The sequence below is a fragment of the Cygnus atratus genome, chromosome 3 (assembly GCF_013377495.2).
Source record: "Cygnus atratus isolate AKBS03 ecotype Queensland, Australia chromosome 3, CAtr_DNAZoo_HiC_assembly, whole genome shotgun sequence".
Classification (NCBI taxonomy): Eukaryota; Metazoa; Chordata; class Aves; order Anseriformes; family Anatidae; genus Cygnus; species Cygnus atratus.
This window is the reverse complement of record NC_066364.1, coordinates 11,809,667-11,880,066: the sequence shown is the minus strand read 5'-3', so window position 1 is coordinate 11,880,066 and position 70,400 is coordinate 11,809,667. Positions and strand designations below refer to the sequence as shown.

The following is a 70,400-nucleotide window of genomic DNA, read 5'->3' as shown; positions in this document are numbered from 1 at the left end:
CCAATGATGAATGATTTTTATTTAGGACCATGAAAGATATGGAGATGGTCACTTGGTATATCCCCATTTTGTGTGATGAATTGTGTGAAGAAATACCAATCAGTCTCTCGTAGATTAGGACTGTCTACTTCAAAGTTTCCAAATGTTTTTTGGAAGTCTCATAAAACATCTGCATCTGTGTCTTCCATTCATAAAACAGGGTTAATAATGCTTCATAGAAGTGTTAGGCAAGATACAAAAAAGTTTGTAAATTGCTCGTACACTACAGAATATGTGCACAAGAAAGACAATATACACATGGAAGACCACTTGTGCTTTACTGTAGCTGCATTATTTTAAATATAATCAGTCTGTATTTATATAGCCTTTGGTAACTGTAGGGAAAATTGGCCTTAGATTAAGTATTTTACAAAGAAGACAAACTTGTGGCATAAGGAGATACTGCTAACATCTTTTTGGTGTTTCCTATAGTCCTGTTGATTCAACAATAAATTACATTGAACATTCATCAATACCAGTCAAAAACAAAAAATATTTCCTGGCAATAAGTAGAGATAAAGAGTAGAAGTAAGAAATAATGAAATAGCTAGCAGAAGAGAAAGTTCCTCAGAAATTCACTCTGGAAATATCTGGGGGCTTTGCTTCAGCTTGCTGGGCTGAAACCTCTTGAGATTCTGTGGTACCATCAGAAGATTATAGACTGAATATCTCATGTCACTGCTCTCCACTGAAAGCCAAATTTCCCTGCCAGACTTCCCTGTCCGGAACACACTCTGGTATCTCAGTGGGTAACAGCCTACCCCCCATCCTGGAAGATATTGCATGGCAAGAGGCTTCAGGCCATGGAGAAGAACAGGAGATATTTAACAACTGAACCCTGGCTGCCACAAGGTACCACAGCAGCTGACAGAATGCCAATGCTTCCAGCATTTCAAAGTTATATGGACGTTCAGTAGATTGGCAGTTAGTTGTGGCAAGTTGCAATATTGATATTGCTGTCATCTTGCTGAGAGGATTTAATCTACGGTAATTGGCAATTAGAGTTGAAAGAGTCAGAGTGATTCTGCAAACCAGGATGGATTAGGGGTGTGGAAGTCACCTGTACCTGACACTAAGCAGGACAGCTATGAGCCACTCAGGCATAACAACAAATCCTCTCTGAAGCCCGTTTTGATTTGACCTGTTCAACTTGATGTATATGATAAGTTTTGCTTCTTAATTTCACTTTGCTGACAGAAAAGACTTATTTGATAACATTTCATTGAGTCTAATAAAAATTCAGAAATTGATCGCTACTGGTTTCTTATGAAAGCTCAGTATTTTGTATTGAAAATTGTATTGAAAATGCTAAGTTCTTTTTGCCTCTATTTCAAAATGAGCAATTAAAACTCATTCTTTTTTGAAGAAACAACAACCTATATAATAACAATTTAAATAACAATTAGATTATGAGCTTACTCTCATCATAGAAAATTAGGAATAGGTCTTTTGAAACTAGTAAAGACCAACTAGGACAAGATTAGTATCACATGTCCAATTATCTTTCTCTGTACATGTTCTAGCTGTAATTTCATTCATTAGATTGTAGAATGTATGCAAAATTAGAGGTTCTTGTGGAGTTCAGGAGTCCTTTTAGTGTAGCTTAGTTAGAAAACTTGTTTAACAGCTTTCAGATTAGGCTATGGTTTGACTATTCATTGACCACTGTGGCAGCATTGCCTTAATGTCTTCCCCGCTTGGCTCCCATGCTCTGGTCAAACCTTTATTTCCACATGCTACAAGGTGCTGTCTCCATAGAAGCATCATTTCAACTATTTATGGGACAATGTCAGGGAATGATTTGGCCAACTGCACCACCATTAGAAAGAAACACATATTTTTGCAGTGCTTAATTAGTGCTGGCACAACCAGACACAAGGAGAGGAGGTGGGCTGTTTTGACATGGGAGAGAGATCATGTATGGAGATGGCATATTGCTGCTTTCAACAGATCATCAGACAATGCATTTTCAGCACAATAGGTATTTGGACCACTTCTGCCAGTTACTGCAGAGAGGCAGGATCTGGCAACCTGAAGAATAGAGAGAGTGGTTTACACCTTTCTCAAGCTTAGACAACATGGGTGCAGTCAGAACGCCAAAGTGAGGTACTTGTGATTTGAGCATGGCATGCAACTGTGAGAGAGGCCTGAAAATTATGGTTTAGATTTTTCATATCCTTGCCCGTTCATAAAATAGCTGTGTTACTGTGCTGAAATTGCTGGTCCATTTGCAAACCTAACTTTCTGATATTACCCAGCACAAGCAAGACTATCAAGAGAGTTCTGACTCTAACAGCAGATGAAAAGCAAGTGGAAAAGTTGTCAAGTAGTGGCTTGACTCATTTTTTTAATGTACAATTTTTAATGTACAATTGCCATACCATAAGCAACATATGCTAATCCAGAATTTAGACATATTATAGACAGGACTCCTATGGCTTAAGAATAAAATTATGTTAAGCTTAGCGATAAGATTTTATTTTACATAAGTTAAAAGGAATGTTATTTTTATGTTCCAATGTTATTTTTAAATTAAAGAGCAGCACTCTAACATAGAAGCACTGTGTAGAAGTACAGATGAAGCTCTTAAAACTATTTGTCAGCCTGATAATGCTACAGCTTAGTCCACTGGATGTCCCAGGACTGCTTTTAGAGCTCCTCCAAGTAGCGAGTGAATCCTGTAAAGCAGTTTGCTTTAAAGTCCTTTGCAGTCTCTTTAGAGCACAGGACTGGAAATCAACAGTGATGTTAAGCTGATTTTCTTTTGAGAAAGCACTATGAGCTTTGAATGTCTTCAGCTCTGTAAGGCAATGAGTGTTGTTTTTTCCTCTTCCAAGGCAAAGAGCAGTGGCTGGTGTTCAAGAAAGTATTAATAAAATAACAGATTCTGCTGCAACTACTTTAACTCACATATCTGGAAAAATCTGAGTGTTATAAGGATCGTCCAGCAAATATTCATATACCTTTAGGGGTCAAAGATATCAGGTTTTGGTACTGTATTAGAAACTTCATAATTCATGCAGATATGTATTTTACCAGGTCCTGTACATTTATTTCATTTGTACAAGGAGGTGCTACAGTGCCATTAAACCTAAACTTGCTGTGGATTTCATATATCTTTCCATTAAGCAATCAGGTTGCTCCACAGCTGATTTATAATTGGCCCATCTGTTTTTACTTTGGTAATCCCAGCTTCATCAGATGCACTCCTTGCATCTGTGTTCATCTAGTATTTCTATATTCAAACTGGACATATAAATATATGTTTGTTTCTAAAGGAAGCAGTTCTTAAAGCATCAGATTCTAATCACTGTCAGAAAATAGAGACAGTATTAAAAGGGGTTTTGATCAGGATAACTATTCACAGCTTCCTTTATGCAGACGTTAAATGCTGCTATTTTGATTTAGTTGATTTCCACATTTACTTGCAGTAGTGTCCTGAAAATCTCAGGTCTGGGAAGAAGTTTATGAGTCCATAAATCCATGTACTTTCTCTTCCCCTATTACAGGCAATCCTCTATACAATCATTTTCATGAAGTGATTAAAACCCACTCCAAAACAATCCTATTTTTGCCTGTCAGACTCCCCAGTGAGAGAATGTTCCAGATCTTTATTTCTTATATGTTTGGGGATGTTCTAATTTTTATCCAGATTGTGTTCTTGAGCAGTTTATATTGATTTGTTCTTGTACCAGTACGGCTCTTGAACCTAAATTACTCTTATTTGTTGATTTTATTTCTCATTTTTAAGGAGAGAAAGCATTCTCACTGTTACTCTTCATTTTATAGAGTGAAACATCTGAGTATTTGTCATGCCATCTATTAGGCTTGACTTTCCACTCCTGTGAACATTCAAGGAGCATCTATTCCAGTTTGACGTATTTTTCTGTAATATGGGTAATCAGAACTGAATACAGATGAGGTTTCACTGGAATATATATGGTGCAAGTGCTTCTCTATTTCTACTGAAAATATTGTGGTTATTTTTTTATGACCATGTTCTGCTGATGGCTCATCATTATGCTGTGACCAATTATTATGATGATCTTTCTCTATTCTTACTACTGATTACTATGAGCAGACGGATTCAGCATATCTCCTTGGTGCATCTGAACTGTTGGATGTGAAATGGCTCCCAACTTTAAGCAGCATAAAACTTTATCACTTTATGCCCTGTTAATACAACTATATGAAATAGAGTTTGCTTGCATCCAAAGAATTTCAAGAAAGGGCAGAAAACTCCACAAAAAGGTACACGCAGTATGAAAAGTAAGCCGGTTACATACTTTTAACAACCACCACAGCCTATGTCCTACTTAATAATTTTTCTTGGTCATTGGACCTGAGATTAGTTCTAAGATGGGTTTTCAAAGATGTTAATGTTTTGGACTCAGACAGATTTTTGGGTAGAGCTTCCCAAGTATAATGCAACAGAGCATATTGCTCTTTGACAAATAAAATAAAATTACAGAACAAACAAAAAAGTCTACGGCAAAACCGTGCTTTACATTTGACAGCAAAACAGGGTAAAATATTCTATTTCATCCACTCTCTTAATTCAAGGTCTACATTTTTATTTAGTTTATAGATGTATTAATGAGGATGGTTATAAATTCTTTCAAAAGCACAACAAACATCCTTTTCCAACATCGATGTTTCTTCTTGGTTGCATCACTGAGAATGGGTTAGTGTCTCACCTTCAATGGACTGTGCAATTATTTTAGTGGTGTTGTCATTTTGGTCAGTACTTCCTCAATAACTGTTAAATCATAACAAACAAAAAAAATCATGTAAATATCCTGTCTTAACCAGAAAGAGATTTTCTTATACTTTCATAACACAGGATGAGATTCACTTTAGATAACTTTTAGTCCTTTGTTTTTAGGTTTTTAGCCTGCTAGGCTGAAGCTTTTCCTGTAGTCAATCAGATGAGACAAGCTTCCCTAAAAGCAATTCCTCTAATACATGGAATAAATCACTGACAAGAAAAGGTCCTAACTCATTAACTTGGACTGAAGACCTAAACTTTAGGGGCATAAACATGGATAAGCTTCATAACATTTTACTAAAATGCAGTATCTCCAGTGTTGAAAGACTTCTGTATCGAACTTATTTGGAATTTATACAATAATTGTGTCAATAGTCTGCATCTATAAATCCTTTAGGTTAGAAACTTTCCAAATGGAGACAAAATTCTGAGCTTTTAGTGCTCTATTTTTTCCCAAACACATTAAGTAAACACAGGATAGTAATGAAGAAGTAGTAGTTGTTTCATACACTCCAAAGATTTTATTTGGCTAACCCAGACCCACAATAATTATACATCTGCTTTCATTATTCATTAGAAGAACATGGTGGAATGCTTTCAGATGTAAATACCCTTACATCTCAATAATCTGAGCTATATGCCTATATAGCAGTATTGATTCCTGGCCTGTTTTTCTTTTAAGTATTGAAGAAAATCTTTGCAATTCTATCTTTCACCCACACAGCTGGTGACTGATGGCCAGACAGAGAAATGGACATGTCAAGGACTTCAGAAGCAATCAGAAGTGCAAAATAAGGACAAATCCCCAAAAGGTAAGAAAAGAAGTTTGAAGCAGAAGAGAAAAAGTATTATAGATTTGAAAAGAAATAGAAGAAAATGTTTAAAATATCAGATAAGGAAACTGAAACACTGATATAACTTTCTTATTGTTCCATTCATTTTAGTATTACCTCACCTTCCAAACCCTGATTTTCAGTTTCTTCTCTCTATAGACCTGTCTGTATTATCCAATCTTAAGGATTTTTTTCATTTGTACTTGATTGTATCACATCTACCAAAATGAAGTTATGTGCCTGGACTGAGACTCCTAAGGGACTGCCTTAGTAACACTGAATAACAATACAGTTGAAAACCAAGAAGACAGCAAAGAAGAAATAAAGAAACAAAGAGAAAAGAAAGAATATTGAAGAGAAAAGGCCCCAATGTTCTTTTACTTCATATAGAATCACAGAATCATTAAGGATGGAAAAGACCTCCAAGACCATCTGGTCCAACCATCACCCTACCACCAATGTCACCCACTAAACCATGTCCCTAAGCACCATGTCTGACTGTTCCTTAAACATCCCTGGAGACGATAACTTCATCACCTCCCTGGAAAAGCTGGTCCATTTCATCTTCCTAAGGAAAAAAAAAACACCAAAAAACAACAACAACAACAATAAAACCCCAACACCAACACCAAAAACAGCAACAAAAACAAACAGAAAATACCACCACCACTGCCCAAATAAAACAACAATAACAACCCCCAAACCCTCTATAACTCTGTAGGAGAAATGAAAGATTTCATATGGTCCTTCTTCGCCATTCTTAACGCACGTTTCTCTCACTGGTACATCCTATCTTCTTTTATCTTTATTGCTATTCTTTCACACTATTCCTTTAAAAAAAGGAATAACATTGTAAAGCCCAGTGAACTTCTTATTAAGCAAAAAATCAGTTATGACAGGCAAGCCAGATTATATATCCAGTGTGTAATTTCAGTATTAGTAGTCTGTGTAATGATAGCTGCTGCATTCAACGTTTCCCCGTGAGTCGTCATTTATATATTGTGCTTCCATGGCCCTACTTTTGACCTATTCTACTGGATGTCACATTGTAATTTCAGGTTAGTTTGAGCTAGGAACAGTACCAGGAACTTCCTATCTATCTCAGTGAATTCAGTAACTTGCAGTTCATCACCTTTTATTAAACAAGCTTCTGCATTAATATGTTTTCAGAATAAATGGAAGACATACCTTCCGCAAATGCAAGATGCTCCACGCACACACAGCTTTGACATGTCTACCTAAGGAATCACAGTAACCAGTGAATAACTTGCATGGATAAATTTCTGCTTGACTGAAGGTCTGGGATTCTTCACATATTCCTAGAAACAATTACAGATGCTTTTAAATTCAAATACTAGCAGTGTTCTCCTCTGACTTTACTAGCAAAATCAGCACTAAAAAACAAACAAACACCCCCCCCCAAAAAAAAAAAAGTAAAAACTCTTGAGCTCTAAGTTCTGCTTCTGCAGCAGATATAACTTTTCATCCAGTCACAGTCTAACAAACCCTTTAAAATATCTTTTCGGAAATACTTCCTCATCTTGGAAATATGCAATTTAGTGGTTTGAAGGTGCTGTGTTGTACTATATGAAGATACTTTCTCAAGCTATATAAGGAGGAACTCCACACATTTATGAAGAAAGTTCGTCTGCCTGAACTCAATAGCAAACGTAATAAATACACACCAATTTACTTAATTCAAAGGATCATAGTCCTGAGACTGAAGCCACAAACACAAGTATAGAAATGCTTTTTTTCTAATCTACCTCTCACTTGTGACAATGTAAAAACATGATCTTATAGCAGTAGGTCCTCTGATTTTTGTGGGTGGGAGGACAAAAACTCTGTGGAGTAGTGCAAACCACATGCAAAACTCAACTGAAGGAAACAATTTGCATCCAGCCAGAAACCTGAAATCCTGCACTCAAAAACATGTAAGTCAATGGGAAAGTGCAAAGTTGTGATTCATAGGGGTTCTTCTGCAGCAAGTGACAATTCCCTGTGCTGACTGGTGTGGTGGCTGAGGCTGTGCATCAGCAAGTGCTGCAGGGAGTGGAAGAAACATCACAGTCCCTGTCCCACATGTCCCCTGGCAGGCTGGAGCAGAGTGGGTGGGATTGTAGTGAGCAAGGCAGAGCAGATTCGGCTCTTGCTGACAGAGGAATTGCCATTGTAGTTTTTTTTTTTTCCTTTTTTTTTTTTTTTCTCCCCAAGAAAGTACCTAAGGCAGAGTGACTCTTACTTTGTCCCACAGCTGTGCAGTTTAAATTATGAGCATTTGTGAAGGAAGAACATCGAGTCCGTTTGCCTTTAATAGGGCTCCACTGGTGTAAGTGTTGACAGAATTTGGTTGAATGAAGGCAGTTCAGGGAAGAAAACAAATAGGAAAAAAAATGGCCAGCCCCTAGGGATGGCGGAATTACATAAACACCACAAACCCCTGCACAACAGTGCTCAGGGCATTGCTGTTTCCAGTTCAGATTAGCCAGTGGCAGCCTGACTTTGAACGGGACCACTGCATGCTTTAGAGAGCCATAAAAAGGATGTATGCCATTTTAGAGGGGTCACAATTGCTTCCAATGTGCAGCCATATGTTCACTAGTGCAAACTTTTCACTCCATTCCCTCCACTGGTGAAAGTCTTCTCATCTTAAGAGGGATTTAAAACAACAGTTTTGTCTTGAGTTAACTTATTACCAGTAGCTTTGAAGGAGTTAATATTTGTAAAAACTTGCCTGGGCACTTTATAATGATTTGTTTCAGAATACAAATCTTTCTGGTTGACCTTTGGCTAAATTACAAGATAATGTGGGCCAGCTTTATATATGCCACTTATCCTAGCAGTCTTCATCTCACAATCCTTTTAAGCCAGAAAGCAACAGTTAACACCATTTTACCAATATTATAAACCTCTGCAGAGCAACAGCGATGACAGTGTTAACAGCCTAGATTTCCCTCCATCTCTTTTTCCCATTGCTAGCAGCTGAGTTCATGCCCACCACCACCATCAGCTGCCAATAAATTTCCCTGCATCAGGAAACTAGAAATGACCTCTCTCCTTTTCCAGATGAGCAAGACAAGCAAATTCCAGGGCATGTTTTCAAATAAAGATGCAGAAACCTGCCAAAAACCTCAAGTCAGCCCTCTATGTAACAGCATGATCACAGCTCAAGGGAGTTGCCGAGGTTTAGTGGGAGCACACAAAAAACTGCTTTGTAAGGGAAGATGTTCCTTCAGACAGCTCAGTGCTTAAGCACTGTTTATGTGGAAATAAGCCATGATGCATCAAATACAAAAGTAAATGTGATTGCTTAGTCTTGTGATGTTTCTTGATGCGGATGAAGAAGAGAAGACGTCTGGATCTGTAGAACACTGGGAGGAGAGAATTGACATTGCTAGATGTGCTGCCCCTAGGGGCTGGGCCTGTCATCCAGAAAGGAGCAGTGCAAGATCATGCTGATGTAAGGAGCCGCAAGTTATGGCAATGCAGGCTGAGGCTTGGCAGGCTGGGTGAGATGCTGAGGCAGCACATTACTGCCCTCTGTGGTGGGCAGACCAAAACCATGAGATGTATCCAGTGGCCACAATGGTGGCTAAGAGATCACCAGGATTGTAGACCTAAACAATGAGCCCACCACATCCCCCTTTACTATCACAGATCTCAGCAGGTGTTAGAGAAACGTCCATGCCCCTGCTGCCCGGAGAGTGGCTGCTACCCTTCCTTGGCAGTTTCCAGCATCTTGCCTGTGATGACTCAGGTTGTGCACCCATCTGATGGGCTGCTGTGCTGCAGCATCATTTCCAAAGTCAGTGACAGTATTTCTGCAGGATCTTTCAAATTTTATGCTGAGATCTCTAAATGGCCCACTGAGACGACCTCATTTGTCTTTGAGAAGAATTCCGTTTGCATTCTTGTATTTGGATAGTTCTGAGAAAGTCACTCTGCACTCAGCCCCTTAATTTCTTGCAAACTTTCCGTAACTAAATGGCATTCTGTGCAGGTCATTGCTTTTGATCTTAATATACTGCTGGTGAATTAGGCTTTTCAAAAAGAAAAAAAAAAACCACCATATAGCAGAAATGCAGATTGCTGTGCATAGCACTGACGGGTTCATATAATTTCTGGGCAAGCCATATTCTGCGGTGATTAAAGCTTCTCTGATTAATGGAACAGGAATATGATAAGCAAGATTTTATTAATGCAAATATATACCATGACATGGAAGAAAAAGAACCCTTTCTGCACAGCAATAGCAACTTAAGAGAACACCAGAAAACACTACCAGAGAGAAATACACTGTCTTAGGATCCCCACTCTCCTCAGTCTTCACAGCCGAGGGCACTTGTACAACTTCAAAATTATCATCAGGAACACAATAACATGGTGAGTATTTATGTTCACTTGACAAGAAGAGGTTATTCTTGAACAACCTTGTTAAATTGAATTCGTTAGCTTAAAACTCGTAATGAATTCTACAAAAAAAAAAAAAGGGGGGGGGAGAAGAATTTCTGGCATAATCACATTATTTTGTGATTTATTTATTTATTTTTTTAATTTTAAAGAAAGATTAATTAGGAAAAAAAAACTGGGGGGAATAGTTACCAAGTGGAGGTTTTTTTTTTTTTTTTTTTTTTTTTCCCAAATTCTGAAATTGGTTATGGTAATGTTGATGTCTTCAAGGTCCTTTTTAATGAAAAGTTTGGAAAAGTTTATGAAAAGTACAGAAAATTCTCATTATTTTTTTTTGCATTTAAATTAGTAGCAAAGGCACAAAACTTCTCAATCCAAGGAACAATGGTGGTGTTGCCCGAATATCCTGGTGTGTACGGTCCGAGCAGTCCTGACTTCTTGCTACCCTTTGGCCTTCACGAAGGCAGAAATGAGGCAGAACACAGACAATTTGGGGGCAGGCCACCAAGAGAAACCACTTCGCCCTACAGAACCTTGAGGCGAAGCCACCCATTCTCCCCTTGAGCACATCAGTGGCAGCAAATCGATAGCGGATCAATGCCATTTACGCTGTCGGGGTGCTATCAGCACCATCGGTGCCCAAAAGCAGGAAGTTGGGAGCCCCGCAGCCCAAACTGGAGGGACCCCAGGGGCAGCCTCAGCATCGCACCCCTTGCCCTGCCGGCTGCCCCTCTCCCTGCTCCTGGGCCGTGGGAGCGGGGGTCACTGCTCGGTAGGTGACACGGGCAGGTCTCCACGAGTGCCTCAGGGACGGGACCCCACGGGTGCGGTGCGGGACGGGACGCAGGGGGAAACAGTGGGAGCTCTCCGGGAGAGGAGCAGGACCCCCGTAGTGGAGAGGGGTTTTCCGGGAGCACTCATGAGGGACCCCTGGGTGCAAAGCAGGACCTCGCAGTCTCAGTGCGAGACCCCCGGCGCGCTGTGCCGGACACCCTGGTCTCAGTGCAGGACCCCCTGGTCTCAGTGTAGACCCCTCAGCCTCAGTGCGGGACCCCCCCGGGCTCAATTCGTGTCCCCCGCTCTCAGTGCTGCCCCCCCGGTACCCCCCTAGCCGGCAGCAGCGCCGCTGCAGCCGCCCCGCCGGGAAGGTGCCGGTCTCTCTGCGGCTCCGGGACGGGAACCGGGCTCCGGGGGGGCCCGGGGGGGTGCCTGGGGCCGGGGTGGGGACTCGCCTGATCCCGCCCGCTGCCGCCTCCCTTCCCCTCCCACCGCCCGCTGCGCGGAGCCCGGCAGAGCCCGGCGGGGCAGGCGGCGGAGCCGGGCAGCTCCAGGTAGGCAGCACGGCACGGCTCGGCACGGCACGGCATGGCATGGCACGGCAAGGCATGGCACAGCTCGGTGCCGGAGGTGCGATGGGTTCTCCTTGCGCTTTGCGGGGCAAACAGCCGGGGGAGGAGGAGGAGGACGGATGCTGCAGCTTGGTGCTGAGGATCCCCGGCTCCACCGAAGTCGCTCCCGGAGCAATCCGTCCCCCCAAAAAGAAACAGTCCCGGAGTTGGGGACCACTCTGGAGCCGCGGAGGGGACGAGGCGATGCCGGGGCGGCCGCGTGTTTCCTCGCCGACTTCTCCGCGGGTGCTTCCTAATGGCTTGCAAGGGAGCGGATCAATAGAGATGGCTCTGCGTCCCTTTCGCATTGCAGAGCTCTGCCTTGCCTTTTAAAAACACATTTAGATAAAAAAGTAAACTCGCTTGGAGGAGCCCTAAATCACTGCAGTAGTCACTGTGGGTACAGAAAGGCGAGAGAAGTGGCTTCTCACTGCGTGGCCGGTTTAAAGCAGACTCAGTAAGTTGGAGATAGTTTCCCTGGTTTTAGATCCAAGGGGATCTTTGAAGGGCCTTTCTCTTATAATAAAGACTTTTCTTACATGCTTCTGTAAGACAGTGAAAATCCTCACTGCTCATTTCTGGCTTTTCTTGGCAGTGCGTGCTAGACCTATACCAATACTATCTCTTTTTTTTTTTTGGCCTGATCCAGACCACAGCTGCTGGTTTTTCTGGGAGCTGGGCTCTGAGGCAGCACGTCTGATGGGGAAGGTAGACCTCAAGATCTGAGCAGCGGCAGAGTATTGATTCCATTAGCAGAATTTACAGATCTACTGTCAGATCCCTTTTAACACAGTCGCTTTCCCAGAATTAAAGTTCTCCTCGGAGCATCTGTCGCAGGTCTAGGCCAATAGATGGCATAAGTTATTCAGACTAACATCCTAAGAGGGTCGAGGAGGCAAGAGTACACTTTGTGCAGGAGCCAGGGTTTTCGGGGGGTGTATGCAAGTCAAATCCTGGGAGTCTTTGTGATATCTTGGGAAGGTCTCATTTTCAGAGGCATGTCCTGAGTCATGCTTTCTTACTTTCCTCAGTCAGTATTTTCCAAAATCTTTCTTTGCTCAGAGAAGTTAGGGTTAAATCAACCCCAGTTTTGGCAGGACTTGATTAGTGTTGATGTCCTAGATTTAAAGGGTAGCAGAGGTGGGCTATATACTGTGGGCTATATTTGTTATTCGCTACTGGATTTGCTACTGCCCATTGCAGTGATGTTGAGATCAGTAATAATTTGTGATGAGAATGATTTTTGTTGTTGTTGTTTGTTTGTTTGTTTTCTTAAATAGAGAACTTCATCCCCTTCTTGTTGTCCTCTACTTTTCTAAATTTCACTCCTCATAAAAGTAGTACTAGGGCAATGGGAGACAATTGGCTACAATTGGCTAATGATGAAAAAACTTTGTGGATTCTGTATCCAAACTTCTGCTGAGACAGCACTGTAGTTAGGCAAAGGGGATTTTATGTTCTGAAATTGGGTAAATGATTTATATGTAGGTAGGTAGCTAAATGATGATAAAAAAAGCTTTAACTGAAAATATTCATACCTAGCTTTTGTGTGGTGCTTGTTATCTGTCAATTTCAAAACATTTCTTTTTTATAAAGAGACACTAACATTTTTTTCCTTTTTTTTTTTTTCAATTGCAGGAATTGGAAAAAAAAATCGGAAAGGTACAGAAATAATATCAAAATTTCCTGGTTCCTTACTTTGTCTGTTAGGCATTCTCTATACAGCCTGAAATGATTTGTTTAAATTGATCTTAAAATAAGCAAAATCTATATGTATTTATAGCAGAGGACATTAATGCTATTTTTGAAGAGACTTTTCTCCTTGAACACAATATCTAAAGATCTGTGTCTTACCAGGCTTAGCACTAAGACAATGCACAAAAATGACAGGAGCCCTTCAGCTCCCCATTTGTAAAAACAAACGGCAAAGGAAAAGGCATGAGTAGAGGTTTTCAGTTGCACTGATGCAAACTCTGGTGTGATCCCTAGAGTTATTCCAGATACTGGTGGGGTTGGATGTTTCTTAAAACATCTTGTCCTTTGAACAAACAGAGAGGTTCTAAGTAAAATATTTCTTTGCTCATCCTCTCTAGGACTTAGCAAATTCCCCAGGGCAAGAAGAATATAAACACCTCAAACCTGAACAGATGATAAATCAGTATTAAGGCACTGTTATCACCTTAGCTGTGGAACTCCAGCTACAGGCAAAGTAAAACCAGCCATTAACTGTCAGCACCAGGACCACGGGGCAGGCTCAGCCTTAATGCAAAGTGAAGTTCAGCAGTGACTGAGCCGAGCTGCGGAGGCACCTTACACCTGTATGGGGAATGGAGGTGGCTGGGCTTTCTCAGTTCAGCCTTGATGCATGTGCCAGGGGTGAGCACTTTGTTCTGGCAGAGCCCCCAGCGAAGCTGATGTTGGACACGGTGCCTGCCTCTGTGCTGGGACAGCTACCAGACACCGCTGCCACCGCTCCTGGGCTGCGCTTGCGAGCGTCCCTCGTCTGTGCCAGTTGGGCATGCTGAGCCCCGCTTAGTCCCAGGTAAAATAAATGCCAGTTAGCCCGGAGTGCGTGTGAAAGACAGATGCTCTGGCATGAGTTAAGGTCGGAGTGAGCAGTGGAGTACAACCTGTTGTGCAACGTCTTTCCCAACAGCCTGTCTGTCCTCTTGGTTACTCGTAAACAGGTTGTGGCCAGGCTTGCTTATTGCCTTTTCTCCCGGAATCCCTCTCTTGCTGTGGCTAAGTCCATTTGTTTGCAGCGCGCCTCCTGTCAAAAGGCTCTTGATTTAAAGAACTTGTTTACTTGCTACTGGGGCATGTATATTAAAAAGACCTGCCCAAGGCTAATGACTAGAAACAAGGCTCAAGTCTCTAAACTCGCATCATTCTCTGCCTTGCAAATTTTCAGTTACGGGATGTCTGCCAAGGACACATAATAAAACAGTGCTCATGAATAAATGAAATGTATTCCACTAACCTGTGGATATTTGCTTCTTATCTTGCTTTTGCCCCATCTCTTTGTTCTTTCTTGTTCTCCTTCCATTCTTTTCTGTTTAGCTTCTTTCTCCTTGTGTAGACTTTGCTTTCTCCTTTGTCATTTGTGGGATCATCCTTATTCTCTTCCTGTGTTGCCTCTTTATTTCCTGAGGGGGGAACACACCCAGAAGGCCAGGCCTGTTTGATTGCCTCTGTCTGGTTCAATGCAGAGGGCCAAACCCTCAGCTGAGAGCAGCAGTCCTTGACCTGTTGCAGTCGATGGTTCTGCACCAGATGACGCCAGGTGTTCAGCTACTCCAAGGCATGACCCCAATTTGCTTCTCCATTCTCCACCATTTGTTCTTTACTATACATCATTTCCCTCTGGGCCCTTTTATTTTTTCCATATTTTAATAACACTTCTGCCCTTTATACTCTCTTTCCCATTTTATTTGAATCTGTTCTATTCTGTCTTGTCTTCCTGTCATTCATAGTATATCTAGAGTCCTAATAGTAGTGTGTTAAACTGCTGTCATCTCTTATTTGTGGATAACTTTTTTTTTCTTTTTTTTTTTTTTCCTTTAAAGGAAATTCTGTATTTGATGCTTGAATTTATTAGTATTATTTATTTTTATTTTTATTTTATTTATTATTCTGCTCTACAAGAGATGCCTTTAAAATATTTATCTTGCTTGGAAAGGAAGATGGTGTTGACTGTGTTGGTCCTTAGTTTCTGAGGGAGCTCGTTCCACACTCATCTTATTTTCAAAAGAGATTTGTCTTCTGAAAAGATGAGCTTTTTACTTTAAGTCAGAAGGTACCAGTGTAACCACTGTTCTTGTTCTGGAGCTTTCTTTACTCTAGATGGAATCAGGTCATTTTCAGTGTTACAGATAGAGCCTGAGACCTTGAACTTCATGCACTGCTCTGCAAGGAGCTAGGATAAGTTTGAAGCAAGCAGGATCATCTGTGTGGGTAAGTTCTTGGTAACGTTGGTATAGAGGACTCTGGAAGGCTTCACTCATTTTAATTCCTCTAAATTGTTTCCCTCATTGATATCTGTTCTACTACATACTCCTGATGCAGCAATGCAGCAGCAGCAAGAAATGAAAGGTTGTGCTGGCAAGGTGTGTGTGCTCTGAAGATGCATCTACTTTGCTGGAGCCACATGTGCTCTGAAGAAGGTTGTCTTGGGGTAAAGACTAATAAATGACCCTTTCTCCCCCCCCCCCTTTTTTTTTTTGGGGGGGGGGGGGACACACCAACTAAGGGCACATGGAGAAAACAAAGTGTGGCTGGTTTAAGGAGGACAGGGTACTTATCATCTGGGTTAGAAAGAATTTTGCTTCCCTGTTCTTTCCTCCACTTTTGCACGTTTTTGCCCTTTGTTCATCAGTGTGGACAAGCAATTTAGATGCCAGCTGATATCTTAAGAACTGGTTAATTCTTCAATGTGCTTATTCATTCCACTCCAGTGCTGTTCTCATGACAGGCTCAGGGCTCAACCTGTGCAGAGGTTTGCTGGTCCCTCTCCTCTTTCAGTTCCCACAAAAAGCAAAGCAAAGACAGAGACTTTATAGATTTGGGAATGTTGAAGTAGAACATGTTGGCCTGCTGTGTGATGTTGAACGGGTCACCCCTCAAGTCTCAGGTTCTGCTTCCAAAACACGGAGCTGAAGGCGTCTCCCTCACAGCAGTTTAAAGTTAATAAAATGATACAAGATTTATGGACAGAAAGTGTCTTGTATGTAACAGTGTTGTACAACTTTATATTAGAAATTTGCTGCCCCATATAGGGGGCATTTTATATTCCTCTGCATTTTATTTTTCTCTGAGCCTAACAAATTGATTGCTGATGTTGATGTAACTACAGGCAAGTTACCTGTGGGAGGCAGATAACCAACTCAGGAAAAATCTATGAACAGTTTTGATTTGCATGGAGGAGTTAAGACACAGCCTGGGTAGTTTGCCAAAAATTGGAGGTGCTTCTGCTAGCTTCATACTGCTCCTTGCTTCTCTTCTACCTCCTCCCCTTGAGCTGACAAGAGCTGAGGCTGTTTCCAGTGGTGTTAACTGCCATGCAGACTTCTGCACAGACACCTCCCTGATACAGGGGGAAAAAGTGCTGCAGAGGGCAAGAGGATTCTCACTTCATACTTTAGTGGGAGAAGAATCAACCTCGTAGTTTGTGAGATGATAAATGTACAATATAAATTTAGTGTATGATTGCTGTCAATCAGTATATCAGTATGTTTAAAGGCTAGTGGTGGGGAGGATGTCCCAAAGAAGACTTTTATTGCCGTAGTTTTCTTTTTTTATTATTTTATTTTTTTTTAATTAAAATTCTTCACTTATCTGAATCCCTGTAAGTGCTGATTTAACTGGATTACAATTCCAAAGCTGCTTTGTAATTTTATGAACTCGGCTTATTGCCAATTGAAAGAAGAACAAATAGAGCCATAAGTTAGATTTTGATTTTGAAAATAACCAACTCATTACTGCAGCCCAAATTTAAGTTAGTCCTTGGTGTTTTAGTCCTAGCTTGTGACAAGCATTGAATGATGGTTTCAGCATGACATTTTAGTGACACCTTTTCCCTGAATAAGCTGCAGAAAAGGATGCTGCCTTGTATATTCTTCTTAAGCTAAGAAACTCTGTGTGCTTGCCTGTCCAGTGCAATGTTTGCACTGTAAAGGACAGCCAGTGTGGATCAATACTGCTCTTTTAATTCATCCGTGAAACCGGTAAAAGCTTGTGCTGAGGAAAAGGGTAGCAAGGGTCCTCGCTGATATTTTAGCTCAGTGCCTTTGGTCTGGAAACCGTAATGGTGTTTATGGTCTTGTTTTTTGTAAGTTGTTCTTCTCACGGACTTGTGCTTTTCGTCTTACAGTTTTCTGTCTGTTACACCAGGCAAAGAACAGTTTTTCCCCTTTGATTAATTTGTTAGGATGACAAAAAGGTGCAAAACTAAAGACAGTTCAGTTCTTTGGGTCTCAACAGTATATCTGATGCTCACAAGAAGTTTGTGGGTACATGGAAAACTGTGAAGCTCATAAATGAGAAGAGCCTAATGTACAAGCACATGAGTCTCTGTTGGCTTCTCCAGCAGTTGCTGGCCCTAGACCTGTGACTTAGATCTCAGAGACATTCAGACATTTTTCTCTCAGTGATAAATCCTAGTGATTACAGCTGGTAGCAAGTGTTTTTGCATTCACATGCAAAGTCTGAATGTTAAAGGGCTTCCCAGAGGCCTCTGGGGAACTGCTTGTCCTGATTTCAGCTGAGATAGAGTTAATTTTCTTCATAGTGTCTGCTGTGGTGCTATGTTTTGGATTTAGGAGAAAATTAATGTTGATAACATGCCAATGTTTTGGTTGCGGCAGGGCAGTGCTCACATTAAGTCAAGGACTTTTCAGCTTCTCATACCACCCTGCGAGCAAATAGCCTGTGGGTGCACAAGAAGCTGGGAGGGGACACAACTAGGCCAAAGGGATATTTCATGCCATAGAACATCATGATGAAAAATAAAGCAGGGAGCTGGCTTGGGGGCTGCTGCTGTTCGGGGTCTGGCTGGGCATTGGTCGTTGAGTGTTGAGCAGTTGCATTGTGCATCACTTTTTTTTTTTTTTGTATATACTTCTGTCATTATCATTATTATTATTTTCATTTCCTTCCTTTTCTGTCCTATTAAACTGTCTTTACTTCAACCCTTGCGTTTTACCTTTTTTTTGTGATTCTCTCTCCCATCCCACTGTGGGGAAGTGAGTGAGCAGCTGTGTGGTGCTGAGCTGCCTGCCAGGTTACACTGCAACACTGCTGCACAAATGAAGCAAGAGGCAGGAGTCTTTGCACCTCTTCTTTCCCTGCAGAATGAGTTGTCCTTTGGCATCCTGCTGTGGTGCACTGTTGAATGTTGGCTGTGTTCTTTGAAACTTGTAGCCTTGCCCTCCTCATATCATCATTCTGTTTCTCTCCAAGGTTTTATTGAGCACATACTGAAGTACTTCATTTAAATGTAGACCAGAGGAAAGGAATGTAATTTCAGGTGTCTTCTTCTTTATCCCAGTGAATTGTAGATTAGCTCTGCTGCTAAGGTCAAATGGGTTTTTGCTTAAAGTGGTGCTTACTGATACTTTTCTTTAAGCAGCAGCTTATAAAGGGAAACTACCAACTGACAACGAATATGTACTGTTCTTAAATTAGTTTCTTCTGATGCACTGAACATGCTTAATTAAATCTAATTCCTGCTCTGAAGTTATTCCCTACTTCAAGGCTAAGGAAAGTCTCTGAAACATAACTTCTCTCATCTCAGAATGAGGCTTGGAAAGTGCTTAGCCCATGAAGTCTTGTGTCCACAGGTACTCATGAGTTTGGGTAGTGAAGTGGAAACATAACAGTGCTCAATTTAACACCTAAAATTGCAGTAAGGAAAACACTGACAGATTTATCTCCTTTTTGGTGGATAAGTAGTTTGGTTCTCAGATGTCTCTCTGGACCCGTTGGTAGCAGATTGCCTCCTCACTGTTTTTCTTTTGAAATCCTTGGGGCTCTTTGTGGGAGTTCTGAATCTGTCTAGCTGAAGCGTACCCCAGGCAAAAACCTAGGAAATCCATTCCCCTGTCAAAATATTCAGCAAAACCTTTGCTTTCCCTTTATGGGATTAAAATTTTACCTAGCCACCTGTCCTCATTTTTCTTCTCTGGACGTTCATATGGGTCATCTTAGACATTAGAAGGCCATGTTTGTAGAGGCAGGGTGAGAGAAGTATGGAGGGGAAGGGTTGTTCCTTCTGAAATTCCTTCTGAAATTCCTTCTAATTTGGTTTGTTTTGATACTCCGTAACCAAACTTTCTGTCATTGAAAGGCAATGGTAAAAAATTACCCCTGAGTAACTTTAAAGGGCTTGACTTTGAGTCCTGGGTTGAGTAAATGGTTATATTGTTATGGATTGTGCAACACATTTGTTAGTTTTGCCAGAATACGGTCCACTCAAGTAACACCTCAGGCACCTCACAAGTTATGCCAATGTGAGGTATTATTTTGCATGTGTAAATCCGGGTGTTAGCAGCTACTCAACACTTCCTGAAAAATGGGATGGTTAATAATACTGAAAGGTGCTGAGATGAATTGCACTCACAGGCTAATGCTTATTCAATGAAAATCTTATTTGCTGGCTGTTCCTTTTTACATAGAAGGACAATGCCTCAGCTATTTCTATGAATATTCAATTGAACACTTGTGCAGTGATGCAATTTTATATCTTAGCCTGTCATATACCTGCTTCACACCTTTTCTGGCAAATGTCCTTTCTTGCTAAATGCTTTGTGAGAACAGCCAAGTTGAAGTAATCGGGGAGGTTAGTGAGGCTGAGATGGCTAATACTACATCGGTATGCTGAAGGGATGCTGCTAAAGGGGATTTCAATGTCCTGGCAAAATTCCACCCAGGCTGCAACAATCCCATCCAACAGTACAGGCTAGGGGACTGACTGAATGGAAAGCAGCTCTGAAGAGAAGAACATGGGTGTCTTCGTAGATAACATACTGAACACGAGTCAGCAGCGTGCTCTTGCAGTGAAAGGCTAGGCTTTAAGAGCAAGGCTGTAGCCAGCAGATCCACAGAAGCAGTTATTTCTATCTGACAGTATCTGGACAATGTCCAGATTTGGGCTCCCCACTACAAGAAGGACATTGACATACTGGAGTGAGTCCCATAGAGGGCCATCAAAATGGTCAGGGGATGGAGCACACAGCATACAGGGGAAGACTGACAGAGATGTGCTTATTCAACCTGGAGAAGAGAAGGCTTGGGGAAACTTTGCTGTGTTCAATATTTAGCTGATGGGTGGGTACATAGGAGACAAAGCTAAACTTTTCTCGGAGGTGTGCAGCAATGAGATGTGAGCCAGTGTACTCAAGTTGGAATGTAAGAGCTTCTGGTTAGACATTAGGAAAATATTTTCATTATAAGAGGGGCCATACACTGGCCAGTTGCCCAGAGGGTTTAAGAATTCTCCATTTCTGCAGACCTTCAAAATTCAATTGGCCTTGTGCAGCCTGATGTAACTGGACCTTCTCTGATCATTGCATTGGACAAGATAGCCTCCAGAAGACCATTTCAAAACAGATTAGTTTGTGATGCTACCTGGAAAGTCAAAGAGAGGAGTGGAACAAAGTGATATCCAGTATTTGAGTGGTGGGCATGTGCCCAAAACACTGTGCACTGCAAGAAAATGAAGCCTAAGTATGGGTAAACTTTACAGACTGGCTCCGAAAGGTATGTCCCCAGAGCTCGGTCTTTACCTAATGCTTCTGTGACACCATGCTACCCTCCTTCTGCCACTCTGAGATGGCACCTGATGGTTACAGCTAGCTGGCTTGATCTGTAACTTGCTTCTCCCAGTGCTGGCCCAAATTCTTTGTTGCATCCAGAGGTTTCTATGCTCAAAAAAGTCTCTCTTGAAGATATTGTCTCTGGCTGCCTCAACATATCCTCCCTTAGCATGTGGCCTCATGTCATGCATACTCACACATTCACACATTGTAAAAGTTACTTGAATGATTTGAAAATGATTGTCAGATCCAAGCAGACTGCAGAACTTACATCAGTGAGATCTGGAGCTTTGCTTCAGAGTTGTCTTGGGTCAAGAGTTTATTTATTTATTTATTTATTTTTTTGAACAACACTGTGACTCCTTTAGTGAAATACTTCAAACACAAAGGTTTTTACAGTTTTTCAGCTGAAGGTTTCACCCAGAATTTCCACAATAACAATTGCTTGTGTTCCTGTTGCCTAAGAGACTCTGAAAATATGTTGGAGAATTTCCCCTGGGTAAAGAAAACCTTTCTTTATCACTGAGATTAATAGATTTTCCTCAAAACATATAAAAATATAGATATATTTAAAAACCCACGTCACTTTAGCTACTCAGACTGCCAAGTAAAATTAGATATGTAGCAAATGAATAAAATTAATCATTAAGAAGATTTTGGAGGTACCCTGTTTCTACTGTCTGTCCTCAGTGACTCCATCCCATTCCAAATCTACTCTGTTTATATATCCATGGGCTTGAACTGCAGCACAGGATGCTTAAGTAGAAGTTAGGAAAACAACTTTGAGGGGACAAGGGCATTCAAGCACTGGACTAGATCCCACAACCTCTCTGGGCAGTCTTTATCATGGGAGATTAAATAAACATCTGTCAAAATTTGTTTAGGAATAACTGATCCTGCCTTGAAGAAAGGGAGGGTTTGAATTAGATAACTCTTCAGGGTTCATTCCCAACTTAATTTCTGCAGTCACTAGTATATTACTAACACAACTATTTTATTTATAAATAAAAAAAGTTAAGTGACTGACATGCACCCTTAATAATATTGTAGAGAGAATTTTTAAAGCAGTTTATCTCAAAGCTAGAGCTTTACAGAATAAAACTAGCATGGATTCAAAAGTTATGGGTAGTCAATTCAGTGGTTTAGCACTGTGCCATCCGTGGCTGAATTGTCTGTCGTTCTAGATATTTTGGTTCTGTGTCTGAGTGCAAGTGAAGGTGAGATTGCTAGCACAGGCAGGACTGATTTCAGATGTCTCATAAAAGGTTTTCCTGTTGTGATGTCCTACAGCACAGTCCTGGGTTTTATGTTCATAGGTGTCTCCTCCCAGCATAAGGTGGGAAAAACTTGCTTTTTGTGTGTACAGATTTGTCCTTATTCAGAACAACCATTTAATCCAATCAAATCTGCATTTTGACTTTGTGTGCTTTAGAAATATTATCCTGCTTCTAAAAAATAAATACTACTACTAGTAGTACTAGTACTACTACTACTAAAAAAAAAAAAAAAAGAAAAAAGAAAAGAACAAACAACCAATTAGGAGGGGGAAAAGAGAATCTTGGAGCAGAAAAGATCAACAGTCCTGCAGCATCAGGAGTCTCCTCTGTTATGAAGTGGAGGACAATTCCTCAGACTCCAAAGTGAGGAAAAAAATAAATACTTTTCCTTTACAATTACAAAATCCAGGATGAACTAATGAATGGAAATTTTTGAATATCAGGTCAATCGTCCTGGCAGTGAGTTAAATCTTATTTTTAACTCTGTTCCCTTTCCACAGGAGGTAAAAATGTTATGAGTTTCACCAAACTCTTACTTCCTTGCCTTAACATGGAAAAGTTATAATGGTTAATTGTGGGTATAACTAGCCTCTGTGTGGAGGCTTGTGAACTGTTAACACTCAGCTTGAAAACTCAGGAGAGTCGTTAGTGGTACATTGGCCTCTGTATTACAGAAAAAAAGTATTATGTCTAATTGTTAATCCCTTTATGTTAGGCCTGGAGAGGTTATAGTGGCCAGATAGATTGTACAGTTTCTTATCTCTGTCAACATACCCTGCCAACGCACCTGCTGACTCCTGAAATTGCACTGCACTATAAGTGCAGGACTAATATTTAGATTATTTTTTTTTATTTTTTCATTTTTTAATGAAGAAATATTTAAAGACAACATACTTCAGGAAAAATGAATGCCCTGCTATCAGACTGCATTTGACTATGGATTCTAGGCCCAGGTACCCAATCCTGTGTTTCCACTACTTAGTTTGGTATATGGCAGCTATGGAGGAGATTGTGAAGTGAACACTGGAGTGAGGTGACATGGGTTGCAGTTGTTCATGGATCTGCTGTATGACTTCAGATATGCTGTTTTCCCTACCTGGGTATCTGCATCATCTTAGTTGCTTAGGCAATTAACCTTTACCAACTATCTTTATGAATAAAATAGGGTTTCACCTCTAAGTAGCCAAAGATCAAAATGAGAATGAGGAATTATTTTTAAGAAATAGACCAATGTACCTTTATTCCATGCCATTTTTCCTTTGTGGAAAAGTGTCTGATACTGGGATCAAGTATCAGATGTTTTTGACTGCTAGTGGTAACACAAACTACCAGAATAAGTGTAGCAAGAGGATTTATGTTCATTGTGCTTGTTGGAGAAGTACTAGAATGGAAACAATGTAGGACTCAGTAGAAAATAAAGTACAGAATATTGTTTTAGGAAGGGAATCTGTAGAAATTGTCCTCATTGCAGAGGACCTTTGAGCTGCAAGTTAAGCGTTCACTTCAAATAGTACTTTTTGTTTTGAAATCGTATTTTTGATGGAAACAGGGTGTCATTAAGATGACCTGTCAAAGAAGATTATTGTCAAAAAGTTAACCTGGAGAGAAAGAATTTCTTTTACCATCAAACTATAACAATGTTGACCTGGTTGTAATAATGGCTTGGGGATCTTTGTATCTTTTTTTTTTTTTTTTTTTTTTCCTGTGAACTTCAGCAATTGGGACAGTATGGCTCAAGGAAATGCTTAATGTCTTCTGCTGTCTTGAAAACTGACAGGCGTCATAATGACAGCATTATAACTGCTTGATTGGTGGGGCTTTACAGGTAGATTGTCAAGCAAATATATTTTAATCTGTCAATTCCACTTAGTTAAAGTGGATAATGATTGTTTAATTTTATCTGAACAGACTATAAATTGCAGAGCCATTGGGAATGTTGCAGGGTGCCAGACTTGTTACCCGTCGAAATGTGTGTTATTCTCAGGAACATTTCAGGTTATGGAAACGGTACCTTTTCCTTTCCTTTCCTTTCCTTTCCTTTCCTTTCCTTTCCTTTCCTTTCCTTTCCTTTCCTTTCCTTTCCTTTCCTTTCCTTTCCTTTCCTTTCCTTTCCTTTCCTTTCCTTTCCTTTCCTTTCCTTTCCTTTCCTTTCCTTTCCTTTCCTTTCCTTTCCTTTCCTTTCCTTTCCTTTCCTTTCCTTTCCTTTCCAACAGCTACTGTTGTTTCCAAATGACTATCATTTCTTTCCATTTTCCATATTATTGAAAAGATGTAGAAGCATTTGGTGGAAGTTTAGTTTCTGAAAGTCTGTTGACATCAATAGGATTGTACCAGGGATGAATTTGACCAAATAGGTTTATGTAGAGGTAACATCAGAACAAAATTTGACCTTGGAGGCTGTACTGAATCCATTTCGAGAGAAACATAGTTGCATGATTTTTTTATTAGCATTATATTATTTATTCTGGATAAAGGATGTCACTGCTAATACAGTATATAAAATAAATAACAACTGAGCAAATAATTTAGCTAATGAACTTATCATCTTTGCCTCACAGGATATCCATAACCACAGAACAGTTTCAGATGGTCTTGCTATTTGTTCTAGATGACTTTTTTCTTTTAGGTTAGCCTGTGCCACCACAGACTGCAAATGGTTTTGCAGTGAACTTGACAGTGTCAAATATTACACAATAGGGCTGGTTACAGCTAATATCACAATAAGAGAGGTTGCAACAAATAATATTGCCTTGCATATTTTCAGGCTTAGTCATGTGTGCTCAGATAGTTACAACTGCCCAGCTGACAGGTAGTAACTTAAGTCATACTGACTGGATTTCAGTCCAAATCATTAAATGTGATTGATTAAGTAAATTATATATGCATTTAGCTGTTTTACTATGCTCAGTGAGCCAGAAAGCATACGCAATACTCATAGGTGGTGCATTATGGTGTGTGGTTCCAAATCCAAACACTTTCAAAACTGGTTAAAGTTTTGATTCTGAACTGAATTTGTTAGGGTCATATCCATAGTTTTTAAAAGTAGCTAGATGTCTAAAGCTCCACATATGTAGCTAGGGTGGTTTCTCAGGAAATTGTCAGAAGTTAGAACCTAGGTGGTCATCTGCATCATGAGGAGGAAAAATCTGATGCCTGGTGATAGCCAGGTGCCCAAACAAGACACTTGAGAGTGAATTTGCTCAAAACTCAGATTTCTGAACTGGGGAACTTAGAATGGAAATCCTCTACAATTATTAGATTCTTTGGGAAAACAACAACAACAAAATGAGCTCTTGAAGAATTTTCAGAGTTATAAAGATTTCCCTGTCCTTCCAAGTTCAGGTCAGTATTGTAACTCTTTTGATTTCAGTGTGAACAGGACTAAGGCCTTTTCTACTTACAGGAAAACATCATGAAATGTGAGTGTTTCTTAATCTTGAGAGGCTTATGAAGTGCTGTGGTGTAATAAGCAGAAGGTGAGGCTATAGATAATTTAGCCATGAAATAAACTAGTAGAAAATCTGTAGAGACTTGTTGTCTTCAAATATTTTAAGTAGCAAAGCACAGCATAGTCTATCCAATCATAAATCAGTTCAGCTTCCTTTCCATTGTGCCTGGATAATCACAGACAGATTTATGCTAACAAAAGCTGAAGCTGTCCCAATTTGGAATTACCAGTAGTTGAGGCACTACCATAGTTAAATGTGCAACAAAAAGACATCAAAAAAGATGTGCTGTAGCTTGTGATGTGGGACTTGACTGAGTACAGGGGCTTTGTATAGAGAGTATGAGAGTGATAACTGAGAAAGAGAAACTTTCCTGACAAATAACTTTGTGGTGTGGAGTTCACATCCTCACTAAAAAGCTTTTAGAGGGATGTTCCAGAACAGGATGGAAACCACAACAGTTTGTGCCACGTTATACATCCATGGTGTAGTTCTCTCAAAGGGACCATATATACAAACTCTGTCTCTGTGGCTCTCCTTTTGTGAGCTTTAGGGATTTCACAGCATGCTAAAAGCCCAGAAATTTGCTATCTCCTTTCCAAGCCAGACAATGGGTCTGTGGCCTCACCAACAATGTATGACTGCAGAAGTGCTGGCTAAAGCCCATCTCCAGTTTGGACTGGGAAGAGTTGGATCCTGTTGTTTTGACTTTTATTCTAATGTTTATATCCTTTTCACACAGCTTTCCTTATGACTGGCTTTTATTTGGCCCTCAAGCTTAACATTTGGAACTTCTATTGAATGTTTTTTTTTGGCATCTCAGAAAATTATGTTGATTCTTGCAATAAACATCTTTCTTTTGTGTTTTGTTTCATTTTCTATTCTATTCTATATGAGCTTTTATCCAGTAGCTCATCAAACGAACTGAATCAATTAAAGCAACCAAGTAACTAACATCTGCTATGTGTTTGCTTCCTTTCTTATACTCTCTCCAGGGCAAAAAGTGTGTGCTTCGGAATAGTTAGCAGTCTATTATGGTATATATGAATACTTGTTGTTTACAGAAGGCAAGATCAAAGAAGCTGATGATATACTTCAAGTTGAGAGTTGCAAAGTTTATGGAAGCTCTGTGTTAGGATGTTCATGATGCAGGCTTTGGCACTCCAGGAAAGCATCATTTCAAGCTGAGCACAGTTTTACCCTTGAATAAAAAAGTCCACTGTGTAAGTAAAGGGCTCCCTTGTGCTGAGAGAGAAGTTGTCAACTGTGGTCTTTGCCCAGGGGTTGGAGTCACTTGTTTAAATGCCACAAATTGTTCTGATGGTGCCTGGCACAATATCATGGAAATATTGGAATGAATCCAGAGGAGAGCCATGAGGATGATCAAAGGGCTGGAGCATCTCTCCTATGAGGACAGGCTGAGGGGTTGTTCATCCTGGAGAAGAGAAGGCTCCAGGGAATGTTACATCAGCCTTTCTGTAGCTAAAGGGGGCCTACAGGAAAGCTGGGGAGAGACTCTTTTTCAGGGAGTGTAGAATAGGACAAGGCGTAATGGCTTTAAACTGAAAGAAGGTAGGTTTAGATTAGATGCGAGGAGGAAATTCTTTACTCTGAAGGTGGTGAGGCACTGGAACAGGTTGCTCAGAGAAGCTGTGGATGCCCCATCCCTTGAAGTGTTCCCAATTTAGGCTGGACAGGGCTTTGAGCAACCTGGTCTGGTGGGAGGTATCCCTGCCCATGGCAGGGGGGTTGGAATTAGATGATTTTTAGGGTCCCTTCCCATCCAAACCATTCCATGATTCTATGAATATCCTGGTCCATGTCTCAGGGATCGAGGTCACTGCAAGTGAAACAAGAAATTCTTCAGATCATGAAGCTCCTCTTGACCTAGTTTTCCTGAAACTCTCCTGTGCATTCCTGGCTCTATCTAAAAGTCACTTAACAGTAGGATTATAGCAGGTTCCAGATCATAGCCTTCCTAAGCAGGATCCATTTCCTCTTTGTATCTTGCACAAATTATGACTACAGTGCCCTCAAAATAAAGCAGTAAATTGTTGCTGACCGAATTTATTATACAGTGTAATTACATGGAGATACCATTATGAGTATAACCTGCATAACCAATATGGGTTTATATTGCTGTCTCAACAATAAGTCTGTCTAGTGTTCTAAGGAATGCTGTGCACTAAAGTTCTTGTTTTGCTATTTCTAAGTAAAACTTATTTTCTTTTTGTCATAGTTTCCACCCACTCCCAATAATCTTAGATTTTGCCTGTTGTAACATTAGCTTACATTTCTAGTGTTCTCATCTTAATGAAATGTTGAAAATGAAGTAGAGTTTTACTCACTGAAATTAATCAATAAACAGAGTTAGTTTGATTTTGAATATACTTTGACCTCCAGTTGCTCCAGACTCTGAGAAATGTTAGGGGGAATTTATGCTGTTGTAAAATCATGGCTCACCTCTTGATCTTGAGTGAAGTGCTTTACTGTTTATCGACTGAGTCCTACTGCCCTTCATCTGTGAGCAGAGATCAGTACTTTTATTTTATGTCTTAATCACTTGTAAAAGCTGAGCCTTGGGAAATACTTTGAGCAATGGTGTTTTACAGTCATTCTGTTAGCTAGTAAATACCTGTCTTCTAACTACATCTTAAGGTGTAAAATCACTTCTTTGTACTCAGTTTATCATCCTGTAAAAAAATGACCATTCTCTGTCATTCTTGTTTTGAAAGCAGTATTTCTCATACAGTTTTTTTCCCCCTTGTGTTTTAACAGAATGAGAACTTATCTTGATTGTGTGGTAGTCTATGCACACAGTAAAATTAATGTTTCCAGCTAGTTTGGATTTCAGATAAGTTGTTTAAAGGAGTTTGTAGTGTGGCCAAAAAAAAAAAAAAGAAGTAGTACTCTTTTCCATTTTCATAAATAACAGTTTCTTTGACTACATAAATAAATCTCACTCTGGATACAGATATGTATTTTCAGAATTAATTACCAGGGAATATATTTATCTGCACCATCTTCAGGGCCTGGTTGTTGAAGTCTTATAGGTGTCAGTAGTTGTTGCACACAAGAAGATAACTGTGAGATGTTCAGTAGCTTTGGTTTGAAAGAGTCTTCTGAACAAAAATTAGTAAATACATGCTTGTAGCATTACACTCTGTGTTCCTACTTGCATGAGGAACTATGCAAGGGAAATACTGAAAAGAGAACAGTACTGAATAGATCTGTATTGATGTTTGTGGCAATCTTAAACAAACAAAAAAGAAACAACAACACCAACAACAAACAACACCAAAGAAACAACAACTATAGAAAAACAACAATAAAATTGCATGTAGGGAGGTTAAAGGTGAAGGGAACGAGAAGTTCATGGCTCAGAATGTCCTTTGTAACATTCCCCTAAACAGAGAAGTGGATCTGCAGTAAAACCCTGGATGTCTTCACTTATTCACTAAAACATTGAGCTCCTGGTGGTCTATTTTCTCTGTTCTCACTCTCGCTGGAAGGCACCGGAGTGGCAAGAAGACAAGAGAAGTTCTTTCCTTCATGGCAGTTGCAGGGAGTTACTGTTCTGAATAACAGGTGTTCAGCACCACAGAGCAAATACATCATTGCATCTTACAGATACTACAGAACAGTCCCGAAGAGATTCAGCTTCTGGCTGATAGACTTTTCAGAGCAGTTTGGTGCTTTCCCTCCGAGCATGGATCTATATCTCAATTTCCTTCCCCTCTCCTTGGCATTTAATAAGAAGTTTGAGCCCAGTTTTGTAGAGTTTTTCCCATTTCTGTCTTTTGCTACAGTCAACAAGTGACAAGGACAGCATTGTGCATGAAGGTTGACCCTATGGTAGAGCAGGATGAGACCTCCATTTAGGTCCTGCTGCAGTAAAAGGGTATTGGGAGTTCTGCAGCGGAGTGGATCCCTCCCTCTGAAGCAAGCAGCCTTGTGGGGGTGTCACCCACTTGGGGTGATAGACTTGAAAATGAGCTGGAAAATGGCTCCATCTCCACAATGCATCCAGTTTAAAGTCAGTCGGTTTTAAAAATATGGGGGAAGTCAGTTCTGTGTTAGACAGAAGTGCCGAAGAATTGCATAACAAGTTACTTGGGATGACTGATGAAGCTGTAGCTGACAGTAGCAGAGATGCAGGCTTATCTCTGTTCACTTTATTCGCAGTTGTTTCGTACCAAGAGGTCAGTCAGTTCATTTCAGTCAAGTCTTCCCTTCTCCGCAAGACTCTTTTGACTCTTTTATTTGGAGCTACAGCAAGAAAACACTTGATATCTTTATGGATTGATGGAGTGAGGCTAGATGGCTCTGAGGAACTAGTCTATTAATACAAGTGCCCAAGGCAGAATGAAAGCTGAATTCTTTTAGTTGACAATGAATAAAGATTGCAGACTTTTTTTTTTTTTTTCTTCCTACTGGTACTGTGAAGTAGGACTCACTTCAGGGCTGGTGTCCCAGCCATTTACAGTGACTCCTGTTTGAGAAAGTGCCCAGGTTTCTTTTATATACAGAAGCACTGATGCTCCTGTCTCATGTTGATGTACAGCAGGGACGTAACCATGTTGCACACACTGTGAACTGGGAAATAGATATAACTCTAGTGACCTTCATTAACTGAGTCAGGAGACCTTGAAGAGCAGCAGAAAATATTCAAACTCTAACAGATCGCAACTCTGAATCAGAGTTGGTACTATTGTAGGAGGCACTGAAAAATAGACAAGTATAGAAAATATTGTCTGTTCCTTGAGTAACTTGTCTATGCCATTAAAGAGCACTAGAACAATATTTTTATATGTGAATCCATCCAGTAGCACTGGAGGATTACAATGCTCTCTTGCTACAATTAAAATTAATAAACTTGGCTATTAAATTGGAATCAATTAGCTTAGTATACATCAATTAATGTTTAAGTGTCAGAGATCAAAAAATTCTGCTCTCCTCATGATTAGAAGTGATATATAATTTCATGAAAAGCATAAGAACTGCCAGTTTTGGCTTGAAGACAATGGTTTCTTAGAAGGAAAGCAAGAGCTAAATTCCCCTGAAAAATTTAACTTTTTCTGGTAACTATATCTGCCTTTTTGAAATTCAGTTTCAGCTGAATAGTTTAATTTACAGGAAAATGTGGAAGCATTGAAATGTCCTTCTGTCTATCTTCAGGTATCCACAGTTATTTGCTAAGGCAAAATTTTTGTGGAAGTTCCTTCTCTGGAAGCTTCTGTTTCTAGAAATGACAATTCAACACCAGCTTCTCAGCACTGCCTTAGTGGTTGTATCCATGCCGTGGCAGAATAGGAAGAGCTTCTGGAACTGACCAAGGTCGTGAGAGGGTTGGGACACTCCAGGTGAGTAGGAAACCAGCGAGCAAGTACCTTGAGGGAGTGCAGATGTCCAAATACGTACTAGGCAAAACTCTGAAGTCAGGAACTGGAAAGCTTCAAATGCACATTTGACATGTTTTCAAGAATACAGAATGCTTTTCTATGGATGACTCCAGAAAGAAATGAATTGGTATTACAATGGAAGTAATTGCAGTTCGCACTCATGCAGATAATGCTGAAAGTAGTGGATTATAAATTGCCAGTTCATATAAATCAATACAGCTCTCCCGACACCATAATTGAGATACTTGCTCTTAAGCTTTGTCCTAAATGTTTTGATGGATTATCAAGTTTTCTCTCTTTAAACCAAAGATTTCCAGCTTCATTGCAGTATCTATTAAGTATTAATTTCAATGTGATAGTAATACAGAGACTGATTTATCGATAAATTAGGCATTCTTCCTGCACACTAGAAAAATTAAGGAGAGCTAAAACAGAATCTATAGTTCTCAAATTTTAGTAAAGCTGAGTTAAACTGTCAAATTAATTTAAACCTACTTCTGTGAAATTCTAAATAATGATATACATCATTTCATTTTGTTGTTGTTGTTGTTGTTACAGCATTACGCAATAACTGGAGATGGAAAAAAAGAATGTGTCACAAGAGCAAAACAGAATTAAATGCTCTAATAATATCTTATGTTCTTTTTAGGTTCAATGTAATCTCATTGGGCACCAGCAGCGGAACTGTTCTGTTCAAAATGGTTTACGGTGAATTTTTCCGCAGACCTGGCAAAGATGCAGAACTTATCAATTTGAATGTGGGTGGCTTTAAGCAATCAGTTGATCAAAGCACTTTGCTCCGGTTTCCTCATACCAGACTTGGGAAACTTCTCAAATGCCATTCAGAAGAGGCTATTCTGGAACTATGTGATGATTATAGTGTTGCAGATAAGGAATATTACTTTGACAGGAACCCTTCCTTGTTCCAATATGTTCTGAATTTTTACTACACTGGGAAACTTCATGTCATGGAGGAGCTTTGTGTCTTTTCCTTCTGCCAGGAAATAGAATACTGGGGGATAAATGAGCTGTTTATTGATTCCTGCTGCAGCAATCGGTACCAGGAAAGGAAAGAGGAAGGTCCCGAGAAAGACTGGGATCAGAAAAGCAATGACAGAAGCATTGACTCCTCTAATGAAGAATCATCCATATTTGATAAGGAGTTGGAAAAGTTTGATAATCTGTGCTTTGGTGAAATAAGAAAGAAGATCTGGGTCAGAATGGAAAATCCTGCATACTGCTTGTCTGCCAAGTTAATTGCCGTGTCCTCCCTAAGTGTTGTCCTGGCGTCAATCGTGGCAATGTGCATTCACAGCATGCCCGAGTTTCAGAGGCTGGATGCCAATGACAGGGAGATTGAAGACCCTGTGCTGGAAGCTGTGGAGATTGCGTGCATCATCTGGTTCACTGCTGAGCTAGTGATCAGACTCATCACTGCCCCAAGTCAAAAGAAGTTCTGGAAGAAACCACTGAATATCATTGATTTTGTCTCTATTATCCCATTTTATGCCACCTTAGCTGTGGACACGAAGGAAGAAGAAAGTGAAGATATTGAAAACATGGGGAAAGTGGTTCAGATCCTGAGGTTGATGAGGATATTTCGCATCCTGAAACTGGCCAGGCACTCTGTAGGACTGCGGTCTTTAGGTGCTACTTTGAGACACAGCTACCAGGAAGTTGGACTTCTCCTTTTGTTTTTGTCTGTTGGGATTTCTATTTTTTCAGTTCTTGTCTACTCAGTGGAGAAGGATGACGACTCATCAGAACTGCACAGCATCCCCGTTTGCTGGTGGTGGGCAACCATCAGCATGACCACTGTTGGTTATGGGGACACTTACCCAGTCACGCTTGCTGGAAAGCTGCTCGGCACCCTATGCATTATCTGCGGGATATTAGTGGTAGCACTTCCAATCACCATTATTTTCAATAAGTTTTCTAAGTACTATCAAAAGCAAAAAGATATTGATCCAGACCAATGCAACAATGATCGCAAAGAGAAATGTAATGACCTACCTTATTTTAACATTAGGGATATTTATGCGAAAAAGATGCACTCATTCATTTCTAGCCTTTCTTCAGTAGGAATTGTAGTCAGTGACCAAGATTCAACAGATGCCTCCAGCATTCAAGATATGGAGGATGTTTATAACACAACATCTTTAGATAATGGTACAGGAAAATGAGTTGAATCACTTTCTCTTTCCTTTATTTCTCACTTCTAATCCTTGGTAAATGTTGACATAGAAACTTCAGTGAATTTATTAAGAGCAGTTAATTCTCAGGGTACTTAACTCTCAGCCATATTTGGACATTCTTTGCTCTGAGGATGCCATACAGGCTTCATTGTTTATATGAGGCTTTAAAATATGCCTCATATGGTGGTTTAGCTTTTACATAACTAACGATATGCATCTTGGGGAGAAAAAAAAAGTCAGGAAAACAGTTTTAAATGTGAGATTGGTGTTTATTTTTATTTTTTCTTGCAGCAATCTGATAGCTTATATGGAATTTGCTTTTATAATTTGCTGCTGTTCAGGTAGACATATATTGCAAACATATAAGAACTATGGCACATCAGTAAAGACTTTACCTGCAAACACATCAGAAGAAAGAAGGAATTATGTACATGTAAAACTGTAAAACATTTATGTAATCTTGGAGTTGGGAACCAGCTTCCTAAGCTGGGACAGAAAATGTATTGGTACATATTGTTTTTACTCCATGGAAGCATAATATTTATGAATTTCTTTCCAAAAGCACAATACAGTTTTAGTTTGTTAAAATAAATTAATCCCATTGTGCCTGTATTTTTCCCAGTGTTCCACAACCAGCATGGCCAAGCTCTGGCAGGTCCCAAAGGGTCTAAATCATGAGTCCTAGGATGAAGCATGTGGCCTAGGGCTGGACAGGAGCGTATTGTACCTTTTAGCCACCTTTTCTGTCATTGCAAACCTGAGCAATTCTGGTGCCTGGAGAGGATCCTGCTGTGATTAAGACCACCCTAGTGGCTTCCCCAGAGGCTTTGTTTTGTGGGCACTGAAGCAAACATCTGTGGTGGTCTTTAGAAGTTATTGCTCCCTGCTGTCAGCTCTGCTTCCTTGCTGGAGGTTAGAAGAAGATGTGAGCAGCATCTCAACTGCACTGGTTCTCAGTCCAGGACTGTAATGCCAAGGAATGGAGATGCATGGACATGCTCTCTTCTACCATATATTGCCCATCAGAGAGGTAGGATGTGCAATGCACGTGGGCACCCATAAGTAAAACTGTTGCAGCTCATTTTTCTAAAGCTTTTCTGTTGATGACAGCAGCCTTCCTGGCTTGTGCTATGGGCTGGAGCAGCACTCATTGCCTGGCAGAGTGCTGCAGCACTGTGCATCCCTCTCTTCTCCAGGGATTTCTTATGCAGTTAGCTAATCCTGCTCTGGTTCAAACTGTATCTTCCAGAGCTATTTAAAAAGGAAGCTGGCCCTTGAGCCTAGCAAGAAGGAGTGCTGGAGAAACTTGAGGACATTATAGTAGTTAATAGTATTTGTGAACACAGGGTTTTTTTAGGTTTTTGTTTTGGTCATTTTTCTGGTGACTAAATTAGATGCTGGGCAATGGAGAATCCAAGCTACTGTGATGTTGATATTTTGCTTAAAGAGAGGTTTCACTTTTTTTTTTTTTTTTTTTGTAATCCCTATTGGGCTGAATCAGTTTCTACTCAGGCAGTTCAAACTCAATAGGAGTTGACTTCAAGACTGAGTAAACTCAGATGGGAATCAATTACTCTGCAGAATAACCCAGAAGGCTAATTTTTCAGGTGTGTGCCAGGATTTCTACTGCAAAGTACACTGAGTGAATAGCTGAAGTGCACTCGTACTTGCTGAGGCACAGAGCTCCAACCTCTTCCCAGGAGAATAAGAAAAAAAGAATCGGGTGGATCAACCTATACCTTGGAGAGAGGTGTCCCTCAGGACTGTTGTGCACTAACATAGTATTGTGGGAGTACTCTGAGCTTTGGAGAAACTTTAGAATTTGGCTTATTAGTTGCTGAGTATCATAAGTGTATGGGATGCTTCACAGATATTTTAGGTTAATTCTTCCCAATGTTAATGCAGGAAAGCCAAAAGGGAAAGTTAACAGAGATGTGTTTTGTTCTTAGTGAACAATTAGCATTACAAAGATGCAATGATATAAAATGCTAAATATGTATGTGCATGTGAATGTAATAAGAACCAGCAGAATAACAGCATAAATATCGCTCTGTCCAAAGAAACTCTCTTGGCAGTTTCCACATAAAGATAAATCATATTGCCATTGAAGTTCAAAAGGAATTGTAATGCAAGAAAAACTGCAAGAAATTTCTATTAAATCATTGAAAAAAAAACATGCTATTGAAAAATCTCATTTTATATACTAAACATTACCCAAAGATCACAGAAAAATTGTACTAAATGGTAATTTATCATAAAATTCATAAGTTCTTGATTGATCACATGAATCAATCTTAAAAATGTGACACTAAGTTCCTCTGACTTCTTTTTTTAATGCGTAGATAAATCTTGCAACACAGTGAGGCATATCTTTTGGACCATATCAGAAGGTAGAGTACATATCCATGTGTTATGCAATGTGTTATTCTGGGATGAGAGCAGAGCTCTGTTAATATCAGTTGTATCTTAAAAAAAAGGCTTTGTTGTTGTCTGTTTCTTCTGCTGGAATAAATCCAGCACCTCAATTTGACATGACATGGAGCAGGATGCGAGCCCTGTTTCATGCCAAAAGTTCTGCCGTCAAAGCAGAACTTCGGTTCTGTAACATGCTCTGGTACAGGAAAGTGACACAAGTCTTGAGTGCCAGCAAAAAGCAGACGAGAGTAAATACAGAGATACTTCTCTTTCTGCTAGTGGTAGTTTTAGTAGAATTTACTGTTAAGAAATGAGTGTAAAAGGAGATTTGTTTCTTATTTATTTCATCTTCTTTCCTGGTCTAGAGTTATATAGCATCAACACAGTATCAATGGAAGGCAGATTGTCTATTGCATTTTTATTCCTGTACCACATGGTTTTCTCTTTTAAAATGCTGCCTAAATTCTCTTCACTCAGCTGCTCTGTTTCAGATACCAAAACACAGAAGAGGTTATGTTCGGATATGCATCCCATTTTGTATGGGAGCAATTTGCTTGTCTTTATAAAAAGCAGTTTTCTGGCACATTATTAGTTTCTTCGTCTTGATGGCAAACACTTCCCTTTTGATATTCAGTATTTCCACAGTAGCAGCCATGCTAGCAGAGTTCTCCCCCAGTGTGGTGTAGGATGGGGTATCACCCAGCTTCCCCCAGCTCATGCCCTGCCGGGAGCAGTCTCTGTCACTGTCACATTTTGGTGTGTGTCAGGAGACTTTAAAAGGCAAATGTAGAGGAACAAGAGGGAGGTCTTTCTGAGTCCAGAAGGGCATCTTTCATTTGCCTGGCTAGCATCAGGCAGAGCTTAGCTGGGGTGAAATTTCTGAGTAGTCTTGTGCGTATGTATGTTTTTTTTTTTTTTTTTTTTTTTTTTTTTTTTTTTAGGAAAAGGCACTGTGTGGCACAAATCAGTGGCAAAGCATAAACAGAAGGTAAATAAGTGATAGCACATCTGTGTAAGGCAAGGAAACAAAATATCACTTATTGGTTAGGTAGAAATTAGTGTCAGGCACCGTAATGCAAAATATTACCATTTAAAAGCAGACCCTGTGCTGATTTCCATGTGAACAGGTTGCTGTCAGGGAATGCTGAAAGTGTCAGGCAGCTTTGACTGGTAAATGCAGCACGGTGTCACCCAGGCCAGGATGCTGTATATTAATGCATTTATTCATTTCCACACATCCTTAACAAGTTGAACAAGTGATAGAAAGCAGCTAAGCTATGGAGAGCTTCTCTGATATTTTTTGATTAGCTGACAGTGTTTGTGAAGCTGCTAATACCTCTTCATCCAAAAAAGAACATTTCTGAAACAAAACCAAAATAACCTTGTGCTAGATGTGCAATTTGTGTCTGATAGCAGTAGCTCAGTTGCAGTCAGTAAATATTGCTGTCTGGTGCTCTATAGCTGCAGTGCTGCTGCTTGTATTTCTGAGATGTTTATGCTCTGTCAATCAAGAGGCAGCAGATGCCATTAAACCATCTCAGCACTTTCTGCTGCACCATAATTGCAGCATCTCTTCTAAGCACAGCAAAATGTCACGACTCACTGAGACTTCTTTGTTTAATTTCTTGTGTAGTTGGAGTTAATTTTTCATGATGGGCCTATGGTCCAAACATGATCTAGCAGAAGGAAGAGCCATTGTGTGCTTCTGGACAGGTTACGAGATGTTGGCATTTATTTCCACTCTGAAAGTTGCCCTTCCACCTGACTGGCACAGCTAAAGAAGGACAAACAGCAGTAATTCATAGTTAAGGAGCAAAAGGCAGAGTTCCTTGAGGTGTAATAATTAGATTAAATATAAATATGACTGCTTCCTTGAGAAATGATCTACATCTCATTTATTTTTAATGAATATATTGGAGAGGACAGTCTTTGCTTGGTATATAGGCAGAAAAGCAAGTCAAGGGCTCTCTCATCCAAACCCACATCTGATTCCCCCAGATCTCATACCAGTGGGAGGGAAAAACTTTGCACCACCCCTAACACAACCATGAACCTCCTGGCCAAGGAACTGGGTTTCCAAATTGAGGGCTGGTTGTGGAGGAAAACCCATCTCTGGCGTCTGGCTGGAAAGAGCCTCTCTTGTTTCAGCCATGACAATGTGGTGCCATGAATGAGGAACTCTTAACCATTTCAGTATTTTGTTGATTAAAAGCAATATTACATGGTTTCTTGTAGTGATTTATTAAGGTAATTTTTCACTGTTTCTTCAAGACTATTTCAAGTCAGAGCTCAAGAAGGCATTACAATGGTTTAATCTTTAGTTAATCTCTACTATTTAATGACATATATACTGTCTAATTTTCCTATTTTTTTTATGGTATTCAACAGTATTTCCACTCAAATCCTATTATAACTTGCACATAAGTATGCTGGACATGGTTATGGTGAAATTTGCTCTCATTGTCTTAGGATCTTTTATGAATCAGCACAGAGAGAAGGGCACCCTGGGCATTATTTATGTCCCCTAACTTCAGCTATTGTGTGGCTGATCATCTGGACTATCTCAGTCAACTGAGAAAAAACAGTGCTCTTCAGGAAACAGCACATCCTGTGTACACAAAGGTCCTGTCTGAAGATGGGACACATGTCCATTGGCTATGCAGCAAGCCTGTATGATTTCGTTAGATTAGATGCCTGGCCTTTAGGTAGATAAAGTTAGATGTGATGGGTGCGACACCACAAGGTGTAGGCACTTGACTGTCTTCTGGTGGTGCCATCCCCTGAACAATATATATGTAGGAACGGCCGTGTTTCTGATGTAGGTGTTTCAACCTGGGTGACATGACGACAGACACAGGAATTTATTCTGCAACCTTAATGTTGCTCAGTGATGGCTGCTGGGTAGGAATTAATTCAGCATAATATTGCTAAAAACATTTTCCTGTACAAGAAAACTTAGACTTTCCCAAAAAGCCTTGCTAGCTGTCTGTTAAAGTCTAGAATAACCTGCAAGTTGAAGTTCAGTTTCCTGTAGTAATTAAAAAATACACATAATAAAATACCAGAGGGAGCAAACCAGTGTTGGCAGAGGCAGGCACAATATGCTGACAGTACTTTTGTGACCCAAATTTGCATTATTTCTTGGCTTCCTGTAAGCTATATAAAATATTCTGACTGTGCCATGTGTTGTAAAGTCTGTCTCTATACATTAATATAAATATTATAATGGAGCCAAGTCCTGGTATTACAGCTGTGAAGCCAGAAAAAAATATACAAGCTTGGAGAAACTGCAAAAATATTGTTTGGCTACAACTGCAATTTTAAGGTTGTAGCTGCCTCAGTGGTGGGGAGGACAAGGGACCAAACACAGGTGCTGGTACTTGGGCTTCCCTTTCCCCCTTTGCACAGTTAGTACTGAGCTCTTCTTGGTAGTGCATAGAGGCTGAGGGACCTGTATGGCCTTGGGAACCACTCCAAAGACCCTTCCTGGCGCTACTATGCTTGTGGTCCTAGGAAGGAATGGGTATGGGTGAGAGTATAATGAGGTCTGTGTGGAATAAACAGCCTTTCAGGAGGTGGAATAATATCTCTGAGTTTGATGTCCCGACGCTCCTACACCCCTAAGAAGCAACCTGGGAGAGAAAGCAGATACAAGGGAGAAGTTCAAGGTCCAGATATTTAGCGACAGCCATTTGGAGGCTACTCTGTGTTGTGTTGATCCATGTGCTTTTATGGAATCACAGGTAGAGATTTATATATAACCTTGAACCTGTTCCATTAGATGCAATAATACATTTTCTTCCCACAGGCTTTTTGTTGCAGGTACAAAATTTCCTTTTCTCTAGGCCAGTTTCTAGCTATGGTGCTGTATCTGCCTTTCACACTGATAGGAGGTCGGTTGCTTCTGAAGTGTTACACATGCTATAAATTACTCTTGCAGCTTCTACCCCATTTCCTAGAAACCTCAAAACTGCAAGCATGAAAGAGTTCAATCAGTTTGTCTGTCCAATATTATTTTTTGACAGAATCAAATGCCATGCATTTCAGAGAAAGGGATCTTCTCTGCTCCTGAACTTTAGTTCCTAGTGAAATTTAGGACTTCTGGATAATTTTTTTATCAATTATTTGAAGATTAGCTTAGGCCCTACAACAAGGAGATAGATAATTCTGACATTTAATTCCAGGGGATGTAACCCCAAGTACACAAAAATCCATTTCTTTCTCTCTCCTTCTCTCCCTCTCTCCCTCTCTCCCTCTCTCCCTCTCTCCCTCCCTCCCTTCCTTCCTCTCTCTTTCTTTCTCTTTCTCTTTCTCTTTCTCTTTCTCTTTCTCTTTCTCTTTCTCTTTCTCTTTCTCTTTCTCTTTCTCTCACTCTCTCTCTCTCTCTCTCTCTCTCTCTCTCTCTCTCTCTCTCTCTCTCTTTTTTTTTTTAAGAGGTTTCAATCTTCTGTATTTGGACTGTGGATCTTTGGAAAAAAGCGTGGTGAATAACTATACAAAAAGCCAGCTTAATGCTCGGAAGTGCACAGGGATTTTGTAAGCAGGAGGATGTTGGTGTCTGACAGCATAGCTTCACAAGCCTCCTGGGTGGAAGGAAAAACAGATTTTATTTATTTATTTATTTTTCATTCTTTTTCTCTGAATAGTTCAGGAGGATATGGAGTAACAATCTTGCGGTGCTGTGGTGACTGAGAGTGTTGAATGAAATGATGGGTACATTGAAGTTAAGGCTGTTAAAAACTAACATAACTTTTTTGTAAACACCCCCCTCCCCTGGGTCAGTCACTTTTCGTGTTATTCCAACTTTTTTTGAACACAAAAGCATAACATAACAAAAGCATAGCAATATTTTTCCTTGCAGGGTTTTTTAAAGACTAAATTAGCTGTAGTTATAGGTGTGGAAAGAGAAATGGCTGGTGGGCAGGATGTTGGGGTACGTGGAATTTATTAGAATTTATTTTGCAATTCTGTTCTTTTGCCTTTGGCACCACACAATTGTTTTTTTATTTTTATTTATTTATTTATTTATTTATTGGTAGCAACTGAAGAATCAAAATAAATAATATATGGATATATTCTTTTCTGGAGGTTTTTTTTTTTTTTTAAACAATTGAATCTGGAGGAGAAAATATGGTACGCCATCTATATTGTTACAGGTCTTGAGGATGAATTATAATCTCATCAGAAGCATTCCTAACCAACATATGGATTCACACAGAGGTATGGTATATTTAATGCATCTTAAGTCACAAAATGTAAGTTCAGTGAATGAAAGGTCAAGAGAAAGGATGAATCTAGTTCTGTCTAGTTGCGGCTTTTGGTACTGTAATGCGCTTTTGGCTTTTAGACTGCCTCTGTAAATGGGAGACTAGTACTTAGTATTTTATATATCTAGACATATACATACTGATCGGACAGCTGTCAAAGCATTATTGTGTGGGCTTTTAGAAGTCTGGCACCAAAGGTAACCTCTCTTCATCTACTGTGCTGGCACTTGCCGAGGAGTTGCTGCGTTACAGGGGTGTGTGGTGCATGCAGAGTGATCTCATTAGGCAATGCAGTGCAAGTGTGCAAGGCGCAATGTGGGTCCTTGCCAAGGGTGCTTTGAGCTGGAACGTCAATTTTTGTTGGCTTGTTTTCACTGTATTATCACCTGCTGAAAATCTGTATGTGCACCACTTAATGTTTTAAGTCATCCCGATATGATTTAGCGTATCCAGAAAGGGCTTTGAAAATCCAAAGTTTCCTTGAAAGCTAACACTGAAATGAGGGAAAAAAGGTGGCTCAAAGACTTTTTTTTTTTTTTTTTCCCTGGATTTTCTGCCCTGGTGTAGGAGTAATGCCAGAGCAGCAATGGGAATAGGATAACAAAATGTTGGTGAAAATTCAGTGTTAGGAGAGTCAGTTTAGGGCCACTGTGAGTCCATATGAAAATAGGTGTTGGAGGAATCTGGGGACTGGGGTAGGGAATATGCACACAGCAGGGATGTGCCATGCAGCTTTTGTGTACGCTGTGCTTGGGGTGCTGGGTGGAAAGAAGATGATGTCTCTGTACCAGCAGTTTTCTGTTGCATAGCTACACCACATTGACTGCAAACTTCTGTGCCCTATCCACAATGTCTTTCTCAATCTGATAGCATTTTTCCAAAGTGTTAGTGCTTCTGCAGTCTTGAAATCAGGAGAGAGGCAATGAAAGCAGCTGGAGGGAAGTAATGGAGCAGGAGAAAGGGGCCGATGGCAAGAGTTGTGTCTATAGAGAGACACGCCGCAGTGATGCTTTGTTGGGAAATGTTGCCCCCACGTGCAACATGGTGCAGTCTCCCTTCTTGTGGTCATTTAAAACTGGATAAAGCACTGTGAATGTAACCTGGGAAATAAGTCTGAACTGGTGTACTGGGAATAGGACAGCGTAGCTCACTGCATGGTCTCTCTTTCCCTTTTGACCCTGTACTTTATAGCCCAAGAAGGCTTTGGTAACACATACTCCCTTTTTAGGCATATGGCATGTGTTAGGATATATAGCCCATGCAACATTCCCAGCTATTCAGCAAGCTAAAAGAAAGGGTGAATGCAATTTTTGGATTGCATAGATCCTGTTCTCTCTGTACATGTAATTTCAGTATCCAGTTCCTTTGAAATACTGCTGAGTTCATCATCACAAATGCAGTTCAGCACACAAACTATTTACAATAAACCTTGCATGGTCTCATTCTTTTTATTAGATGGAGGAGAAAAAGAGAATAAAAATGCGTGGCTGTTCATGTAGTGAAAAAAGGCAGACAAAGATATCTGAAGAATAACTTTCACAGAGAAATATTTCCACAGTTATCAGAGTGTGATCTTTGTTGGATTTAATCATCAACAAGAAACTATATATACATGAGCATTAAAAAAAAAAAAAAAGTAAGGAAAGAAAAATTGCTGACTTTTTCCTATCTCTGATTCCTTTCATGAAGATTGAGATACCTCTCTCTTGGCTAGTCAGATGATGAATCACTTGTTAATTAAGTGGTCAAAAAAGTAGCTGAAAAGGGAATTTGGGACCTGATAAAGCTCAGCGTGGAGGAAGCCTTCACTGTGATCAATCCTTTCTGGTTCTGACACCTTAATTAAGAGAGATCTTTGGCAGTGTGATGGAAACTCAAGTGCTGGGAAACTGCATAGCAAAGCTTTTTGTTACTATCATTACTAAAATACTGGAAGGAACAGGAGCCAAACCTACTTCCATTGGGAAGCCCAAATTGCAGGTATATCAATATGAGTGGGCATAGATTGGGAGGGACAGATCGGGGCTTGCTCAGGCATGTCACTGTCATGGTGGAGAGCTGTAGCTTTGGGTGACAGAGGATTGGGATCTTCCCTTGCAGCTCTAGTCAATGTTTCATGTGATCCCCTGCCAGCCAATCTGTCATCCAACACTTCTGGTTTCCATCACAACTTTTGCCTCTCTTTTCAGACATTTAAATTGTGTAGGACAGCAGTTGTCTCAATCTGTACAATCCTTCCCTAGGGCAAGTGTGATGGTCAAAAATGGGATGGTGATCTTGCAGAAGACCTCATGTTACTGTAAAAATGGTGACTTCAGCTGTGGAGAAGTGGAAAAAGTTGAGGTCTTGTTGGAAAAACTGATTTTAGTTTTGGCCTAGCTCTTTAAAATGATCTCTCTTTAATGAAATGTCTAAGGAAAAAAAAAATCATCCTCTGTTCTGTCCTGTCATAGTTATGTAAAATTTGTATATTTTATTAGAGTGAACAATAGGTTTTTCTGTTTGGTTGCTGAACCAAATTGTCTAAAAAGTCCATAATTTAAGATCCCTTGAACTTTTTTTATGTGACTCAATGTTTCATTTGATTTTGAGGGGTTAATTCTTTTTGCATCTAATTAAATTTAGGCTGGTTTGAAATAGGAAAAAAAAAAGTTTCACAATGAAAAAAGTTTTTTTTTTTTTTTTTTAGAATATGTTGAAATGCAACATTTCAGCATCCTCAGAAACAAGATGCTCTTAGAAAATTTCACAATGAAATGTACACTGTTCCAAAATCCCTCCTTCCTTTTTTGTTTTGTTTTTGTTTGGTTTGTTTGGTTTGTGGAAAATTCCCACCAACTCTGGGCTGGGTTTAGAAATAAAGTTGGTCTCCCTGTCACAGCCCTTTTCAATGAATTCTCTATTCACAAAAAAATGTTTTCATCCACTTTTAGTTGTATTCTTTGGAAAATGCTTATGTTCCTTGGAGAATTCAGAGCAAAAATCCATGTCACTTCCATGGTTGCTGTAGCCAATCCATTGCCTTCTGTTGTGTGTGACACTCAAATGGTGATTGGTAAAGAAAAAAGAATGGTCTACTTTGCTTGAGATGAAAACTAAAATGTAGTTACAAGAAAATCATATCTTGAGAAAGGAAATGAGCCCATTTTAACAAATTTACAAGTGAGAGCTTCATTATCCAGCATACTTAAAACACAACAAACCAGCACATGAAAAGCCTGGTGGACCCCATCGATTTATGTGATTCGTTTGATAGGAATCGAACCATGAAATCTGATCACAGAGAAGATTATTTGTTTTAAATAGTAGTTACAAATGGATATTTATGTTCCTTTGGAATAATTGGTGGATGTGTTTCAAAAGGAGCTCTTTCCAGTAAACAAACTAGCATCAACCAGTAACTGCTTAGTGGCTGGTAAGCAGAAGTAGAGTACTAAAGTGGATAGAAGGGCTCAAGAGAGAAATTGTTCTAATATTATTGTTTAATATTTATGCTTTTTAGTCTACAGAAGAGAATACTTGGACAGATATATCATTCTTAATATATGTGAAAGGCTTTTGCAAGAAGGAAGAGTTTCTTTTTTTTTTTTTTTTCATACCCTTTAGGGAGTAAGGGAGCTGAGCTCAAGCTGGGGAGAGTGAAGATGGAGGTTTGTTGTTAGAAGTGGCTTAAGGATTCTTCCTGCTCCTTTGTGGCCCCTTGCCCAGCCCCAGCTCCAGCTGGTCATTATCTCAGTGACACTGATATAAATCTGTGTAAAGATAAAACATACTTTTCAAATCAGCTGGGTTTAAAAAAAAATAAAACAATTATCTGCTGAATCACCAAAATCTGAGTGGGTGGAAGGGAGTTGTGAGCCAATTTGAAAACCCCCTGGATTACTGTCTTCTTGACAGAGACCCAGCCCTTTTTTCCGTGACTCCATAGCTGTGGTAACAACCCAACACTTTTGTGAGTTTGCTGGGGATGGGAGAATTTATTCCAATGAGGGCCCAGTTCAATGGCTTCAATAAGGAATCTACTAGGCTGGGTACCTGTGTAACAAAAGTTTCCCTGGCTCAAGTATTGAGGTATGAAGAGGAGAAAACAAATGATGGGACCTAGCCTCACACATTTGAATTGCTGTTGTGACACAGTCTTGGGTTTAAGGGGAGAAGTTGATATCTTCTGTGGTGTCAACTAATATCTCCAATGCTCTCTCTGGCAGAAGTATAGGAAGGGTCTTCAGGGATGAGACTGGGAATATATTTCAATAGAGGCTGAAATATTTTCTTATGCAGTAAATGGATCCTTGGGAACATGACGGGGAGACTTTGCCAGTCTGCCATAAGCAAAATTCTAGGGCTACTCTCAGCTTTTTGGCACATTTGCCTGACTTTTTCTTGGTAGAGCTCATTTTGGTATGTGAGTGCTGTACAGATTTGATTTATCTTCTTAGCGGCACCCTTGTAAGGAAGTGCTAATAATTCCATTTCATGTCTGATTTTAAAAGTCAAAGTGTAAAGCAGAAATGTTTAATCATCTTCTCTGTGATCAGTTTGATTTGTTATGCACACACTTGCGCGTAGTAGTGAGAAAGATTTTCTTGTATGTTGTGCATATATTATTATATAGCTATTAACGTTTTCACTATGTAAACAGAAGTGAGCTGAACTATAGACAAGAAATCTTGGTCCTTACCTACACAAAACATTTCACATGTCAGAAGCTACGTATTTTTATAGATCTAAATTAATTGTTTTCCCCAAAAAAGTTTCTTCCAAAGGAAATTTCAAAATCCCACCCTTCCATTGTGATTGGGAATAGTTTTTGGTTTCATTTCAATTTCCATAGCAACAGGAAATTTTGTTTTCTGACAGGCTTTGCATACAAAAACCTGATTTCCCTGGGCTCTTTTGAATAAATCAGTTCACATTTTTATCCCTGTTAGTATTTTGAACCTCTTTCCTTAACCCTTTAACTGCATTTATTTCATTGAAACCCTATCTGTTTCTCATTTGACAAAACAGTTTTTCCTTATTTTCTTAATTTTTCAAATATAATTTTATTCAGTGTGTTGATATCAGAAATATAACCACATTTTATACTTAGAGCAGAAATTCAATTCTTTCCTTATAGGAGCATTATTATATTTTGAATGAGTTGTAGTCACTAAATGTATTACAAATCTGGCTTCAAGGTGGTGGAATATAATCTCCACACTGTATCATTTTAAAGTCAGGACCTACCTTTCTTTGTTACATTTTGTCTCCATTAATATATATCTTCCTGTGTTTGACATGCTGATCAGCCAGTCCTTGTGTGCTTAAAGAGTGCCTTATGAATAATATAATGGCTACACAATCTTTAAACTTTGTACCAAGTCTCCTGTAATTTTGAACAAAATATTTCAATCAACTTCTGAATAGATGCCAGACTTCTACAGTTTCTAAAGCTTCATCATTCATGGAATGAACGATGAAATCTCATGGTATTTAACACTGGCCTCACCTGTGCCACAAAATTATTTATTATAAGTGTTCTAAAGTTTCAAGACACGTAATTTAAATTCAAGCAGCCTCTTAAATTTGGTTGTGAAAGACGAATGGAAGAAAGTCAGGGATATGATAACCTTATTCCTCTATGCCTTGCCTACCTGTTTAGCTCCTAGCAGTATTGTTGAAAAATTGCATCTCTGTATCCCAATAGCAAGTGTTTCACCTGTCAATCACAGTAAAAATATTGTTGAGCCACTCTTTGAGCCCAGCCACATGCCTTGTATAGTTCTCTTCAGCTGAGCTTGGCTATGCACACGGCTCCTTAACTGGAGGGAATATATTCCTTGTTAGTCCCCATAGCTTCCCCTGCTCTTTGACCCTTCAACATAAACCTAAATAAGGCAGCATTCACAGCAACTGTCTGTGCAGATCTGCAGTCCTTTCTCTCTTTGATTAAAAGAGAAAAGTAATGGCATCCCTGACATGTGAGTTATTGGCAGCATGATAAAGCCCTGAATGAATTAATGGGGTAGTTCAAACCTTTGAACTCTGCTTCACCACAACAGTTGAAGAACTTTACAAAGGAATCAAAAGAGATGATATTCTCTGGAGCACAGCTTCTGGAGATAGCATCTTCAGAGGTACCCTCGATAGGTGTTTCCAGCTGCCTCCTAACCTTTTAGAAAATGGTCTGCTGATAGAAGATAACTTTAATATCATTAAAGCATTAATAGGATTTAGCTTCCAGCACATTCTGTTTGATTCTATTTGGGCAGTGCAGTCTTTTTTATTGACAGATTTTTTTCTATATTTATCCATGTCTTTGGTGTAGCTGCTTCTCATTATTTATATTTATATCAGAAAAGCTTTGTTGATGCTGATACAATTGAGTTTTCCATTGATGTTGAGATCTGAGCTTAATTATGTCTCTGAACACTTGTTTGCAAGTCGTGATAAAACTGATATGCTTTTTTTTTTTGCAGTCAGTGAAACATAGCCAGCCTGTATTCATTGTTAGCATAGATATTTATATCTATATCTGACTTTTTTCATTTTTTTCATTTTTTTTCATTTTTTTCATTTTTTTCTTTTTTCTTTTTTCTTTTTTCTTTTTTCTTTTTTCTTTTTTCTTTTTTCTTTTTTCTTTTTTCTTTTTTCTTTTTTCTTCTTCCTGTTGTTAGATCTCATTGCTTTGCTTGTATGGATTATCCAGGAAAACTGTACAGTCTCTAAGTTGTGGGAAGATTTGATACTTATATCTTTATATGTGCTGAGCAAACCTATCATGTTGCTCTGCTGATCTGAGAGTTGTTTATATTTTAAATAAATATATTTTGGGACTGTATCTATTTATGACTTTAGCCCCTTGTGAATGGTTACTGCAGGTCATCTGTTGTTGATTCAGAAGTATAGTTAATCATTCAGGAAAAGGAGCATGAGTGAAACTGGATGATTTCTTCCTGTGGGAAAGTGAGTAATCATTTTTGTTCATTTTGAGATTCATAGATTAGCTCACTAGAAACTGTATTTTAACACATATGGCTTTGTAAATGTTTGAAACATTTGTTGAAACATTTCTGAATTCTGAGGGTGTAAAGAAACATTTATTTCCAGCACTTTCCCCAACTCAGCTAAAAGACCTGTCTCTCCAATATTAATTTAAGGATACTTTCAATATAAAATCAAACGTCAGCAATATATTTTTGCTGACATATTTAATTATCATTGCTGATATATTTAATGATTTTAATGCTTCATTTTCATGTCATGACATATTGAAATAGGGGGTGCTCAAATAATTCTTAAAACCAAGAGTTTATATTGTGTCCCAAACTGAATATGCATCCTTAATAAATACTGTGGGCTTTAGAAGAACCGAGAATAACTTGTATCAAATCATCTTTATTTCTTCTGAACCCTTCCATAAAATTATTACTATGAGCATGCTAGAAATCTGCAGTTATGACTGTTGCAGAGGACAGACAGACGTGCTGCTGTCTGCAACATGTCTATGGACCTCAAATGGATTCGGGCTGGAAGAAAGCCAAAATCCATGACCCAGTCTGAGTCATCTGCAAGAGCACATGCATAGGAGAGAGGTGAGAGGCTCTTCTCTGAGCCTGGGGAAGAGCTCTTTGTTTGTTCCTTGGAGGCTACCAGCAAACACAAGCATTTGTGTGGCTCCTGGTCAGAGGGAGTCTTGCTAGGAAGCTGCAAGGTGACTTTGGGAAGCCCAGGAGAAAGCCTCTGCCAAACACAGACTTTGAGGAGGGTAAGGTGCATGGGCAAGGAGGTGGAAGGAGCTGTTCAAGCACTTCTTCCTCTGGGAACTATCTATCTTGAATGACAGGTGTAACGAGTGATGACATCCTGAATTAATTTTCTCCACAGAACAGAATATTAATTTGCAAAAAAATTATGACCTGCAACCTTTCTGGAAATCCACTTGCTTATTGCTTTCTACAGTAGAACAGCTTTTTTTTTTTTTTTTTTTTTTTTTTTTTTTTTTTTTTTTTTGACACAAAGATCATCAGAGCTTTAGAGCTTTACAGAAGAAAGCAAGGGCAGAGCAAAGGAAAATATGCAGTGTAGTCACAGCTGTGCTCAGTGAGGTTTAGTAATCCCTGTACCACAGGTCCCTCCAGTCCTTTTGTTTCTGGTCCTCATGGATGGGAGATGTTTGTAAACCTGTTTTTGGATAGGTCCCATGTTCAAGGTTGTTATGTTCCTGTATCTTTCCTACACAGAGAAGTATATTAAAGTTAGTCCACAGGGCGCACTGGCTTTTTCAGGAGAGGGGAGTGAGGGCTTACCTTCATTTTTTCTGGAAGACAGATCCACTATGTTTGTATCTCCCTCTTTTACTGAAATTTTTCTCCACCCCCCCCACCCCTTTTATTTTGTTTGTTTTTTTCCTCCTGAGACAGTATGGGATAGCAGGACTCTATTCAGCATTAAAAAAAAAAAAAAAAAAGACTATTGTCTTTTACCTTGTTACTTTGTGACTGCTGGTTTTGACAAAATCATAGATTTCTTTTACCTGGTCAGCAAATTATTTCCATCCATCTGTAGCCCCAGAAGTTTGCCTGGATCTTGGAAGTGCATCTGGTCCCAATTTCAAATTGAATTGCCTCATTTTTACTTGATGTGAGTGCGTATGGACACTTAGCTCATAATTCCATTTCAATGCATCACATTCCAAGAAGAAATCTCTCACCCAATCCTCTCCCAGCCCCAAAACAAATGTCAATACCTCCCTACAGTAGCTGTCTGTCCACTGTAAGCTTTCCAAAGAGTATTTACAGTGTGGAAGAACTGTGCAGGGGAAGCACATGCCTCCTTCTGTGAGCTTCTATTTGTATGCATAAGCTTTTCGTGGGAGTACTGAAGATGAATTGCATTACTGATGTCAGTGAACCTCTCTTTTTTTTCCAGTAACTGCCATTCTTTGCAGGGTCCTTTCAGCTGGGTAGATAATAGCAGGAGAATAAGAAGTTATATGACAAGAGTCAGCTACTTGGATCAGGCAGCCTTTTTCATTAGTTAACTCTCGTACTTGTGAGCTTCTCAGATGTTCCTAAAAATGGTCAAACCAAGTTGCAGAGTAAACAGAGATTAGAAAATACCCGTATTTTGCATCCTTTTGAACACCAAGGATGTTTATGGTAACAAAAAGCCTGGTAGTCTTTGTACATGGCTGGTCTGAGTTCATTAGACAACATCATTGCAGTCTAATTGGTTTCAATTAACTTTTGCCCTCCGAATACTGTGTGGAGAGCCCCAGCTGAGCTCTGCCGGAGGTCAGAGTTAGATGGGACATGCAAAAAGCAGCTGGTTGCAGACTGCTTGTTCTGTAGCAGTCAGTCTGAGCTGTGACAGGGTGGTGGCAGCGGAGGAATTGCTGACCTCTTTGCATCCTGTCCTGGGCTTACCAGCATTTATCAGCCCTAGTAGTGGTTTTGTTTTATTTCAGCATAAAGCATTTGCTTTAAAATCTGCTTTGATGAGTATTACTGCTCGTAGGATGACAGAGAGTCTGCGTGCATTAACTGATAAACTGGCTTGGGAATGGCTTATTAGCATAAATATTAAATATGAGATTCAGCAGTGACTAATGGGTAATCCTTCTAACTCCCCTCTCTCTGACATACTTTCAGCCTATGACAAAAAGAGATAGAATAGAAAGAGGGTAAGTTAAGAGACCTGGCAACTTCGGTGATTATTAGCGATTCACACGGTAATATGATTTTTTGTCTTTTCTTGGGTATAGCTGATAATCATTGGCATGTCCATGGCTTACCAATATCAGCAGCAAAATATATTGTTACTTGGGAATTTGAGGCTTAATTAGACAGATGTTTTAGTTTAAACACGTTTCATTAGATAACATTTGCTCACAGAATAAACAGTTTCTCTGCTTCCTTACATCTGCACTTGTAAAAGGCAGTGGAGATTTGGTATATATTAGCCTTAAATTCAGTGAATTCATGCAAATTCTGCAAGAGATTTCAGGCAGTGCTTTTCTAGTCTACGAAAAAGCAACAACATTATTATATGGAAAAATATTTGAAATGACTGGAGTGGTTGCTTTTCATCTGAGACATCCAAGCTTTTTGTTAGCACTATTGAAATGTTTTTAGAGAGACATGCAAGTTCATGAAGCTGATTTCCTGCTGATCTGTCTAAGCATGGAAGATGTCATAAATCAGGTTATTAATAGCCTGATCCAAAGGGTCAGTGTGCGTCAATAGATGAAAAATAGATAAAAAGTAACTTTTTAATTATTTGAAGATTGGCTGATATATCTCAAACTCATAATGAATCTCTGTGAATTGAACACAACCAATTTGTGTTTTCCTTTGGAATATTGAATAGGAGTAGGACTTGAAGAGATGATAATTAAAAATTTTGATCACTCTGAAGATAATGTATTACAAATGTTATCATGTGTTCTTTGGCCATAAAAGAGATTTTCTTAAGCAGTCTGATGTGCTAGTACACATTACTGTATGATGTGATGATGTTTGTTTCTTGGTCCTGAATGAAGCAAGACATTATAAAGCTAAAATGCAAACCTTTCAGCTGTACTGTCAGCTGCTTGGAAAACAACATCTTCTTCACTACAGCGGGCAGAAGTTGGACAAAGTAACTAATTCATCTGGCTTCAAAACTGGATAGATTCTCCCAGAAGATGGCAGTACACCTTTGAGTAGTGTTCTGCCAGCTTTGCAAGCCATATCATTTCTATTTTTTTTTTTTATATTGTGTGCAATAACAAAACCAAGTAATGAAAGTTCTGTGTGGATACAAATGTCACGTTTGATCCTGAAATATGAAATGAACACTGGTGTTCCACAAAGGCTGTATGTCCTGCATGGATGGTAGTGGATTGAACACTTCTGGATAGGTCAGTAAATTGTTTAGCATGCTGAAGCACCAACCAGCATGGTGAAGATCTCCTTTCCCTTGGAGTCCTTCAGATAATCCCTATGCAAAACCCACATCCAGAGCTTTAAAATGTGTCTCAGTTCTAAAACTGTCACTGCTTGCAGAGGAACAGATCAATGTAGGATAACAGTAACTAAGAAATGGAGGAAATTATGACATTTAAAACTCTGGCCATGTTACATCTTTGCTCCATTGTTTCTCACTTAAAATTTAATTTGTCCAGATAAGGATCAAAAGTGGATGTTCAGAAAAACCAAAAAGGACTACTTCTTTATTAGTTCTAGTCTAAGAGCAATCAGTAACTGCTGTAAATATAGGGATATTTCTAGTTCAGTTTCTAAAGTTGCAGTCTAAGTATGGATTTTCAGATGTGTAATCAAATGAGAACTACTTAACCTTTGAGAAATTCATCTACCTCGTATCATTTTATTTACTTCAGAATTAGCAGTAGGGAATGTTAATATCCCTTTTAAAAAATCCAGCCCAATCTATAGCTATAATTTACAAATAAAAGTCACTAGCTCTTCTGCAGTGCTTGTTTTATGAACTGTTTGATATGCATATTTACATGTATGAACATGTGATGTAACTGAATGAAGAGGGGAGGGAATTTGTGAAGAGGGGAGGGAGAAGAGAGGAGCTTTAGAAATATAGCAATGCTTACAGGTAAATTTTGGAACAAAAGTTTACCATCCATTTTCTGTCTTACCCAGAATTACTACTAGTACCTAGGGAACATTTAAATGTTTATTCTCTGCAGCTTAGTTTGAAAAAAGTTCTGTTACGGCTCATCTGTAACCATTTATTTAGTTTTCCAAACAGCAAAGATGCACTGGCAGTAAAAATAAAAATAATAATAATAAAAAATGCAGCTGTTTCTTTAATGTAAAGAAGAGATTAAAAAACAAAATAAAACAAAACAAAGCAAACAAACAAAAAAACAATTGTGTGTTCTTGTTCTGCAGTCAAATATAATTGTATATTCTTGTTCTCCTGCTTAGACACTGTAGGTGCTAATTTTACTAAACTAACATGAGCTGCATCATTTCCTTTGCAAAAGAAAACACAAAACCAAACAAGAAATTAAAATGTTGTTGTAGTTGTTTTCACTTTCCTCCTCCAGTAAGTCATGGGAGCTGTGAGATACATTATGTTTTTAAATTGTAGATGTCTGCCCTCTGTTTTAAAAGTGTGTTTGTCTTCATCATAGAACAACCATCTTTAGTTTCTTGGAGGACTCATCTGTGATTGGACTTGACATGACCATAAAGTCAGTCAGACAAAATCTTCCTTATTTCCTGAAGGGATAAAGCAGCACTTTCCTGTTCAGATGGCCAACAAGCCTGTGCAACCCATCTTTAAGGGAAAAAAATCGCAATCCGTAAGTTATATGAAGGGGACAGTGGTGACAGATTTGATCCTGTCACTCATTCACTAGTAGAGCCTATTGCCAATTCCCATTTCACCACCCAATAACCACCCTTTCACTACTGAAAGGCAGCCTTCCCCTTTGTCAGGAGAGGGCTTACATTAAATCCAACATTTCCTCCCCACCAATCACTTTTTTAACATAATTCATCTGATGCCTGCACATCTCCCACTAGTCATGTGACTGACTAAGCTCTTGGGTCCTGTGCTCCATACTGTGCCTGTTGGCATTTGCTGCTGCCACTGTGTAACTTGGATATGCTGTGATATGTAAATTATACTGCTTGCTATTTTCTTGCTCCTTTTGTGTAAAATCTCAATAAAAGTGAAAATTAACACTAGTCAAACTGTGCAAATATCTTGGCTGACTATTCCACAATAAGGCAAGCTACCTCAGCACCAATAAAATTTTACATGATTCTTTCTTTGTGTATTTTTTTCTCTGTGTTTGTTAGTGAATTCTCCATCTTTAGTCTCACAGCTCAAGGTAAAACCAACCACATGACTTGGTCTAGCATAATACAATCCTGTGCCAAATTCTGGGACCCTTATGCTAACAAATGATATTTACATTATAGGTAATAAAGGCATTACTAAAAAGAAAGGAAGGATCACAATATGTGATTTATTATAGGGTCAGTGTCTGACAAAGCATTTTTTTTTTTTGTGAATTGCATGTGAATTATAAATAAATTTGCCGTGCCTTCTATAATTAAGCCATTAAAGTTATTCTCTATCATACAATATTGTGACTCAGGTGCTTAGGATACTGAAATTCACCTGATGCTTTCTTCTACTGGAGTTTTGTGTGTTTTCAGGGAGCTTCATATACAACCATAATTTTGCCTGCTTAATATTTAATATGGATCATCCTGTCTGTCCTGAAAGCTTTAAGAAATTCATTTCATGGGACACACTTAAAATACATAAATTACATTGGACTCTTTCTGAAAACTCAGTAACAACTTTGCTGTTAAGACAGGAAAACTGGGGAAGCTGGTTGCAGCCTTTCTGTGATAATTGACTACAACTAATAACCTAATGCTTACCGTGCTCCCCTAGGAAGCAGGATAGCCAAGTCTGAACTACCCTTCATCCAGAGTGGGTTCAAACATGCAGCTCCCAGGCCAGCTCTAAACTGAAATTCATCCCTCTGTTGTAACTGTGTCCATGGACAGAAAAGAAAAAAAAAAGGAATGCTTTGTTGGGACAGAAAGATCATGTAGGTGTCCTGCAGGCATTGTAGATGATCAGCATTAGACTAGTTTGTGTTGACTTGTCCATGGTCTTCCTACAATCCCTGATGGAGCTGTAGCCTCACAATCTGCTGTTCATTTTCTGTCCCAATGCTGAGCATCCCATTGCCTCCAGCGTCCTGCAAGCCAGTCCTCTTATTACTAGTGAATTTCTGATATCAGATTGGGTAGCCTGCAGATCCTGGGAAGGAAACCAGATCCTTACAGAACTGACTTGCCCTTTTTAACATAAAAGAAACTCATTGGGAAAAAATCTGTCCAAAACGTGACTCCTAGACACTCCTGATGTTGGGGGGCTGCACACGTTTTGGTTGGTATCTGAAAACAGCTCACTGCAAACAGCTGGTCTATGAACATGGGTACTGATTTGGGGCTGGAAGCAGAAGTAAGAAGGTAGATAAGCCATCCCAGGTATTTTGAATATAGCCTCAGACTGCAAGTATAACACCATCATTAGCAATCAGAGGTTATGTTGTCTAGGTACTGTTTATAGAGGACCTCGTTATGCTTGGGAACTCTCACAACCCTTCTGTCATTACCCTTTTAATTCTTTTTTAATTGAAGGTGCAGACAAGGATCCGTTGTGCTAACCTTGGAATATTTTCTTTTTTTTTTTTTTTTTTTTGAGTAGTTCCTACTAAATAGACAACACACTTCCAGCAGAGAGATGAATCTGAGCCTTTTCCTGCCAAGTCCTTGTCCCAGGCTGGCAAGATGAACATTTTCCACTAGGTACTGAGCTTTCCTCAGTGCAGTGCGTGCATGATGAAGGGAAGAGGAAGCTCATATATAGCTACAACATTGTCTGCACAAATTAGTGCAAAACCAAGGTAGGGACGGATGGACACACACACACACACACACACACACACACACACACACTTCCATCCTGGTGTTCAGGTTACAAGGAGTTCAAAAGCTTATTTTTTACCTAGGGCCTGGTGTTCCTAGCTCCTGAATAAAGTGTGTAGACAGCATGTCTTGCAAACTTTGAGCTGCCACTTCAGGTGGTGAGTATAGCTACTGATGAGATTTTTTTTTGCATCTCCTAAAACAGTATCTCGGAGGATGCTGGACATCATCTGTGATGGGCAGCAAGAGATTCAGGCTGGAAGGACCTTCAAAAGGCCTGCAAAAATGAGATTTGAATAACAGATGAGTCTGAGTTCAAGCTTCTTAAAGTGCAGCAATGTGAACCAGACACAAATTTTAAGTAGAGTTTAGGCTCCCTTGAGCCATGAGACTTGGAGATCTTGAGCTGAAACATACACACACCTAGACAGAGGACTAGGACTCATGTGCGGGCACAAGATATGTTCATGGAAAATATATTGAGCAGTTATGTCACAACATGGAGTTAGTATAAAAGGATATATATATATATATATATATATATGCAGGGAGAAGATTAGGAGGATTAGGAGGATTGTGGGAGAGAGTTTCTTTTTATTAATGGATAGCCCTAGATGGTATTTGGCAGCTGTTTGGGCAGCTTGTCTACTATGCATGTCTTCTGTTGTGGGGTATTCACAAGAAAGTGCTAATAAGTTTCTTTAATCAATGCCCTGAAATGACCATATAAAGCTGTCTTTTTTTTTTTTTTTTTTTTCCATAGGTTACGTTTTATGATTCACCCTATCCAAACAATTTTTTAATTATAGGCTGATCTCTATGCATTTACACACATTTCTCTAAGAACTGTTGAGTAAGATGTTCAGATAATGTAGGAACAGGTAATTCTGTGAAGCTTTCTTGTGCTGAAGAATGAATCTTGCTGACAGTCATAAAAATAAACCATATAATTTGTCAGGTTACATACAAATAGTACAGTAATAGTATGGAATTTTTATATTGAATATTTAGTTTGTTTTCTCATTTCAAACCAGTTTTCTCCTCAGCACTAGGAATCAGGTGGATTATAGGAGGAAGATCTTAATAATTATTATAGTCAGTGAAGTTCAAAGAATACTCAGGCCTATTGGAGGCTTTCAATATCCTTACATTTCTCAAGTATCACAGAGGGGATGCTGAACTTCCAACTGAAGTGACTGCAGTGCAATATTTTCGGATCTATGTAGCTCAGTCGTTTGAACGGTTGTTTTAATTTCTTAAGATCACTTCGGATTTCACCCTAAATCTTTAAGGTTATAAATACTTTTCAGGTCAAGATAATTATCTTTTTCAAGTGAATCACCTTCATGTTTGAATGAATTGAAGTTCAGTTACACAGCAGCACGAGGGAATATTGTATTGTTGACAGAGCATTTTTGGTCTGAATTTCTGTGTCAGGGCATACATTAAATGACTACTCTGACAAAGTACCAATCCTATCTCTGTAACAAAAAATGCTGAGTAAGTTCTACAACTGGAAAGGAATACAATTCCATTTGTCTTCTTTGAGTTGAAATCCGAGAGTTTAAGAAAGGCAGTATATAAAGGTATTCTAACTGGAATATCCATCATAAAAACAATGATAATTTTTATGTATTGTAGTTTATTTTTTATTTGCTTATACATATGAACATACATATACATATATATGTGTACATGCACATATATTTATATTTAAAATGTATATATACATAAAATTTATACATATTTGTGCATGAGTACTAGTATGTTTAACTAATTTTCTTAGTACACGCACATAGGATAAGCTTCTACTTTTAAGCACTCTTTCAATCATTTCTCTAATTTCATGCAAATGTTTTGATAGCAGAGGGTTTTCAGAAATCCCTTGATTCAGTATGCAATGCAGAGCTCAGGTGGCTGTATATATACATGACAGCCTTATTTCACAGTGTCCATGTATGTGTTATTCGTTATGTGTGTTATTCTTTGTGTGTAGTGGTAGCAATTATAGACACTGGAACAAAACCACTTTGCATTATACTGACAGTTTTTGTCAATTTACAGTATTATATTGATACTCATTACCAGGAGTTATTTAGGAAATGAGGAGTTAAAAAAGATACTTTTTATTTTTTATTTTTTCTCATAATCTAAGAGGAGTTCTGCTGCAGAGACAGAACTGAATGTGTTGACGGTCAGATTTCAATAGAGTTGTACAGGTCTTCATTTTTTTCCAAGTCCCCCTGCCTCTCTCTCCCCACCCCCCATTTTTTTTTTTTTTATAAATAATGTAATTTGTTCTATCATGGCGTTGTATACATTAAGAAATGAAGTGAAAGACTCTCTTACATTTATCTGTGATGCCTCAATAGATTGTAATCTATATTTGCAAAATAGTATACCAATTGTGCAGAGCTGGTTTGATTAAAAATTATCGGAGAAAGATACATGACAACCTGAGACAAAAATCTACATATAACTGGGCCATTGACACAATGTTTGTGAACCAGACATTTTGGCCACGAGCAAAAGATTTTATTTTCAAAAAGGGCTTTGATTAACATCACTACCCCAGAAACATTTTGTCTCTCCTTCCCAGAGTCTTGGGTCTTATCAGCCATTGGCTCCAAGCAATGTTAAAAGGGTTTTGTAAGTATCTAAAAGTATTTTTATTACTCCATTCTTGGGAGACAAGAAAATGAGAGAGGGAAAGAAGATGAGATCTTCTTCTACCATGGAAAATTCCACTGTATCCAGTCTCAGGAGGGAATTCTTAGACCCAGGGGGCTTACTGGTTAACTCTCATAAAATATTTTCTGGCTGTGACCTTAGGTAGCAGCTGGCAGATAAGAACCTGTTGTTTTATGAGGTGAGTCAGGTCAGATCTGGCTTTTCCCTAAAAAGTTGCCTGGGAGGAGGTAACAGCAGAAGATAAGCAAGTGACTAATCAAAGTTTTCAGCAATACCAAGAATGCAGAAACTGCTTTTCCTTTCATCTCCTTGATGCTGCTGGCATTTCTTAGTGGTAGTCACAGGGAACTGCAGAGAAGGACAAATCAAGAATGAAAATTGTTGGCTGTTTGATAAAGCTAGTTTCTGTAAAACAATCCTTAAGTTCAGACTGAAGAGGTTCTAGCAGATGACATTTCTCCAGCTGTTGTGTGATTTGATGCAGTAGGCACGTTACCCAGAAGTTATATATTACACATTACTATCACGTTAGTCATGATACTATTGAAGAACAGTACATAGTAAGCAAGAAAGCAATACTATTGATGTCTTCAGTTGATGTCTTTGTTATATGCAGGTTAAGAGGAAAAGACCAATTTCTGTAGTATCACAAAAGACACAACACAAAAATGCTTCAAATTTCTGAGATCCACATTGTTCAGTTCATATATGCATCTGTATTGGGCTTACATGGCAAAGTTTGGGGGGAGTTGGGGGGGAGGAGGGAACACAGGGGAATGATGAGTGCTACAGGGGTGGCCTCTGTGAGCAGAGCCCAGCAGCTGCCCCACATCAGATCTGAGCCAGCTCCAGCCGGCTCCAAAAGGGACCTGCTGCTGGCCAGAGCCAAGACCGGGAGTGACGCTGGGTGAGCCTCTGGGAAAGCAGACTGAGGAAAGGGGAAAAAAAGAAAAAAGAACTGCTGCACAACAGCAGATGGGAGAGAGGAGTCAGAAAGTGTGAGAGACCCAGCCCTGCAGCCCCCAAGGTCAGTGCAGAAGGAGGGCAGGAGGTGCTCCACGCACGCAGCAGAAGTTCCCCTGCGGCCTGTGGAGAGGCCCCTGGTGGAGCAGGCTGTCCCCCTGCAGCCCATGGGTCCCACATGGAGCAGATCTCCACGCTGCAGCCTGTGGAGGAGCCCCTGGTAGAGCAGGTGGATGTGGCCCAGAGGAGGCTGCGGCCCATGGAGAGCCCCCGCAGGAGCAGGCCCTGGGCCAGAGCTGCAGCCCGTGGAGAGGAGCCCACGCAGGAGCAGGGGGTCTGGGGGGAGCTGCTGCCTGTGGGGAACCCGTGCTGGAGCAGTTTGCTCCTGGGGGATGGCCCCCGTGGTACGGAGCCATGTGGGAGCAGTTCTTGAAGAGCTGCTGCCTGTGGGCAGCCCCTGTTCGGGAAGCCCCTGTTCTCAGTTCGGGAAGGACGGCATCCCGTGGGAGGGACCCCATGTGGATCGGGGGCAGAAAGTGACCGTGAAGGAGCGGTGGAGATAAAGAGTATTTGCTTTAACTTTCTCACAGCTCCAGCCTGTTAGCAATATGTAACAAATTATATTAATCTCCCTATGCTCAGTCTGTTTTATTTGTGATGGTAATTGGTGAGTGATCTCCCTGTCCTTATCTCAAAACACAAGTTTTTCTTTTTACATCATATATTCTTCCCCTGTTTTGTTGAGGAGGGGGAGTGAGAGAGTGGCTGTGTGGTGCTTAGCTGTCCATCAGTGTGAAAACACCACAGCTTCATCCTGCATTGCTTGTATGCCAGATACTCCAGATACACCAATATTTTGAACACCTTGCATTAGTTTTGAGATAAAAGTCATCTGAAATATAACAGCCATGTCAGTAAACCTACCTGAGTGCATCTTATTTAGTTAGCAAGCCATTGGCTAACAGGAGGACTATAACCACAGAATGTATTGGGATGCAGTCATAGCCTTCTCGCATTAGCACTTTTTGGGAAAATGCTTTTTCAGTTTCACAGGATACAGTTCCCTTTGTAACACATCTTACTTCTGTTAGCACTATGCTTTTGTTGACTTTTGATGTTGGCACACACTCAGCTTACACAGCAACTGAAAAATATCTGAAACTGATTTCAATTAAAGATGCTTCAAAATAAGGTGTAGAAGTGTCTTAAATTGTTAATTAACAACCTTTAGTGAAAATATGCCTTTACTATTTAGCTCAGGGATTCAAAGTCATGATGTTTGGATGCTATTTCTGGCTTTCTTGATGGGTCACTGTTTGAAAAACAACTAAAGCACCTGTAAAAAATATACAGCAATGTTACCCATTTTGCCAGGCTGCTGCATTCAGTGTGTTTTTTGGGAGGTGGGTGCTGGAGCCAATAAGTAATCTGTTGCATAACTAAAGAGAGGCACCTTTATTGAATTCCTTCAAAATCTGAGAGAGGACAATAGTATTTTCCTACCTTACTGTGGTCTCAGGAGATTGAATTAATTAATTACAGCAAAAGATGCTGAGTTCCTCTGATTAAGAGTTCAGTGTAGAGGGAGGATAATTAATTAGCTTTTATAAAGTGGTTCGAAATCCTAGGGTGATTCAGAAGAAATCACCTTCTGGTATTTAGAAGAAAGTGTTTGCCGCATTCCCCAAATAGTGCCTCCTACTATATAGTTATTGCACATCTTTATGCACATGCTTACTGTTAAGCACATGAGCCGTTTCTTTCAAGTTAATTGGACTATTTGTATTTGTTGGAAATAGAATTCCCTTTCAAAACTCTATAAATATCACCACTTTTTGTATATTTATAAAATAACATGTATTTATTGAATCAAAGTAATGCAATAATCCATTTGCTTTAAGAATGGATGTAAGTAATTACTTACATTTAAGAATGTTTTCAACTATCCTGAATATCACCTCCCAATTCCTCATGTGTGTATCAATTTTTAAGTGAATATTTCAGCACAGGAAACCTAGGCTATTCCAAGACATGAGCATTATTGATATTTGTTTATATTACAAAAGATCCTGAAGATCCTAATCACAGATAATACACTATTTGCACTGAGCAACTAAAAAGCCAGAAAAAATTATGTTCTGTGCTTGAATGCTTTAAAGGCAAATTGAAACAAATAACCGTTCATCCCAAGCTTATAGCCAGCAAGTGAAAAGAAGGTAATAGGCAGAAATTCTGCAGGTGAATAGAAGAAGCTTGAGAGACTAAAGGAGTCAGTTCTGATATATGCCTTCAGTGACAAAGAGAAATTTGACACTGACCCCAGTGCTGCAGAGACTTTATCTTTGAATTTGAGGGGTGAGCTTAGCATATTCACACATTTACATACCACTTTAATTACCTGCTTCCACTTTCATAGCCTGCAGTAATATAAACAGACCTGAATAGCTTTGATTATAAAAGTAGCTGAGGAATTACTTTAGAAGGATAATAGCCTTATGAGATGCTAGATGCCAACGGCTATAAGTCATTTCTTCAAAATATTTATACATTTAAAGTGTCTGTCAACATTCTGCTCTTTTTTTCTTTTTTTTTTCTTTTTTTTTTTTTTTCCAGTGGGTGGCAAATTTTATCAATGGCCCCCTCTTTTAAATAGTATTTTAGTTTTTAAATGAGCATTAGAACCATTTAGCTCATGAATAGTACGCAAATAACATTTCTTCATGATTGATTATGCAACATAACCTCAGTTAAGTGTAGCATGACCAGTTAATTGAAAATTGTTTTCCATTTAGAATTCAGTCTTTGCTAGCCAATGATAAATAATTATTTCATCTGGCTCATTTCACATTATACACTTTAAACATTCAAGACCTTCAGTGACTTAAAAAGCTAAAGTTATTATTCTATCTTTCACAACTTTCTAATACTCTATATTTAATATTTCATTCTCTTATTTTATAAGACTTTACTTTTAAATTGCACTTATTCAGTTAGATGGGGCAGACAACCTGTTTTGTCTGTGCTTCCTTATTTCCCTGAAGATTGTTCCTTATTGAAATATATTAAAAGAACTGAGTGAACTCTTTTAGTCAGCTATTGTGGAGTAGGTGCTATAACCTGCAAGGGTACATTGTGTTTTCAGATCTGAAATGATCATGTTAGTGACTGGGAATGGATAAAAATAAACTATGCAAAACAATCAAAGTGAAAAACGGATATTGAAAAATATGTGTATTTTGTATTACCACCTTCAACACTTTATGGTGGCCTGGAGCAATTTTCAAGTCATTTGAGAAAAAAATATAGCCATATAAAATGCCCTGTTATCATATGAAATGAAAAGACGTAGTTCTTTAGATTGCATGTCATTTAGGGACTTCAGATTTGCTTGAGCACTCAGTGACAAGGTACAGGGTGACATCTACCCCTCGAATTTATCAGTGTTATCAGGACTTCTTTCTGGAAATGATATTTCTGATTGTATTTCGTCTGGGTATTGTCAATTCTAGTAATAAGTGACGTTTAAATATTTATGTGACTGCAAGAGTTTTATTCCTAATTTCTTTCCTTTTTATTACATTGATGTGTTCTGTCTTTCATTTGTCTTCAAGTTGTAGTGTAAGCATTTTAGAGACGTACCTCCAGTATGTATTCATCCTGTGAGTAGCTTTATGGCACTACAGCAATTATTTACAATAAGAGGTATTCATATACCAAGATACTGATTTTGTTTCACTTTCACCTTGTTGCTGACAACTGGCAGATCAGCATGCGAAACAGGAAGCTCAGCTCGTGTACTTGATTTAAGCTGAGTTGAATTTATGTCTCAGGATTAGTGGAAGGGAATAAAATCTAAAATTCTGATTCTCTAAGCTGTCTCACACGATTTACTGCAATATATAGAAAAAGAGAGACAGAAAATTGTAATATGTTTAGTGATTTGCATTTGATGGGAAGGGATAATAGTTGAAGAGCTCAATGGAGTGGTATTCACATCATCCATTACATCCTCTTCTTACCCAATGTAATCAGAGCCCTGTGTAAAGTGGTTCATTACTGTGAATATTATGACATTGAAGGTTGGAAAGAAAGAGTGCTAAACCCCCTTTCTCAGACATGGCATGCTTCTGTTTTGAGCGAAATGTTTAGCTTTATTTTTTTAATTAGGTACATCACCAAGTTTGTCTCCCATAAAGAAAAGTGAACTTCAGCCATTCAGGTAGAATAGACAAAATAAAATAAAAAATAAGAAGAAGAATAAAAGAAGTCACAGTAAAAAACATTTTAAACTGTGGAAGACGAGAAAATATTTTGAAAAGTAATTCTTATACAGTTGTTCTATTTCTACATGAGGCATTAAAAGTCTACACTAGGTGTCAGATTCTCCATACTGTTGTACCTGTCATAAACTAAAGGAAACTTCTATAAATGGACTTGGCTATGAGAGTCAGGAGCATTTACATTGCTAGAAATATTTTTCTTCCTCATAACAGTAATATAACAGTAATAACTTCTTTAGAGGAAGAGAAGTACAATAATTTTCTTTTTAGAATGTTATTTTTATACTTACAATTTCCCCTCACCCTCCAGCATTTAGGACCCAGATTATAAACTGAAAGACAAAACACCATTTACAACTTTTAACCAAATCCCTGTCTACAAATCAAGAATCCTGGGACAGATGCCATTATGACAAGAATCATGATCTTGAAGATATATTAGCTGGGCTTCTGCAAATGGAGTGAAAAGAACACAGTGCACAACAGTATATAAGAGGCATAAAGATATTTGGAGTAATTTTAAAATTTTAAACTATTTATAAATATTAAAGATAATTATTACATTTTAAATTTAATTTAAAAATATTACAGAGAAATGTATTTCTCATTAGATCTACCAAATGCTAGTACCAGTAAGGAGTAACATCCTAGCTTTATTCTTTATTTCCTGTTTATCTTACCATCCCTACAGTGAGCAAAAAATACTGTCCTCACAGGTCCACAGGTCTGAGAAGACTCTACACTGCTTCCTTCTACAAACTTCTTGTTACTCAAGAAAACTAGCTATTCTTGAAAGTTGTTTTTTTTTTTTCTTTTTTTTTTTTTCTCCATTTCTCAGTGACATATCCTGTCCAGTTAACACTGAGGAAGAATTTTGAAAGCCAGTATTTTTAACAGAAATCTCATCTAACTGATGGCATACAAGTATCATGTTCTAGGTTAAACAGACGTATACAGAGAGAATCACAACTAAGTACATATTTGTATTTCAATAGTGCGTGGACAACCTTTTCCTTAACCTCGATTGCCCTGTATTAAATGCTTATAAATCTAGAGACCACAGCTAGATACAGACACAAGATAAGTAATTATACAATTATTTGTGCAAGCAACGAAGCTTCAGAATAGCAGCTTCTTAACCATTGATAAGTGTTCTGGCAAAGAGAAGCTTTGAGGGGAGTTTTGCAGTTGTGTAAAGGTATTTCTACATGAGAAAAGGGGTGCTGAGAAATCGGAAGGGTACTGATCTGAGGACTGAACTGGGTGATGGAAACTGACAGTATTGTCTAATCAGAAAGGAATGTTCTTTGCAATGAAATGGGGATAGGAGTAGCACAGAGAGGCTGGGTACCAATAGTGATACAGGATCTTGCTGAAAATAATGATAACCTCTTCCAACTCTTGCCCAATAGTATCTGAGTAGAGTCTTCTAAAATAGCTAGTGGCCTGGATATTCAGTGCCATACATTTTATCTGGACTGCTATGGAAAAGCAGCCCCCCCACACTATACCATGTATGTCCCAGGTCGAGGTGAGCATGACTATGATGGAGGGTGCGTGACCTCTGAGTTTGGTTTGGTCACCCAATTTCCTTGGGGACATTAATTCCCATCTGCTTCTCCTCTGTCCTTTTCTTCATTGATCTGCTTCCCTCCTCACCTCATGCTCGCTTTATTTAGATAGGAAGCGGTTTGTTACAGAGGCTGTTGGCTTGTCACAATCTTAGACCTTTGTTTTACTCTTCAGTCTGCCACATAGTGTGTGGCAAGCTAGATCTCATTATTTGTCATGATGGTACCAGTTCCCCCTCTACAGTGATCTGAGACTGGTAATTAGCATTTTAGTATATAACTTTAAATATTAGTATGGAGGAACTTTGTTTTATTTTGATAAGCTTATCCTTGATGTGTTTTAGCTGACTATCTATCTTTTGTGGTTATTAGCTCACCTCCTGTAAAAGTTACTCCAGAGATCATAGTCCAAACATGACTAATGGATAAATCAAATATCACAAGTACTTGGAAAGAGCTCAGAAGGAAACCTGACACCAATTTCTCATCCAATATAGTTAATGTTTTGGGCATCCCATATTTCCCGCTCAGCTCATCCCAGGAGACTGTGGTTAAATGGCAGCAGAGTAAGTGTTCCTAGATTAACTGTCTCCAGTTTCAGACTGCAATCATGCTCACGGGATTCACAAATGCAACCATCACTCAAGAAAACAACAATGAAAGATCAGGTTTTTAAAAGAAAACACTTCAGTGTTGACATGAGAACCCAGAACAGGGCAAACAGATACACAGTGACTTATGTCCAAGTATGAAAATGAACTGCAAAGACTTAAAAAAGACTGGCAGATTTAAGGGACAAATTATAATTCCCACTGAAATAGATAAGTCAAAACACCTAAATGCGGCCAAAATAGGAAACAGAATTTCAGGGTATCTTAAAAATGGCTTCTGGACAATGAGTGTTTAAAATAAGATTTAACCCTTTTTGCACATTTTTGACAAAAACCAAATGCAGTACATTCAAATGTTGTTACTACGGTTTTGAAAGTGGCAATAAAATACATGAAAGCAGCTTGATTTTATTCCTAGTTTCAAGGCATTAAAGTGAATGTGATTCTTCACAGTACTTTTAGCAGAGATGTAGGTCCTTGTAGGCAAATGATAATCTTATGCACTAGAGCTCTGGAAGATGTTGCAGATCTAAACATTTTGGTCACACACAGTAAAGGTCATTAAAAAAAAAAAGTATTTGACAGCAAAATAATAATAATAAATAAATAAATCAATCTGGAGGACATAATCTCAAATCAAAACCCAGTGAAGATAGGTATTTATTCAGCAATCGGTAAATCCATTTTAACTTATTTGCATTCGTAGAGAGCATTAAAAGACTGGCATTCTAACAACACTCTCATTATTCAAGTTGTTTTCATTATGCAGGATTGTCTATTTCTTTGTGTTTATAGTCAGGAAGAAGTGCCAAATGAGTAGTATTCATAATCAAATAGGATCTAGAGAGAGTCCTATGTCTGATCATTATTATATCATAAATATTATTTGCACACAAATATTGGATAAAACACATCTTCCAACTTCAGAGCCTTGAAAAAGACTAGGTTTAGAAGGGGAGAAGCATTTCATTTTACCTCTGGAATTTCCTTCCAAAATATATGGTTGTCCTCATGTTTATAAGGCAACCATAGAAGCACAGTGACATGCAACATATAATTTAGGATTTGGAGTAAAATATATGGGATATTCATTTTTTGTTGCTTTTATATATTTTTGTCTATTTTTAGAATGTTGGGGTGCCAGTGGAAAATAAAGAAACCTCAAATCTACCTCCTGGCTGTAAAGAATGCTCGTCGCATGATATTACACTTGGCATGTGAGCAAGTCAGAAGTACTGCAGAAACAACTGATAATCTTGTTGGTCTCTGACTTTTCAACTTTGCTTGCGTAGCTGACTGTTTATTCTGCTATTTATATCTCAAATGCCACTTGGAATATGCTCAAAATATGGCAGAAATTCACAGTAAAATAACTTAAATCAGATACACTGTCTTCCAGTCTTCCTTACTTAAAAAGGGGAAAGAATCTCAGAAGTAATATAACTTGGAGAAGCATACATCTTTATTTTCCCCACCCCAGAACACTTCAGTCTGGTTTTAGCCTCTCTAATGCCACTGGAGTGTCTGAAGAGAAAGCATTATGATCCCTACAGGCCAGAAATGTCCTGTGTTTTACATTGTTCCCAGAAGACAGTTAAAGTTTTGAAGTAGAACTGCTTATGAAATTAAAACTTTTTTTTTTTTTTTTTTTAACAAGAGAAATTTCTAAAGGTGTGGAAGAAACAATGTTTTGTTTTGACCAATATTTTGGTATAATTTTGGATTAAAACAGGACTGGCTCAAAATATAGTTTGGAAGAAGCATTTTCTTCAGAGTATTATTATTACAGGCTGCCTTTCGCAAAGGAGATATTGCAAGTTTTTTGTTGTTGTTTTTGTTTGTTTTCCAAATGTAGTACCTAAGCCTCATTTTAATTTCAAGACTTTTAATGAGAAATAGTAAAATCTACTTTCTATGTAGGCTGTCTTTCTTTGATCACCCAGCCAGAATGAATTGTAAGGAATTGTTTTCAGATCCTTTTAGCATATTGTTAGTGTTAAGGGCAGAGATAATATGAAGGTGGTCTCTTGCAGAGAGATGTTACCTTTTCTTCCTTAGTTTTATTTAAACATTCCCAACATATACATTGTGGATTCTGAATCTTGCATTTCTTTCAGTTGTCATTCCAATGCAATAATTAAGTGTATATATCTCCAATCAAAATTTAGGGATACACATTAAGTAAAACCATGCAAATGTAAGTTTTGCATTAAACTATTTTTTACCATCTATTCAAATTAAGCATTATAATAATAAGTTATTGCCTGGATATGTGCTTCTGGGTATCTGAACGACAAAGCTGCTCCTCCCCATTTCTTCCTTTGCTTTGGTCTTCTACATTCTTACATTGTCCTTTTCTTTATTTCCTAGCCTTCTTCTTTTAGGCTGAAAGGTAACTTCATTCTCAGTCTGCCATAAGGTCTTTATGCTGATACTGATTTAATTTAGAAACAGCAAGGCATGCAAGAAAACTGCATCCAAGTAAGTCTTTAATAGCACAAGAAAATCTTCCCAGTTTTCAGTAGCTGTTCGTAACACCCCATCCATAAGCAAGGTACTAATGCTGGCTATATACAACATGAAAAACTGAGACAGAGGAACATGGGATTACTGAAGCATATACATCTCTCAAGTAAATTTTTAAAAGTAATGTAGCTAGAATTTAGGATGTCAGCTGAGGAGAAAAAAATCTGAAAACTTCAGTTCTTTGGATGCCTTTTTATCACTGGTGAAACTGCAAGGGTGCCTAAAGTTCTGCCCTGCAAATTGTCCTACCACTACCTCTCCCCCCAAATTGGGATCCTTTAATTCAGTTTGCTACCTAATTCTGTGAAATACTCAATCTAAATGTATCCAAAACATACCTATGGTATACCTGTGGGAATGAGCACAACAGCATCAACTAATTTGTGAAGGTAACTAATTAATTAACCAGAAAGAGAAGCAGAAATCACTTAATTGGCAGTCCACCTGGATCAGATGTTGGGGATAATTCACATGGGGAATTTGCAACACACCCCCATGTGCTATTTATCCTGTAGAAGTTAAAAACCATCTAAACCATCTGAAGTGGGGACAATATTAGCATCTGACAGGTTTTTTTTCTCCCCTTTTTTTCTTGAAGCTTTCTTGCTGTGCAGCAAAGAACTGGAGAGCGATTGGACAAAGTATAAAATGTAAGGACAAGCACAAGTCTTTAATCCTGTTATCAGGAAACTTGCCTAAAAAGGGTGAGTTGTGGATTCTTTTTCTTGTCCCCGGCAGTGTTTATGTATTAAATGTTAAACAGTCAGTGAATAAAATAAACAAACATGCTTCAGAGCTGGGACTGGAACCTGGTACTTAATCTCCAAGACAGAGCTTTGCCATCTCTCCCTGACCTAGCTAATTGTAGGCACTTTTCTGCAGAAATTCAGGACACCATCAAACAGAAATGATTTTAGATTGCTGTCCAAGACTATTCTGGGAAATGGGTGATGTGGTTACATCCCAGGCCGATAACTCTCCCCTAGTGTATTATAAGGGGGTTGTGTGCCCAGTTCAAGGGCTGAGCCTTGCTTACGGAGAGCCAAGGATGCGTTCCCTCCTGGGTGCCAATACTGACATCTACATTTGGCTTTAAGCGTAGGCAGGACTATTCTCTGGCAGGGAGGCCAATGGTCAGAATAGTGCCTGCCTTATCACTTTTGAGTTCTTCTGCTTTTCAGAATATGGTGCCTACAGCTAAACTGCCCAGTGGGAATAGCCATTTGCCCGCGTTGGTTTTCAACAGCTGTCCAGGAACCATCTGGGAGACTCTAGTGCCAGTTTGGGTCATTCTAACAGTTTAGGTCTGTAAAGTCAAGCTCCTGTGCTTGGAAACATTCCCTTGTGCTGTTTAATTCATTCTTTTAAACATAGCCAAATTGATCCATCAAAGTCAAGCAGGAAGCATCTTGCCCTTTTACTAATCTGTGTTTATTAATGCTAAGTGATAGCTGGGGCTCTTGCTGCTGCAGGCAGTGGCCCTTGGTGGTCTCTAGGGGGATAGCTCTGCTATTCATGGATCATGCATTGGATGAAGCAGCTGACAACACTATGCAGTGAGGCAAGCCAGCACAGTTCAGCATGTGGCCTCTCAGGAGCTTCTTTGCAATCAAAGAGGAGGAAAACTTTCAACAGAAGGAAATGGGGGGGAGGCATCTGTGAAGCAAACTACATGTGTCATACACAAAGGTACAAGCCATTTCTTGGACTGGAAACTCTTGCTCTGTGCATTTGTTGCTTCATAAAACTATTAAATGCTACTTTTCTTCACCCTGGGTCCCTGATTGCCACAGTAACAGATACATTTTTTTATTTTATTTTTTTCATAAAATCAGCATTGATCATCCTAACTTGCTTTTGTTATCAGTTTTGAGTGGAAAGGATCTGGTTGGGTCTTCTTGGGCCCCCTGCCAGTTCCAGATCCATGAAATCCATTTTAACATCATCTTAATTAATGATTGAAGTACTCTGAAATAGCTGGAAAGACCATTTCTAGTTTTGGATACCAAAATATGCTAACAAATCTTTAGATGTCCTTTGACTTGGTTGAAGCTTTTTGATGCAATACCACCCCAGAATATTAGGATATTTACTTACAATTCAAATATACACTTAAGCACTGATTTTTTAAGACTTTGGCCCCAGTGTGCCAATGAAGCAGCTCACCTATTCCATGGCAAGCCACAACTTTGTGTTATAGAGCAAAGGCATTGGGTCTGAAGTGCAAATTCACTCTTCATTGTTCTCAGTTGGATAGCACTGGATTAACAGCAGAACCTAATGAGCCATGGGCCAGTGCTCATGCACGCTTGAGTTGAGAGTGAGGCAGGGCATTCTTGTCCAACACTGACTGTTGCCACCAGCCTCCTGTCAGTGCTCTAAATCAGAGCAATATCACTTAATTATTGCTTTTAATGAATATTGATGCTCATTGAATCAGCTACGTGAGCTGGGCTTAGCTCACATGCTGCAGAACTGTCATGTTCTGAATGCAAATGAAACACAGGTATTAAGTTTTAATGGAAAATCCTGGAGAAAATAAAAC

At 39.1% G+C, this 70,400-nt stretch overlaps 1 protein-coding gene across 10 annotated transcripts; it reads left to right on the top strand.

Annotated features, from left to right (window-relative positions):
* The first annotated feature begins 11,317 nt into the window (after window positions 1–11,317).
* On the top strand, window positions 11,318–35,234 carry KCNS3 (potassium voltage-gated channel modifier subfamily S member 3). 10 transcript variants are annotated; one of them, XM_035562566.2, is made up of 7 exons: window positions 11,334–11,381; window positions 13,077–13,100; window positions 13,532–13,980; window positions 15,267–15,392; window positions 15,504–15,612; window positions 30,651–30,835; window positions 31,524–35,227. In XM_035562566.2, exon 7 carries the CDS (start codon window positions 31,573–31,575, stop codon window positions 33,055–33,057), a length of 1,485 nt encoding a protein of 494 aa, XP_035418459.1. In that variant the 5' UTR covers window positions 11,334–11,381; window positions 13,077–13,100; window positions 13,532–13,980; window positions 15,267–15,392; window positions 15,504–15,612; window positions 30,651–30,835; window positions 31,524–31,572; the 3' UTR covers window positions 33,058–35,227. The 10 variants fall into 10 exon arrangements, with proteins under 10 accessions (XP_050565856.1, XP_035418464.1, XP_035418459.1 ...); XM_035562569.2 differs by having other exon boundaries at window positions 11,342–11,381; window positions 15,303–15,392; window positions 31,524–35,234; XM_035562570.2 differs by having other exon boundaries at window positions 11,357–11,381; window positions 15,282–15,392.
* The last annotated feature ends 35,166 nt before the right edge of the window (window positions 35,235–70,400 follow it).

Excerpts from the sequence above, each read along its gene's own strand:
- KCNS3 (XM_035562571.2), top strand. The coding sequence starts at position 31,573 with ATGGTTTACGGTGAATTTTTCCGCAGACCTGGCAAAGATGCAGAACTT.